Below are 72089 nucleotides of genomic sequence, written 5' to 3' on the forward strand. Positions count from 1 at the left end.
TTCTTCTGCGCTCACGGTAGATTTGGGTCGGGAGTTTTCGTCGGCCATCTGTTGTCACCTCCAGCATAAGGAGAGTCGCCGGTCGCCGATAGGCCGGACTGCCGAGTTTGATGCAATTTCGCCCGGCGAGTGAACCTCACGCGCCGCCTCCATCTCTCGCCGGAACTCCATGCGCCGGCGCGTGGCACCGGAATCGAATCCGGTTTCTTTTCCCGAGGTCGCCCGGTCTGTCGTACTCCGGCACTGGAATTGAATCCAGTTTCTTTTCCCGAGATTGCCCGGTCTTCTACAACGCTGCTCTAGGCTCAGTTTTGGCATTGGAGGCCCTGGTAATATCCCTCTTGTATTTTGTTTTGTTGACAGTGAAGTTGTGTGGCTGTTTGTGTGGTTTAGGATATCTTCCTGTTGGGTAGCCTAATGTCTGAGACTATGTAGTTGTGTCTGATATTCTTCCAGTTAATGCAAGAATCACAGAACACAAACTAAATGGCTCAAATCATTTGGAATGGAAACGACCCATTAAAATATATCTTCGTAGTATTGACAAAGATGACCATATGACTAAAGACTCACCTGAGTATGACAAAACTAAACACACTTGGTTGCGTGATAATTATAAGTTATTTCTTCAAATACGGAACTCGGTTGAATCTTGAGATCTTTGGCTTTGTTAGTCACTGTGAAACTGTAAAAGAGTTGTTAGACTATCTCAATTTTTTGTATTCGGCTAAGGGCAACATTATTCGAATCTATGATGTTTGTAAAGCTTTTTATTGAGCCGATATGCTTGACAAACCTCTACAAACATATTTTATGGAGTTCAAGAAACTTATGAGGCCCTTAATGAGTTAATGCCATTCACAGAGGATATAAAAGAACAGCAGAAACAGCGAGAACAGATGGTCATCATGAGTTTTTTGGCTGGTCTTCATCCTCGGCTAGAACCAGCAAAATCCCAAATTTTGTCAAGTGAGGAGCTCAAATCCCTATCTGATGTGTTCTCTCTAGAGTACTACGTACAGGACCCTATCAACCTCCTCCGTCAAGTAGTGTCCTTGTCACCCAGAAATCAAAGGGGGAGCCTATGAAGTCATCATATCACAGTAGGGATCCTCATGGACAGCAGTATAATCCAATCATTTGCCATTATTGTCATAGACCGGGACACATGAAGACGGATTGCCGAAAGCTTCATAATAGAAATCAGGGCAATCGGTCTGCTAATATGGTGTCTTCCGATGCTCATGGTGAGAAAACAGTTGTCTTCTCTGCAGATGAGTATGCTAAGTTCCTAAAGTACCAAGAATCCTCATAATCATACCAAAGCAATTCGAGCTCGCTTAGTGCGAACATATGAAGTTCCTGAAAACAACAAAGCAAACAGAACCAGGAGTATTGAATGTTTATTTCTGATGAAGAGGTTAGTGGTAGTTAGAAAACAATTTGTACTGATTTTTTTTATCGTTATTCTGAATTTGTTTTGTTCTTTGTTATGAATATAGAGTACTTTTATACATGTTCACATATCTAAAAAGCAAGTTGAGAAATACACCAGTAAGTTTAAAGAGGGCAATGTATATGGCATAAAAAATTGGCTATGCGTCAACAATTTCTTGAAATATAAAACGAGTCTGCACCCTTACATCCTCAAGTTTAAACATGATACTTTGGTTAAGGAGTACAATCGAATTAATTTTCCTAATCATGTGTTCCGTATAAAGTCTTTTCCCTCATTGATACTCAAACAAGATATTGATGAGAAAGTGTTGATAGGTATGTTATTAGATTATTAATTCTTCGAATTTACAGTTATTTATATATTTTTCTAATTTTCCATGTTTATTTTTAGATGTGATTGGCAGAGTAGTTGAAATATACTCCCCCATAGAGAGATGTGTTGGTGGAAGGACTACTAGATTAATTGAAAATCAACTGCATTGTACTGTGTGGGATGACCACGTTGACCAGTTGGTACCATATTTTAATTCGACCTCTTTAGAGCCAATCATACTTTTACTTCAGTTATGCAGAGCTGGGCTTCTTGATAGTGAGCTTTTTTCACCTTCTAGTTACTGTACTTACTTTTACTATTCTTTTAGTAGATTACATTGTGATTTTTTTTTTTGTTTTTTGTTTTTTTTTTTATTTGAAGATGGTGAGGTTCGGATTTCCAGCTCCTTTGATTCTAACATATGATATACTTGTCATGTTTTACAGTTTGCCCTCTGTATGTACCCCTATAAGGAGGATACAATCAGAATCCATGCTATCTTTAGTTAAGATAGAGCGGTCATGTTCAAGTTCTGAAGTTGTTGTTACTACTATTCAAGAAGTGTATACAAGAAAGAAGGTAAACTTAAATTTTGTATTTCGTATGTTCTAGATAATCTACAGTTTACCTATTAACATTGAGACTTATTTTTACAGTTATCTTAATACTGGATTGCTGCTACAATTCTGGGTGTTGAGTCTTTGGATGATTGGTATTATATATTTCATGTAAGGGTAGCAGTTGTAAAAAAAAAAAAAAAAAAAAAAAAAAAAAAAAAAAAAATAGTCACCCTTAATGGTTTGATGTACTGTAGTAAGTGTGACAGAAGTTGGAAAGAGGGGTCTATCAAATATAAGGTTGTGGTACGTGTAAGAGATAATTCTATGGATGCACCTTTTTTGCTATGGGATCGAGAATGTTCATAAATAGTAGGTGTTCCGGCTCTTAGTCTAATAAAAAAGTATGGTGTGATAAGTCAATGCCTATATTTATTACTATTTTTTGGGCTCACATATGAAAACAAAGTATATGATTCATTTACATATATTTACAGGAATATGAAGGTATTCCACTTGAACTGGAAGCCCTGGCTGGCATGAATTTGCTTTTTAGAATTGTGATGAAGGAACAGATTAACAATTTACATTCTGCATTTGATGTGCTTGGAATTGACGGAGATAGTGGTTCTATTGCTAAGTACTGTGATAAATTGGCTTGTGATGATGGAAGGGCTGTTGGTGCACCAATGTTGGGTGATCAATATGGTAGACGCAGAAAATTTGAAGCCAACAAGTGGACGGATTAAATCATTATCGAGCCCAATTTCGGGGTTGATCATTAGTCCAATTTAATTAATTGGGCTATGATAATTAAATTAATTTAATTAGTCCAAGTAAATTTGATTTGTGCTGTTGAATTAATTAATTAATTGGTCCAACCCCATTTCATAATTGAAATATAATTATAATTATAATTTAAATATAATATGATTTTATTATATTTGAATTAGATAATTATAATTTAATTTGAATTTGAATTAGATGATAAAATAATGAACCTAAACTTGATTTTGGCACGGTTCATTTTAGTATATAATTAATTAATTTAATTAAATAAATATGAGTGGAGTTTGTTGAGGGATTTTTGTTACAAACTTCAATATAAATAGAGCCTTAATTTCATTCTTTAAATCACACCTTAAATACATTGAGAACAAATTGAAGACTTGAAGAATTGAGAGCTCCTTGAAGGCATTTGAAGATTTGAAGCCGCTTTGAAGATTTTGAAGCCATTGGAGGTACTTTGAAGCTTTGCAGAGTTGACTGGCTTGAAGCTTGACGTTTGCTTGCTGTTGAAGATCACGTCACTTGAATACGCCATTTTGAATCCCGAAGGCACGCGCCACTTGAACCCCGGAGGCTACGCTATTTGAATCCCGGAGGCACTTCAGTAGATAACATTAGTGAAGAATCAGAGGACTACACAGAGACTTTGTACCTGCATCTTGAACTACACACACTGTAAACAAATTTTGTGAATATATACAATTTCGATATTTTTTGTGTTTACAGATTTTGGCACACCCAGTGGGACCGCTCTGCCTCTCATCTCTTCATTATCGATCTACATCAGCAAGCAACTCTACAAGCAATCGGAATGGCGTCAAGAAGCTCGATGTTCAAGAAGTCTTATGCCCAAGCCGCTAGTTCCAAGTCTTCATCAACAGCTGGTTCTGAAGCTAGCCGAGAAACCGAGGCACCATTAACCAGGAGCCGTGCAAGGAGCTTAGGAATGTGACTGCTAGAGCCTGAGTCAATTGTTCGACGTATGATTCAAAGACTCGAAACGACCCCTACCGTCCCCAGGAAGTCTATCTATGTTGCAGGTCCACCATCTTCGAAAGGAGCAACTGATAGCGAGAGGCTGACTTCTTCGAAAGGAGCAACTGGCAGAAGGGACGTCGACTTCTTCAGAAGGAGCAACCGATAACAGGAGGCTGACTTCTTTGAAAGGAGCAGCTGGCAGCGGGACGCCAACTTCTTCAGAAGGAGCAATTGATAGTGGAGGTCGACTTCTTTGAAAGGAGCAGCTGGCAGCGGGATGCCGACATCTCCGAAAGAAGCAGCGAATAGCAAGAGTCCAACATCTCCGAAAGAAGCGGCGAATTGCGAGAAGTCAGCTATCCCAAAAGAAGTGGCGGATAGCGAGAAGTCGGCTACCCCAAAAGGAGCAGCTGGTAGCGAGAGTCCTACATCTCCGAAAGAAGCAGCCGATAGCGGGAATCCAACATCTTTGAAATGAGCTAATGATAGTAAGAGTCCAACATCTCCAAAAGGAAACGCTAACACAGGAGGCTCGTCACGGCATCGCCGACGTCTAACATGTGGAAGGTCGCGCCAGAATGGTCACGCATCTATACCATCATGCCAGCTATGACAACAAGCGCGATGTCTATAGAGGACCAGCTTGCGAGCATCACTAAGGCACTTGAAGGGATCACCACCCTCCTTCAAAACCAAGAAAAGAGAATCAACGACTTAGCTGAAAAGGTTGAGAGCACAAGGAATGGTGAAACTAGCCGGGCTCCTGGGAAACAACATGAGGTTCAAGGAGAAGATGCCTCGCACTCACCAACTTGCATTGGGCAAACTACGGTACACGAGGAATCAACTTCGCACATGCCACTTTCAGACAGGAGCATTCCAGTCATAGGGGGCATGATACCAGTAGATCGGCTTGACGAGTTCATCATGGGAGCTATCAAAGGAAAGCTCGAGGGGGGATAACCTTCATACACTTACACCAAACCTTACACCCAAAGGATAGAGGATTTGAAGATGCCTGTTGGCTATCAACCTCCAGCATTTCAACAATTCGATGGGAAAGGTAATCCAAGACAACACATCGCCCATTTCGTAGAAACATGCAACGACGCTGGGACGTATGGAGACCTTCTTGTCAAGCACTTTGTCCGCTCTTTGAAGGGTATTGCCTTCAATTGGTACACTGACTTGGAGCCTGGCTACATTGATAGCTGGCATGACATCGAGCGCGAGTTCTTGAACCACTTCTACAGCACAAGAAGAATCGTCAGCATCTTAGAACTCACCACCACTCGCCAAAGAAATGGTGAACGCTCGGCCGCTTACATTGAAAGATGGAGGGAGTTATGCTTGAATTGCAAGGAAAAGATATCACAGAGCTCCGCGGTTGAAATGTGCATCCAAGGCATGCACTTCGAGCTCTCCTACATCCTCCAAGGGCTCAAGCCTAAGACTTTTGAGGTATTAACTAGTCGCGCCCACGATATGGAGTTAACATAACAGCTAATGGTGGACAAAACATACACATTCAAAGCTTCTACAATGGGGGCAAGAGTCATGATAACGTTGAAAATGGCGACAAGGCCTTTAAGAAATATGAAAGCATGGATGCTATGCATGTGAATATTCAACCAGCTAGGATATTCACTGAAGCTACTGGTGAGTCTAGGGATGCTTCTAGATCATTACAGGGTAGTAGAAAGCTTTCTTTCAGGGAAAGATAAAACAAGAAGTATCCATTCTTGGATTCTGATGTCCCACATATGTTTGATGAGCTACTAAAACACAATCTCATTGATTTGCCAGAAATGAGGCGACCACACGAAGCATCAATGGTGGATGATCCGAGTTATTGCAAGTATCACAGACTTGTCGGACATCCAATTGAAAATTGCTTTGTCTTTAAGGATAAAGTAATGGAGTTAGCTCGAGATGGGAGAATTGAACTTGCAGATGGCACAGCAAGCGCCAATCAAGTTTCCATCTCATGCGGTAAATCTACTTCGCTACTCATTGAGAGGAACAATGTGAAGGGAAATAGAAAACGACAAACGTATTTATTCCTTCTTAACATCAAGTCTTATGATACCAAACACAAGTATGATACTCGGCATGGTATTAAGCATGCTAAACAACAACACGTTGATGATACGACACGACCATCTAAGCAAGTTATGAAAAGGTGGGTCAAGAATGTTAAAGGGTTCTATTGATGGGAGGACTTGCAGCCACAATATGAAAGCACGAGTTCCAGTCACATTGGCGGATTACGTGCCGAAGTGGTTCCATATTACTCCAACTAACCAAGGAATGAAGATGAAAATTCCTCGAATCAACCCATATGCTAGAGAAGAATGTGCCTCAACACATTATACCACAATATGTGATGGATGAAATATTCTTCAAGCTTCCTCAATGTGAATTGAAAACGCATCATATTCAAGACTCCCCGGCACGAGTCGAAACTGCATCATATTCCTTCAAGACTCCCCGACACGAGTCGAAACTGCCTCATATTACTTCAAGGCTCCGCGGCACGAGTCAAAACTGCCTCATATCCCACAAGGCTCCTTGGCACGAGTTGAAATGACCTTATAGTTTCGAGACTTCCATGCACTACATACTTTCAAGCAGTGTATGCTCTCAAGTGGCATGTCCAAGAAAGTCTCGAGGGGGCAATTTGCACACACAGAAAATTTGAAGCCAACAAGTGGACGGATTTAATCATTATCGAGCCCAATTTCGGGGTTGATCATTAGTCCAATTTAATTAATTGGGCTATGATAATTAAATTAATTTAATTAGTCCAAGTAAATTTGATTTGTGTTGTTGAATTAATTAATTAATTGGTCCAAGCCCATTTCATAATTGAAATATAATTATAATTATAATTTAAATATAATATGATTTTATTATATTTGAATTAGATATATAATTTAATTTGAATTTGAATTAGATGATAGAATAATGAACCTAAACTTGATTTTGGCATGGTTCATTTTAGTATATAATTAATTAATTTAATTAAATAAATATGAGTGGAGTTTGTTGAGGGATTTTTGTTACAAACTTCACTATAAATAGAGCATCAATTTCATTCTTTAAATCAAACCTTAAATACATTGAGAACAACTTGAAGACTTGAAGAATTGAGAGCTCCTTGAAGGCATTTGAAGATTTGAAGCCGCTTTGAAGATTTTGAAGCCATTGGAGGTACTTTGAAGCTTTGCAGAGTTGACTGGCTTGAAGCTTGACGTTTGCTTGCTGTTGAAGATCACGCCACTTGAATACGCCATTTTGAATCCCGAAGGCACGCGCCTCTTGAACCCCGGAGGCTACGCTATTTGAATCCCGGAGGCACTTCAGTAGATAACATTAGTGAAGAATCAGAGGACTACACAGAGACTTTGTACCTGCATCTTGAACTACACACACTGTAAACAGATTTTGTGAATATATACAATTTCGATATTTTTTGTGTTTACAAATATGTGTGTGTGTTATTATTTGACCTGTTATATGTATTGTATTTTCAGGACTTCTTTGTTGGGCACGATGTTGTTAATTTGGGTGATGCTTATGATGAGATATTGGAGTTACCTGCGAATGGTTTACACATGTTGCATTACATCTAATTAAATCAACTTCATAAAAGTAATATTTTATATAATATAGTATTGTAATTAATTTATTAAATTCTGAAGGGTGTGTTTAAAGTGGATGAGTCTGGTACTATTGACTTAGGTGGAGTTCCTCAAGATGGAACACAGGGCACCGTTGGAGATTCAGTGAAGAGGTGTTTGATGGACGAGTTCGCAAAAGTTGTAGTGCCTAAAAGGCGTAGGACTTTGGCTATTAAGGAAGAAGTGATTAAGGAAGAAGAGATTTAGTGCGGTGACTACTGGTTGTGTTGGTTTTTGTGTGGTGTCTGGACATTTAAGTATTTAAATATTTCAGTGTTATATGTATTTAATTAGGGCTGTTAACGAACCAAACAAAAACGAACGGAGGTTGTTCGTGTTTGTTTGTTAAGGAATTTGGAGTGTTCGTGTTTGTTTGTTAAGGTTTTTAAAAATCCTGTTCGTGTTCGTTTGTTAAGCGTTCGTTAGTGTTCTTTAGCGTTCGTTAGTGTTCTTTAACGTTCGCGAACACGTTCACGAATGTGTTTGTTAACGTTAACGAACATGTTCGCGAACGTGTTTGTTAACGTTCGTGAACACGTTCGCAAACGTGTTCGTTAACGTTCACAAACATGTTCATTAACAAGCACGTTCACGAACATATTCATTTACGTTCATGGACACTTAATAAACAAACACCTGCACATGTTCATGATCACAATTCGTTCGTTAACAATAAATAATCTATGTTCACGAACAATAGTCAAACAAACAACACAACTACAAAACTAATATAATATAATATATATGGTTGTGAACAAGTTCGTAAAGATTATTAAACGAACACAAACGAGCTTGTTCACAAACATTATTAAATGAACATAAACGAGCTTGTTCACGAACATTAGTAAACAAACACAAACGAGCTTGTTCACGATCTCTTAGCAAACGAGCTTACAATTGTTCAAGCTCTATTCGTTTATTAACCGAGCTCTAAATTTTGTTTGTTAATGTTCGCTTACCTTAACAAACGAACATAAATGAATGCTTACTGAACACGAATACGAGTAGTTTGCCGAAAGCTCTGTTTGCTAACACCCTTATATGTAATCTTTGGTAATGTTTAGTTTTATTTGAACTGTGTGTTTCTGCTTATAAATGTTTTTAAGCAGAAATGGGTTCCCCTTCCCAAAAAAAAAAAAAAAAAAAAAAAAACAGAAATGGATGCCACATAATTTGTTTTTTTTGTTGCGGCTATTTTAGGGTTGGTGTTCTGTAATGATAATTTATGTCCTTAATATTTGTTTGTAGTTTGTGCTATTTCAATTTAGTAATTTTGTTCCTAAAAGCATCTATGTTTTATAATGAGGTTATGTACTAACTATTATTGTTTTTAGAAATAGCATAAAAAAGGCAGTAAATTGTTCCTGCTGATAGTGTTAAAAGCCTTTCAGCAGAGCAACATAGTGCAATTTCCTTTGGGAACCATCAAAAAAATGATGTGCAATTTAGTTGGTTTGTTTTGATTTCAACAAAAAATAAATCATAGTAGGTAAATAAAACAGAATTTGTAATTAAGTGAGTTTTAAAGTAAATAGAATGTTCATAGTAACCGTTATCATACAGCAAGTAATTTTAATTGATAAAAGAGTTTATGGACTAATTATAACATACAAATAGCTCACATTACTACTGTTGTGGTACATAGATAAAATAAATTCTGTCACTTCCGCCTACGGTTCCACGGAGCAAAATCAGAGAAAGGACTTTGCTTTTTCTTCATGTTCTTCAATTTGGAGATGGGTACAAGCCCCACTTTGCTCTGAGGAATTCAAGAGCGCTGAGTTGCCTGGAAAGCTTAAAAGCAAGGAGCTTGACCTGCTAAGTAAGCCATCACATAATAGTATTTTATTATCACCTTCCAGTTACTGTATTTAAAATAAATAGAATGTTCATAGTAACTATTAACATGCAACAAGTACTACTCATTGATAAAAGAGTTTATGAACAAATTAAAACATACAAGTAGCCCACATTACTACTGTTGTGGTACATCGATAAAATAAATTACAGTTCTTGCGCCTACGACTCCATGGAGCAAAATCAGAGAAAGGACCTTGCTTTTAATTCAGGTTCTTCAATTTGGAGATCGGTACAAGCCTCACTTTGCTCTGAGAAATTCATGAGTGCTGAGTTGCCTGGAAAGCTTGAAAGCAAGGAGCTTGACCTGCTAAGTAAGCCATCACATAATAGTAGTCTGTTAAGTAGTATCATTTGTATTTAACATCTAATTATAACATAAAAAGTCTCCATCGTTTAGGTCATTTCATAGATTATAAGTTTTGACTAACTAAGTTTATGTATCATTCATGGAAAATGCAAGGATGTACTTCTATTCAAAATATGTAAAACACAACATGTATACTTTTTCAAACCTTGCAATTTATTTGTAAAATAAAGTACATGATATATATATATATATATATATATATATATATATATATATATATATATATATATATATGTATGTATGTATGTATATAAACACATAGAAAACTGCAGATGATTTGAGTAAACTGCAAATGCATTAAGTAGATAACCTGTCGAATTTCAAAAATAGGAGCTGCCTCATGCACACATTTTGTTGTTCCTTGGTCGTAATGATGCGCAAACATTGTGTCAGAACATTGACTCGATCATTTCAGCTGAGATTCCAGATAGAGGAATGGATCCTGAATACTATAAAATTGTTGAAGAGTTTATGATTCACGGTCCTTGTGGTCATCTTAGACATAATTCTCCATGTATGGTGAAAGGTCGTTGTTCAAAATATTTCCCAAAAAAGTTTGTTCATGTATCAGGTTTTGATCAAGATGGGTACCCAATTTACAGACGCAGAGACAATGGTCAAATGTTGATAAGAATGGCATTATATTGGATAATAGGTTTGTTGTTCCACATAATAGATACTTACTTATGAAGTATAAAGCACATATTAATGTTGAATGGTGTAACCAGTCCCGTTCTATTAAGTACTTATTCAAGTATGTTAATAAGGGCAATGATTGGGTCACAAATGAATTCTACAAGAGTACTGCAGGTGTTGATAGTGATGAAGTTATAGATGAGATCACTATGTTTACGATTGTCGTTATATATCTGCATGTGAAGCTACATGGCGCTTATTTGGTTATGATATTCAGTTTAGGACTTCTGCCGTTGAAAGATTGAGTTTTCATATGCCTGAGCAACAACCTATTTTTTTTCAATGATGATGATTCTGTTGATGCTGTTTTAAACCAACATACAATAGGGGAAAACATGTTTCTTGGATGGTTTGAAGCTAACAAGCAATACTCAGAAGCACAGGAGTTGACTTATTCTGAAATGCCAAATAAGTTTGTGTGGAAAAAAAAATATTTGACAATGGCATCCTAGGAAACGAGGATTTGCTATAGGTCGTATGTTTTATATTCCACCTAGTAGTGGTGAAATTTATTATATGAGGTGTTAGCTGAATTTGGTGCATGGTCCTATGTGTTTTGAAGATATCAGGAGTGTTAATGGTGTTCAATATATGTCTTTTAGAGATGCATGAGGGTTGTTAGAAGATGATAGAGAATATATTGATGCAATTGAAGAAGCAAGTGAATGGTCTTCAGCATCCTCACTACGGAGGCTATTTATAACAATGCTCACGACAAATGCCCTTAGTCAACCGGAGAATGTATGGAATGTTGTGTTGGAAAAAATAGCTTAAAATGACATAAATGACATGTTAAGTGGCTATTTTGTGATAAAATTATCAGTGGGGTCCACTTTCGATTTGGGTCGGTCAAAGTGGATTCGAGTTCTTCGTAGTGAGACGAAGAGATTGATATATTGTACGATCAAAACGGATAATGGGTGAATGAGATATTGATTCTCAAATAGACCCATTGAGTTGGAAAAATGAAGGGAAAAAGTGAAGCTTTTGTCCCAGAGAAAATTTCAATTTTGGTCATATGACTATAGGGGCTTTATTAATTTCAACACCTGACTTTTAAAAGTGTCAATTTAGTACCTTAACTATGTAATTTTTATCAATTTTGGTCACTCCGGTCAAATTGTCAGCCAAATTTCGCTGAAAAAATTTAACAGTTAAAATAATAAGAGTATTTTAGTCATTTCTCATCTCTTCTTCTCCGGTGAATTTTGTTTTCCGGCGGAGAACACCTTCATCGCGATCCGGGTCGCCCCGACCCGCGTCAACACCCCGAGGCTCAACGCCGACGATGTTCACGCCAAACAGCCTCAGTTGCTTAGCAGCAGCCTTGCCTTGGTACAAAATTGACACTTTTGAAAGTCAAGTGCTGAAATTAACAAAGCCCCTATAGTCATATGACCAAAATTGAAATTTTCTCTTTTGTCCCACATTAGTTTGGGAAGAGGATTTGCCCCACTATTTATACAAGAGAACTTTTAAAGTTTATTGAATTGTATAGCATAAAGGCTTTCTTTTGCGCGCACCGGGGGGGGGGGTGCATCTCAAATCCCAAAATGAGATCCCCTAAGTTATGCCAACTGATGTCTCGACCTTGGGCTGAAACTAGGCGAGGCCGGAAGTTTCGGCCTTGAGCCGGAACTGGGTGAGGACGAAAGCTTATTAAATTCATTCGTTACGGAATTAATTTTCTTTTAATTCCATTTTTGAATTCTGAATTTAATTCTCAGGTAGTGGCCTGCTGTTATTAATGTCAGTTTTAATTGCCAAAGTAAAGGCTATTCATTCCTTCAACCCTATATAAGAAAGAGTTGGGCAGCAGAAAATTTACAACATAGAAATCATATTTTTCTAGCCTAAAAAATCTCTGCTTCTACTCTTTTCTTAACCCGAATTGTGTTCAAAATGTTGCTCTAGTTCGCCGGATTCCTCATTTGGGTGCTCAAACATTGAATCGTAGCAAGTTTTATCATGGGAAGCCTAGGCTAGAACGCTCTTAGCACTTGTGGGAGGTAGCAAATAAGATTTTAAGGAAAAAGAGATCGTTTGACTCTTGCTAAAAACCCTACACCAAACACGAGTCTTTCTCTTCATCTTTCATTCCTTTTTCTACAAAAAATAATAATCCTTATTTTGTGGGATTATTATTCGGTTTTACCAACGAGATATCCAACGTGTTGTATTGCATCACCTTGCTGAAGATGTGCAATACAACCGACAAAGATTACTATTTGATTCAGGTATTGTTTCAGCGCTATATTAAAAGCTTTTTTTTTTGTTTGTTTCTTTAAAATGTTAATAACAAAATTTTTGCTCCATTTGACATATGTAAGTTAAAATTAATATTATTATTTTATCTAGGTTTGGTTTTAACAGATGATGAGAAGAAAAATTGTGCTTTAATTGAACTGGAGAAATTGCTCAAAATATGAAACAAAACGTTGGCAGATTTTCCCTCCATGCCTGTCCCAGGTTCAGATTGTCATTTATTGACTGCGAACCATTTATTGTATGAGGAATTATCATATAATTGTGATGATATGAAGAGAGAGCTTGATTGTTTTGTTAGTCAACTAACTGAAGAACAAAAATATGTGTATGATACTATACTTGGTGATGTTGAGTCTCATGCAGGTGGGTTATATTTTGTGTATGGTTATGGAGGTACATGCAAAACTTTTGTTTGGAAAACACTGTCTGCTGCTATTCGTTCACAGGGTAATATTGTGCTAAATGTTGCTTCAAGTGGTATTGCTTCTCTTCTTATGCCTGGTGGTAGAACTGCACATTCTCGGTTTGCCATACCTATTGAGATTAATGATGATTCAACGTGTAATATAGCACAAGGTAGTGATCTTGCTGAGTTAATTATCAAGTGCAAGCTAATCATTTGGGATGAGGCACCTATGATGCATAAACACTGTTTTGAAGCATTGGATCGCACAATGAGAGATTTGTTGAGATTTGAAAATATCTTGAGTTCAAATATGACTTTTGGAGGAAAGGCGGTAGTTCTTGGTGGTGATTTTCGGCAAATATTACCAGTGATTCCAAAAGGGACAAGACAAGATATTGTTGGGGCAAACATCAATTCTTCTTATTTGTGGAGTAGTTGTAAGGTTTTAAGATTGACTAAGGACTTAAGACTACAGACATTAGGAGATGTTGATTCTTGTGCACGGGTTGAAAAATTTGCAAAGTGGATAACTGATATAGGTGATGGTGAGGTTGGTGTTGAAAATGATGGGCATGCAGACATAGAAATTCCAATAGATAATTTGTTACAACCTCAAGGTGATCCAATTGAAGCAATAGTTAAGAGCACATTTTCTATGTTTTTAGCGGGTAATTGTGATTTGGAGTATTTGAATGGTCGGGCAATATTAGCTTCAACATTAGATGTAGTCAATGAAATAAATCAATATATGAGTAGTTTGAATCCTGTTGATGGTAGAACATACTTTAGCTCTGATGCTGTTTGCCGGTCTGATATATGTACATATACGTTTGCTGAATTACACACTCCGAAATTCCTGAATGGGTTGCGATGCTCTGGTATTCCTAACCATTCTGTTGCTCTTAAAGTTGGATCTCCAGTTATGTTGCTGCGGAATATTGATCACTCTCTTGGCTTGTGTAATGGAACAAGATTGGCTATTACTAGATTAACAGACCATATATGTTGTTGAAGCTGAGATACTGTCTGGAAAAAATGTGGGTACTCGAGTATTGGTTACTAGATTATCAATGACACCATCAGACCGCCGATTGCCATTCAAGTTTGAAAGGCGACAATTTTCACTAATGTTGTCTTATGCTATAACAATAAATAAAAGTTAGGGACAAAGTTTGACCAATGTTGGATTATTTTTGAAGGAATCTGTTTTCGTACATGGACAGCTTTATGTAGCTCTATCTAGGGTTAGCAACCCCAATGGCCTTAAGGTTGTCATTTTAGACAAGAATGGAGATTATGCTTCCTCAACATCAAATGTTGTATATAAGGAGGTTTTTAAGAATTTGTAACTTTAATATAAAAAATTGTAATTGCTATTTTTGTTGTATTAATTAACACAAACTATTTTTTTGAATGGTATAATAATATAATATATTTAATTTATATTTAAAATTTTAGACCGTGCATCACAAGGGTGGCATACTAGTCATAATAATAACCTAGGTGATTTTCGCCCCTCCTCCCCTGCGATTTGGCATTTTGGCCTCGGGCTCCCCTGTGAATGGTCTCGACGAGGACTCGGGTCTCCGCCTCCACTATGAGAGCTGCCGATTAGAACTCCGGCTCCAGGCAGGCAAGCAGGCATATGTGTGGATGTATCAAATTTGTGGGGTTTCATTTCTCTGTACCTTTCTCCTTCAATTCAGGCATATCTAAGATAAGGTAAAGCTTTGATTTTTATGCTACTTTCTTCATTATATTGTTTAGGGCGGATACAGAAATAGTTTGAGAAGATGCAGCGCCTGCACGCCATTTTCACAAAAGCTTTAAAGTCTATCATCATACAATACTGCTTGTTTATTGTGTTCATTTCAACTTTCAACTTTGAAGAGACGCGTTGCCACTGTACAAGTAGTTATTATAGTTATAAGGAGTAAAGTGGAATTTACCAAAGTTTTAGGGACTTAATTTGTAATTTCTTCGGGTTCAATCCAAACCCGGGTAACACCCGAGATCCGTTAAAGTTAAAGAGCCATACTTGACCCGACCCTAAAAAGCAAAAAGCCTTCTCTTCTCTTTCCTTCTTCCTCTCGCGACTCGCGATCTCTCTACTTCAAATATAACCAAAAAAGGTCAATCTAGGTTTTTTCCCCTTCGACTTTGATCGTTCCCTCTCTTTAAGTTAGCTCAATCCACAATTCTACATTAAGCCTTCTCTTTTAATTAAAGTTTAACCTTAATCAATGATGGTGTTTTCTTGTTTGTAATGTATTCCAGGAGTTGGAAGAATTCTGATCAGTTGATACAAAAATGGATTTAGTGGCTAAGTATCAGGTAATTTTCTGTTTCTATTATGTTTTCTCAATTACCTCTTTAGTCCAAAGAAGGATTTTATTGAAACCTTTATGTTTGTGTTGGAAGCTGATTTAAAGTCAACTTATTATTATTGTTGTTACTGCTTTGCTTATTATTTTGTTCTATATTTTGGTGTCGGACATTGATTTCTGTGCTTTGCAATGGGACTGTATATGTTGATAATTCATGGACTTTTAAGATGTGATTAACCCTGGAGTAATTCGTGTACAGGGTGTTGTTGGACGGGTGTTTGGCAATGATAATTCCAGTTCAAGTGAAGATAGGTAAGCTTTTATTTTAATAATAATTTCTATGGTGAAGAACGATATGCTTCATTATATTCTGATGGCTTTGTATGGATAGTGATTCATTTACTTTGTGGACTACTTGCATGATGATTCGTAGAATTCAAAGCGTCCCCTATAAATGACATTCCTACAATTCATAAAAAAGTTATTTATTATTTATTTATTTTTTAAAGTATGCTTGCTTGCACTATCTACTGCCCCACCCCAATATATGCACGCTTGTTTTGCTTCATTGTTTACAATCGTGTTATGCTCTAATATGAATCCTTTGCCTGAACTAATGCATTTGTTTATATCACATAGTTATGTTGAGCGCTTGCTTGATCGCATAAGCAATGGTACGCTGGCTGACGACAGGAGAACTGCTATTATCGAACTTCAATCTGTTGTTTCTGAAACTCATGCTGCACAACTAGCATTTGGAGCTATGGGTTAGTGCTTCATCATGTTGGATGAACTTGCTAGTTTATTTTTTTCGCTTCTTTGTCCTCCCTCCTTATTGTTCAATTACTCTTTGATGGTTAGTTACAATCATTTCATCAGTAGTATTCATTTTCAGATTCCATCTGTTTGCAGGTTTCCCTGTAATATTGAGTGTTTTAAAGGAGGAGCGAGATGATGTTGAGATGGTATGCTTGCTATTTCTTCAAATTTTAAATTTGGTGTTGTCTGCTTTGTAGTTTTCTAGTTGCCAGTGATGAAGCTATGCTCTTTAGTGTAATGAATTGGGTCTATGCAAGGGATTTAATGATTTATGGAGTACTGATTTAGAACAGGCACCATTTTGAGTGACATGCCATCTCAAGCATAGCATTTTATAAATTGGATTATTTAACAACTTGCCCTACTAAAATAACAGGTGTATATGACTATATGGTAATATCACATAAGCACTTAACATTACATCTAATCAGTGAGGCTATATTCAGGAAAAATTGCATGTTTCAGTACACTATATTTTGAACATATTGAAACTCCAAGAAATATATTAAGCATTCAACGAACATGTATTTGTGACTTTATTGCATTGCTGTCTGTTGACTTAAATTAGAACAGCTACTCAGTCCTAGTCAATGTCCTTTTTAAAATATCCAGTCATTCCTGGATCAATTTTGATCCTTTTTTGTTGCACTGAGACAACTTACAGATTGGTGAGTTTCGTCTATTTCCATTTATACATCCTGCTGTTTTAACTACTCCCCTCAAGCAACAAATATTGATATGACTTGCTCCTTAACTATGCAACAAGTGGGATTGGAAATAAGCATTAATTATTTACCAAAGTGACATTACTATTTGTTTGGAAGAATGATTTACTTGCTATTGAATAAATATCCTCACTTTTCTGCACCACGATGCTTTTAATTCTGGTATCCCATTCATCATGGATTTTATGTATTTTCATGAAATTAAGTTTCTATTTACGTTCACCTGATTTTAAAAGTTTGTTTATATTTGATGGGCCAAGGTTCGTGGGGCTCTGGAAACTCTTGTTAGTGCTCTAACTCCAATTAGTCATGGAAAAGTGCCAAAGAATGAGGTTCAACCAGCTTTAATGAATAGTGACTTGCTTTCTGGAGATGTAAAAAATATTTCTCTTCTTTTAAGTTTGCTGGTAAGAATATAATGACTTTAATTTTGTTAGTAAACACTTGATTAATTAATTAGTTTATTTTGTTATCATGAATTTTCTGTTGATTTTTCTATTCTATCACCCTGACAGTCAGAGGAGGATTTCTATGTGCGCTACTATACACTGCAACTTTTAACAGCTCTTCTAACAAATTCTCCAAATAGGTATCTTTAGCATGGTTACTTTCTTCATATTCTTCCAGCATGTTATTCTGTCTATGCCCACTATTCATGGAAAATCTGCTGAAATATTGCTTAGGTTACAGGAAGCTATTCTGAGTATTCCCCGTGGTATTACACGACTCATGGACATGCTTATGGATCGTGAGGTATGTAAAACTTGAACAGTGTGCATATATTTCTTTATTCTTCTTCTCTAGTAAAAGATCCTAAATGGGGAATGTTTTGAAGGTCATAAGAAATGAGGCCCTGTTACTTCTCACATACTTGACCCGTGAAGCTGAGGCAAGTTCTCTTCTCTTCACTCTATTTTTTTTAAATGTTTGTTTGCCCCTACGCTCTGCCTAATTTGGTCTTATTTGTAAACTTTAGGAAATTCAAAAAATTGTGGTATTTGAAGGTGCTTTTGAAAAGATATTTAGCATTATAAAAGAGGAGGGAGGCTCAGAAGGAGGAGTTGTTGTGCAGGTCTGGAGAAATAATTATTCGTAAAATGTTAAGCATTTGCATCTTTTGAACTTTTGCAGTTAGAGACTTCTATTTGGAAATTATGTGTTGTTCTAGCTCTGCTTGGACTGCACTCTTGGTTACTTGTACTTTTATTTTTTATGCATTACATATGAATTGGTCTTTTTACCATGCAGGACTGTCTTGAATTGTTGAACAATATCATTCGTAACAATGCATCAAATCAGGTTTCTGCTCATTGTGCTTCACTTCATATCATTACAGATTTATATGTTTCTTGGCAGTTACTAAGCTTCTTGTATGTGTTTTAGGTATTACTCAGGGAGACGGTGGGCTTTGATTCTGTCATACAAATTCTTAAGCTCAGGGGTAGTGCCTACAAATTCACCCAACAGAAGGTTAAACTCTTAACTATTCCCACACTTTCTGCATTTATTTATTTACCAATATGGTTGTCTGCCTATCAGTGGAAATATGATAACCTAATCCTATTGGTGTATTTTTCTCTTCTCTTAACTTATTTGATTGGCAGTAGACAATAAACCTTCTCAGTGTGCTTGAAACGATAAATTTGCTAATTATGGGAAGTCCAGAAACTGATGCTGCAAAAGACACAAATCAGCTGACAAACAAAACGGTCTTGGTTCAGGTTTGTTCTTGCATGTTGCATCTGATTACTAGGTTCCTGAGATGTTCTTTTATGGAATTGCTTGACTAATCCATTATACCTATTGTAGAAAAAGGTTCTGGACCATCTTTTGATGTTGGGAGTTGAAAGCCAATGGGCTCCCATTGCTGTGCGTTGTGCGGTAAGAAGGATGATTCTCTATCTCATATCCTATTTTATTGGAGTTTCTCTGATGTTTCCCCCCACCCACCTTCCCCCTCAAAAAAAAAAAAAAAAAAGAAGAGGAAATTAGGGGGAGTAGGGCATTTTTGTTAGGGCATTTTTTTATCCTCCTTTCCCAACTAAACTGATATGATCAAAACACCTTCACTATTTCCATTTTTAGAAAGAGGCATGGAAGTACTAGGCATTTGAGAAAATTCCCTAATTTTATACTCATCCTTGTCATTTTCTCTATTTGATTCTCAATAATCAACCAAAATTGTCAGTAGGCATTTTTTTTTAATACGTTAGCATATTTGAAATTTTGATTCTTCTGGAACATAGTACTCTCAACATAGTTTTTAGAAGACAATTTTAATTTTTGATCCTTAAAAGAATAAAGTTTACAATTAAAGTGGTTTGGTGACACTATCTTTGTCTTGTATTGAACTGTTCAATAGAATATTGAAGTTGATCTTGTATCTTTCTATCTGATAATTTAAATTAGTTTTGAAATATTGCACAAGAATTGTAGATTGTCAGAAAGACAGAAACACATCAGATCATAACACAATTAGGAGTATATCTGTGTGAATTTGACTCCTGTTTTAGCATTTCATTTACAAAGTCATTTATTTTGCATCTGAAGAGAGAAAGTTGGACATTCAAATGAGCATAGAGTTTATATATACTCTTTTATATCACCACTTTTGTCTCACTTTCTATTTTGGGGTGTCCCATTAACTTTGTCTCCTATGATAAGTTTCCATTTCTATGTTTTTTGGTCCTTCTCTAGCCTTATAAGTTATATATATCATTAAAGAGTATGGAGTAAAAGGACACAGTGGCCCACAATCAACTGCTTAAGGATATTTTAGTCTTGTCATTTACTACTCGGGAACAATAAGTTTTCCTAAAGCCTCATGCTAAAAGCTAAAGAAGACAAATCTAATAAGTTTTGGATGGAGAGGGAGTATAAACATAAATTAGATGCTATTATCATAACTTTTTAGGCATTTTTGGGATTTACTTTTTGTCCATGATGTTTGATTCAGGCACTCCAGTGCATTGGTGATCTAATCGCTGGTCACCCCAAGAATCTTGAAGCACTTGCAACAAAAGTACTGGGTGAGGAGCCTCAAGTGGAGCCTGCTTTGAATTCTGTGCTTCGTATCCTTCTTCGCACATCCAGCAGACAAGAGTTTGTAGCTGCTGATTATGTTTTTAAGAGCTTCTGTGAGGTTTTTGTTACCACAGCTAATTTGTTGTGTGTTGTGTATTATTATGTTACTAAGAACTTTTCCCAATTCTCTGTGGGCTTGAGGATATATCAAATTTGACCTTTTCTTGTTTGCTCCACTGAAATCCTTTCTTGAATTTTGTCTTGTAGAGTGTTAGCTATACCCCCCCCCCCCCCCCCCCCCCTCCCTTTTTCTCCCCAACACACACACACGGACACACATCTACTGTTGTTTATACCTTATTTATTTGTCTGATGCAGGAAAATCCTGATGGTCAGTCAATGTTGGCATCTACATTAATTCCTCAGCCGCTATCAACTCTTTATGCTCCTGTTGAGGAGGATGTTAACATGTCATTTGGAAGGTAATTTATGATTTTCCTATCAAACAAGGCTGGCTTTCTTCTTCTTCTTCTTCTTTATTTTTTTTATTTTTTATTTTTTATTTTTAATAGTGTCTCACTCACCTATAAGCTGATTGAGGCGATTGCATATTTTCCAAGACCTACTTCAGCAGGAAAAGAAAAAGTAGAACAATAGCTTCAAATTTTAATTGTTTCAATGAACATTTCATTTGGCAGCATGCTATTACATGGTCTTACAATGGGTGAAAATGATGGTTATCTTGAGGTAATATACACACTATACACATCACTTGATATGCCCTGACCTTATCTATTAGAATCATTATTGTTATTGCCATTATTTTCATAGTATGACTGGTGATTTCATTCTAAATGAGTGGACACTTTTTATTCTCTATTTTGTTCACAAGGAAGCTTTGTGCTATGTGCTGCATTTTTTCCAAAGACTATTAGAACTTGCAAAATTTCCTGTACTTTGTTTTTTTTTTTTTAAATGAAATGTGGTTTAAAAATGTTTTATTTTACACTTTTTTTGGTATACATTTTCCCTTTCTGAAGAAACCCAGCATCATTTACATTTGGCAGGAATTATTGTGCTTATTTTCTTGTACTTCCCCAGTTTCAGGGCTGTCAGTTTTTCCTTATTTATGATCTACAAGCCCTGAACGCCTTCAACTCTTCTACCCCTTATTTTTCCTTCTATGAAAGGGGAATGTGGATTTCAGGATGTTAACATATTTCAACGAACTTATGACAAGTAGTATACTAATTTTCCAACCAATAGAAGTGTCTTGAACAGCTTTTACTGATCATGAATCTTTTCTTTTCAATAATTTTCTTTGTTATTAATTATAATTTATTGATATGTCATCTGGCTAATGCTTAATATGCAGACTTGTGGCAGAGCTGCCAGTGTTCTTTCTCACATCCTCAAGGGCAACAACCATTGCAAAGAAAAGGTAAGCCGATCTGTGAACTCTCTGTTGTGAGCAGAATACTGGTTTTCTTCTTCATGCAATATGATGTTTTTATCCTGCTGGCCCAACACCATAAGATACATAACTGGGTAACTAGGTGCAGTTACTCAGATACATTGTACATTTAGCTTATACTATTGTGCAATTTGTCTGCACATTGGTTTCTTTAATTTATAATTCTGGAGTTACTGTAGGTTCTGCGGATTGAACTTGAAGCACCTATGCCCTCATTTGGAGGTCCAGAACCTCTAATGCACCGCTTGGTGAAGTACCTCGCTCTTACCTCCTCAATGAGAAGCAAAGATGGAAAATCAAACACATCTGGCAATATTTTTGTTCAGGCTGTTATCCTGAAACTGCTGGTTATTTGGCTCTCTGATTGTCCAAGTGCTTTGGAATCATTCCTTGATTCACGCCCTCATCTAACATATTTGCTTGAACTGGTGTCAGATTCCTCTGCCATTGTTTGTGTAAGGGGATTGGCTGCAGTATTAATGGGAGAATGTGTTATTTACAATAAAAACAATGGTACTGGAAAGGATGCTTTAAGCATAGTCGATGCCATAAGCCAAAAAGTTGGACTTACATCATACTTTCAAAAGTTTGATGAAATGCAGAAAAGCTTTCTTTTTACATCAGCAAAACCAGCTTTGGCACGTAAACCACTGACAAGATCTAATGCTGCCAGCATGGCTGATATTGAAGATGTGGATGATGAGACAACTGATCAGAAGAACGAGGATCATCCTTTGCTTGCATCAATCTTCGATTCTCAGTTTGTCTACTTTGTAAAGCGCTTGGAGGCCGAAATTAGAGAAAAGACTGTAGAAGTATACAGTCAACCAAAGAGCCAAGTGTCAGTTGTACCAGCAGATCTTGAGCAAAAGAGTGGGGAAAGTGATGGCGACTATATCAAGAGGTTGAAGAATTTTGTACAGAAACAGTGCGTCGAGATACAGGTGAGAGCTTTTATAATAGTGTACTGAGTTTCTTCCTCCCGTTGCCTTCTATTCAGCTAGCATCACTTTACTGACATATCCTGCTGCTTTATGAAAGGACCTTTTGAGTCGAAATGCAACATTGGCAGAGGATCTTGCCAAAACAGGTGGAGATCCTTCATCTCAACTGGAGCATAGAGTTAGTGGAGGATCAGAAAGAGTTCAATTGGAGACGCTTCGTATCGACCTTCAAGAAGCTTCCCAACGCATGGAAATGCTGAAGATAGAGAAGGCTAAGGTTGAATCCGAGGCTTCAATGTATAAAAACCTAGCCAGTAAGATGGAATCGGACCTACAAAGCCTGTCAGACGCATATAACAGTCTGGAAGAGACAAATTTCCAGCTAGAAAAGGAAGTGAAGTCCTTAAAGAGCAGCGGGGCAACTGCTGCCCCCAACATCGAGGCAATAAAGGCAGAAGCGAGGGAAGAAGCTCAGAAAGAGAGCGAAGCTGAACTAAGCGATCTTCTCGTCTGCCTTGGTCAAGAGCAGAGCAAGGTAGAGAAGCTGAGCACGAGACTAGAGGAGCTGGGCGAGGATGTGGATAAATTGCTAGAAGGCATTGGCGACGATGCAGGACTTGGTGATGATGGCGACGAAGACGAACAGGACTAATGCTTTTTTATTTTTTCCCTAGTGTTTATTCCTTGCTCGTTGCCTAAATTTATTCCTTGTATTTGTTGGACCTACTGTACATTACATCGTGACCCTAATAGCTCCTGTAATTTATTTTTTAAGGAAGTTGTGCCCCAATGAAACCACTTGTTCTTCTTGACTGTGTTGGACATTATTCCAATTAAGACAATCTCAGAAAGTTGTTAATATTCCTTTTTTTCTCCAGCAATTTTTATTTTGTTGGCATGCAGGAACTAACTTGAGACCTTTTAGTTAGAATTGCATGCAAATGGTATTAGATAGTGAGATTTTAATAAACAAGAAAATGGCAGATAGCCCTGTTGAGTTTAGCTCATTCGACGGTTTAATGGTTACTCTGAAAGTTTTGCTCTAGTAATAGGGTGGGGGTTAGGCATTTATATTCTGCACCACAGCGCGTGTTGCATTGTGCGCTCAGATGCAAAACGACGTCATTTTAATTTTTATTTTATTTTTTTGAAATTTCGCTACCCAGTGATTGGCAGTTAATTTTCCTTAAAAAAAAAAAATTCATGTTCATAAATGTACATAATGTTATACTACAATACACATAATTGTATACATGAATGTACATAATTATAGAACAAAATACACATACTCTTTTTTAAAAGATAATACACATAATCTAACATAATACATAATAAACATAAACTTTTAACATAATACACATCAACTCTTAACATAATACACAAAAATTTCTTGATTCGGATGTACATAATTGTATAAAAAAAATGTACATAATTGTATAAAAAATGTACATAATAAAAATATACATAATCATATAAACAAATATACATAATCATGTCAACTTCCTACCGTGCCTCCCAAAACGACGTCGTTTTGGAAGGCGCGGGACTCACAGTGCACTGTGCGCCGTGGTGCAGGGTATAACGATTGGTGGGGGTTATTAAGAGATTCAAAGTCTAAAAAATTGATTAGATGTGATAAAGTTTTTTTTTTGCGCAAAATGTACGGGTTGGATGACTTGAAATGTATCTTATTGGGGTTTAGAATTAATTTAACATAGAGTAAATACCCAAAATGGTCCCTCGACTATAGCTAAATTCACAAATTGGTCCTCAACTTTTAATTTCAACCAATTAAGTCCTTAACTTTGCAATTTTAACACAATTTGGTCCTCTGTCTATTTGACCGTTTGTTGACTGTGACTTTTGAGGATATATATGTAATTTCATGGTCCATCGTCGGGTTTTTAAGGTTCCGGTTGCATTTCCAGACCGCACTGTTACATTTGAATCCACTGTCGAAAGCAATCTACCAAATCTGGTCGCCTTTCTTCATCCTCCCTTTGGATTCAATGTAGTTGAGTTCGTAATAGAGCGAAGAAGACGACGTGTTTCCGAACCAGTGCAACGTCATCCTGGAGGCCTCCATGTGCTTCGACGAGAGCTGAAGGTTCTTCTGGAGATTGTCGATCACGGTCAACAAATGGTCAAATAGATGAAGGACCAAATCGTGTCAAAATTGTAAAGTTAAGGACTTAATTAGTTGAAATTTAAAATCGAGGACCAATATGTAAATTTAGCTATAGTCGAGGGACTATTTTAAGTATTTACTCTTTAACATAAGATAGGAGTATAAAAAAAATTAGAGGATTCAATGATTGGACAGTAAGGTCAAGAGTGTGCATGGAGAGCTGTCCGTCACCGCAATTAATGTCGCTTTGTTTTTCAACATAGATAGACTGTTTTCATGAATTGACAACCATGTCATTTACTACAATTTTTTTTTATGGGTTACAGATTTTGAATGTGACTACACAACGACCATAATTTTAAAATATATTTTTAAGATATCACATACTCCGTATTCAATTATTCACATGCAAGATGTCGGTTGTACTAAATATTACTCCGTGTACCAATATAATTTTTTTAAAAAAAAAATATTTATTAATTATTTATCAAAGGAATAAATAATGAAGTTATAAGGAACTCGAGACAAGTTATACTTAAGTTCTGACACAGTCTCTCAGTTATGACTATTACTATTTTTAGCCCTTCAATTATGACCGTATGTATTTATAATTGAGTCTCAGGTTCCTCCATTACTATGACTTTTATGAGAATAGGAGATGAAAATGGATACGATCATAATTGATGGACTGAGTAGTCAATATAAGTATAACTCGGAAATTTAAATATGACATTTTTCCTTTTTAAAGTTTAATTCTATATAAAAATTCATTGATATTGCTATAACAATATTACAATAAATTTGATTAAGTCAATGCTATGAGTCTATGACATATCACATAAGAGTTAAAACATAAACCCAATGTTTTGGGATGTGGAGGTATTCTTCGAGAGAGATTTGGCAATTGGGTTGGTGGTTTCATGGGTAAAAGACAGGACATGAAGGTGGCAAAGATGGAAATAAAGTTGGGCAATTATGAAGGGGTATGGAGTAGGATTGGAACAAGGTCAGGTCATATTTGGTAAAATAGTTAGTAGCTAATTTTAGCTTGTTTGATCACTATAAGTTGTTTGACTTATTAAACAATCAATATGAATGTTTGATTAATTAGTTTTTCATAACAGCTTATTACTCCAAAACACTAAAATTCAAAAAGCTGCTCAAGGCAGCTTTTACGAAAATCATTTTGTATGTAATCAGCTATAAGCTAACAAGTAATTTACCAAACATCTTTCTGCAATAGCTAATGTTATCAACTAGTCAAACCCACTAACCCAATCAGCTAACAGCTATTTACCAAACACCCCCTATATGTTCAAAGCGATTCTAAATTAATCAAATTTAAATAAAACGACTAAAGAGAAAATTACACTTTTTGTCCTGTGACTATTGGAGTCTTGTTAATTTCAGTACTCGACTTTAAAAACTAACAATTTAGTCTCGTAACTATGTAATTTTCAACACATTTGGTCCTCCACCTTCTCTTCTTTCTTCGCTTCCTTCTTCTTCGCGTGCGCACAGTTGATGCAATGACAAGGACGAAGCATAAAACAAGGGCAACAAATAACTTTTCCCTTTTTTTAAATCAACCGTTTTGTCCCATAAATAAACAATTTAAAAATATTTACGTTTTTCCGGCAACATATGGCTGGGAGAATCAAATGTGTTGAAAATTACATAGTTACGAGACTAAATTATTAGCTTTTAAAATCAAATACTGAAATTAACAAAACCACAATAGTCACAGGACCAAAAGTATAATTTTCTCAAAGACTAAATTAATTCTCCTCATTTAATTTAGTATTTTTATTTGAATTTTGATTAATATTGTATAAAAATCTCCCTCATTTTAAGTTTTTAACCTATTTTGTGCAGTAGCATCTGCCATCTATATCAAATTTATTGCACATTTATTATGTTTCTTAAAAATGTATTAAATGCAATTTTCATATTTTTCCCTAATAGGGAGTTTGGTTAGAGGGGGGAATTATGTGGGAAAGGAATTGTAATTCCATGGGAGTTGAATTACTGGGAATAAAGTGAGAATTTAAATTCCAGTGTTTGGTTGACAGGAATAGAATTACTGGGAATTTCAATTCCAATGTTTGGTATACATGGGAATTGAAATGGAATAAGTAGTATAAAGTCAAAAATGTCCATTATTGTTGTTAGACATTAATTTTAGGTTAAAAAAGGAAGAGGTAATTTTGACTCATCAGTATCTTTTTTTCCTAGGATTTAAAATCCCAGGGGGACATGGGATTTTAATTCCATGAAAATGGGGGAATTGCAATTCCATGGAATTGTAATTCCCACCAACCAAACTACGGAATTTAATGGCTTTTGGAATTAGGTGGGAATTAAGTGGGAAGGGAATTTAAAATCCCTCCAACCAAACGCCCTATAAAAGGTTGAATTCCAACCTAAAAGATTCCTACGTTTTGACCCAACAAAACATTTGAGAGGATGTAAATCACTGCAACTCACTAACTCAGCAACAGTCATTTTTCATATTCTTCAAATAATTGACCCCTCTCTCTCTCTCATGTATATTGTAGGACAAGGTCCACATTGTACAAATTTTTATATCCTTAACTTTCTATATTTTAAATAAAACTCATGTTGATATTTTTTTAAAAAATAAATTTACATTACATAAAGTCGTTACTCTAAATACATAAATTTGATTAAAAAAGACATTATTGTATGTACATAAATTTACTACTATAAATACAAATATTCACTACTGACGCCATTTTCATGTATATCAGTACTAGTTTTTTTACGCACTTTGTGCGAATGAGATAATGCCCAATAATTATTTTTAAATAAGTATTCCAAAGTATATCAATGCAATATTCTATAGGAGATTTTCATGCATATGTAAATAAATGTTGAATTTGTTTATTTAAACCGTTAATTTAAAGTATATAAATGCAAGATAATATATGAGAGATTGATTATAATTGTCACTAAAATAAATGTTTGCAACTTTGTACAAACACCTATTGATATTTAGTAGTGGTAGTTTTTTTCCTACATGTTTCATGTGTTGTGAGATGTGTGTCGCAGGTTATCATGTGAAAGTATTGAACGAAATATTAATATTTATTATATTTGTATAAAATACTTGGTAAATAAATAAATAAATAAATAAATAAATATAAATATATATATATATATATATATATATATATATATATATATATATATATATATATATATATATATATATAACATGTTTTGTATTATAACTTTGATATATAATTACAAGGTAATGTAAAAAAGAAGACAATGAACAATGTAGTGAATATAATAAATTAATAAATTTGAAGGTAATGAATCTTTGAATTGTAGAAAATAAAGATAATATAACTAATGAAATTATATTTCTTTTAAATTTTTTATAATGAATAATTTTTTTTTAAATAAAGCATTATAGACATCTAATTCTAAATTAATTAAATGCATATGTATTCTTTTTTGTTGTAGCTACTAATTTATTTAATTAATAAGAGTAATAAAGTGTCGTACATACTTTTCTTCAACAATAATGAAATCAATGATTTTTTTTTTTTTAAATTTCCATTCCTTGTTGAGACAAATTGTTTTGTGAGTTTGTCCATAACAATTGCTACAATTGCTGTTAATAGAGGATGATAATAAATAATTCAAAATATATGGTTACAATAGATATTAATATAATGATATAGTAAAAATTAACTTACAAATTTTTTTAGAAGTTTTCATGCATTGATAAAATTTTGATGTGTAAACTTGTTCAATTGAAGCTAGTAGGATGTTAACATTGTCAATTATTTGAAAAATGATCCTACCGTTTTAGAGTCCATGTGTAATTGTATTTATGATCAACAACTTTGTAGTTAGGCCGCGCAGGTCTGACAATGATGTAAGAACATTGTCCGATAAAAAAATAATAGTATAATATTAGTAATGTAATGTACAATTGTACCATTATAAAAAAATACAAAAAAAAAAAAAAAATTAATACCATAATGGCCTAAATCATTCCAATAATGCAAAAGCATAATTGAAATATTAAGTTTTGTTCTAAATAATCAGAAGAAGATTAATTTAAAAAAAAAAAAAAATTAACATAAATTTGTTTTTTTTTTAATAAAAAAATTCAAGAAAATTAAATAATTTTAAAGTAGTTCCTGATTTATAATATTTGATGCTCAACTTTGAATGCTATGTATTTAGTCGAGCTAATTATTTGACCAAAGTTTATGTTAAATTTTATATTATATATATTTTTAATACATTTTTTTAACATATTCATAATATATGTTTAACAATTATGTCAATTATACTTGGGATGAGGTTGGAACCTAAGACCTTATATAAATTAAGAGTATGTTAAGAATAATAAATAGTTAACGGAATATATGTTTAACAATTATGTCAATTATACTTGGGATGGGCTTCGAACCTAAGACCTTATATAAATTAAGAGTATGTTAAGAATAATAAATAGTCAACGGAATATTCCGTTACTAAAGTTTAAACTAACGGAATTTAGGGTTATTTAAGGGAAGAAAATAATATAATAGAGGGTAAATAAGGAAAATCATTAAAAGATACTAAAATCAAAATAATATGAACCATTCATTTTAAGAAACAATTAGTACTGACATTTTTTTTGTTCCAGTTAAGGGCCTAACATTATTCGCTCGGGCCTAACATTATTCGCTCTTATTAGATTTGTAGATATACCCGCATGTGCAGCTCAACTGATCACAGAGGTGAAACTTTGAAAGAATGACCAGGGACCGAATCTGACCAGCGGCAGTGTGGGAGCAACCTCTCAAAGTGAGGGGGGTTCCTTGTGAGTAGTGACCACAGGTTGGTTCATGGTCAGTTGAGTTCCCACAACTTATATCCTCCCAAATGCTCTGGTCAGGGTGTGAGGTTCCAATAATATTAGTCTATACAATATTATTTTTATGTACTTACACAAGCCATAGATATAATAATTTACATAGAAAACAGAAAGATCAGCACAGCTTGCACAGCTGGCCTTTTTCTACCAGTGATTGCACAGCTTTTATAGGAATTAAAATTAAAATTGCCGTAAAACACTCGCATGATTTTTTTTGATCCGTTTAGTTTCTCAAATTACTCCTAATTCTCCAAAATCGTTAATCAAAAGGACAAATGTCTCAGTTTTACCCGGCAAACCAGTTGGTCGCTCCCTCCAAACGCGACTGGCTAGTCGCCAGTGATTATTGCCGAAAAGTGTAGAAAAAGTCACTAGAACCTTAGGTAAATGTAATTACAGGTTACGTACCAATCGATTTCTGGGCTTAAATGTTTCAAAATAACATTTTTATGAGTTCAATTGCAAACCCCAAATGCTAGGACTTGTAAGAAATGAGGCCAATATGAACATTTGTAATGTAGCAATACCACGCTAGTGGGTGGTGACCTAATATTTAACTAAGAATGATATATGGTAGGTGACACATTTCCATAACAAAACATGTGCCTACAAAACTAACACATGACCACCATAATACCAATAATGCACCCCAAGATAAAGAATAATTCAAAACAACCAAACACAAGAATTTTTTAATTCCATTAGAACACCAAAAACTATTCCTGGAAAGCACCAAAAACATTTCACATTTGACTAATCAAAGCATAATGTTCTCAGAGGTAGATTTCACAGTTCAACCACCAAATTGAGGGTCCCCACACCTTCATTTTAATAGAGACACTCAATTATGCTTCTCATTAAAGTCGCACTCCACACTTCTCCATCAACAATTATAAATCACGGGATATGTTCAATACGGTAATAACATGAATAACGTACCTGACATATGCGTGGCATTGTTGTATATACCTCGCGAGTGAGTTTGATATAAGCACTCTTAAAAACCAAAATGCAAATAGAGATGAGTCCAGTTTAGCACTCTTGACCTTTGATCAGAGACGAAAATTGAAGAGAGAGAGTGCATAACCCGATGAGGGGGGTTAAAAAAATAGATAGAATCCAGAAGCCTACACTGCACTAATCGTCTTAATAAATATTACAAGTATACACCGAGAATATTTGCTAAACTAATTCATTTCTTTCCCCCTAGTGGCGATGCCCGGGGGGCTCGGAACTAGGGGCTAGCTTGGGAAGACCTAAGAAAAATGTCGCCAAGGAAAATTTAATGAATGAAGAGAGATACACATAGGAGTTGCCGGAGAAAAGTTGCCTTGGAAAACTAACGTCCCTCAAAATTTCGGATTATCATATTTCACTGACCTCGTCTTCCCTACATACACCCACATCCACCGCCATGCTTTTTCCCTCGGAATTTAAGACTCTGCAGCAGTTCCTCCTCGGAGACTGTCAAAACGCAATTTAAAAGACGAAACATTAGAGTGTTGCCACACTAATGAACGGTGAGCTATTAATGATGTCTAAATATGTTTTACCATGTTAACTCTTTTAAGAAAAACATTCAAATCGGAGCAATCTTTTAAGTATTATCATAGTAAACATAAACAAGAATAAGGGGCTTACTCTATCCCATAAATGTGGATCGGGCTTCTTATAAACCTCTATTCTCTCAATTTCAGACGGTTGTGCCATTTTCCATTTGCACGCGGGATGAGGAACTCGGTGACGAGTATACTTGCTGACCGTTTGATTACCAAAAGGATCCATTTTTGCACTCGACAAATAAAAGACAAAAGGCTTTTGGCACGGGTTCCTCATTACGGGCCTCGTGTTAAAAGGATAGGCTGTATAATCCGCTCTCTTGTACCAATTCAAGAACGTCCTCGATGGCATTTCTATTTCACGGGGAGACAACACCCCACGAAAAATCTGAACCGCAAAGCCCCACGAAACAGAGATTGTCCAACTCCTCGCTTTGTCATAGCATATCGATTGTTGCAAAATACCAGCTGAGTCGAGGCTCGCTGGAATTAGAAGCCGCTTTAGAGCTTGCACTCGTGAAACATTGGGAAAGATCGGTTCCACCACATCCAGATGATGCAACGTGACCAATGGTGTCACCGGATGCGATGCTAGCAACCCGAATAAGTTCCCGTATACATCATACTGCATAACCAATCAAACAAGAAACATCATCATAATTTAGCTAACTCTGCATAACCTTTCAAGAAACCATTAACTACAAAAGCTAAATTGCATATAATGCTGAAAACCCCTGGCCTAGATTAAGCAAAAAATAAAGAAATAGATAACAGTTGATCACTATGGCTGCTTATTAATAACCCAAACACAATTGCAGGATAGACTCCAATCATAAGCACATATACTCTCATATTGTACTTGCACATTCAACAATTTGCATTCAAAATCGACTTTAAGCCTCGAATCCCCAAAGAGAAATAGCCACACACACAAGACAAGAGGCCTTTTGTTTAACTAAAGATTCTCAAGAAAACAACAAAAGCTTGCAACTTTGTGGTACCAAACCTATAAAAAGTCTCTCAATGTACAACCTGGAATCACTTGTTGTCTGGTTTGTCTCAAATCATAACTAGAACAAGAGAAGCAAAATAGTGAAAATACAAATCCTACCACAATTAAGCACATTCAATCAAGATTTCCCAATACAAAACAGAGTTTACCCAGTACAGACCCTCGGGTTTTGGCTGCAAAGTTACCCAATGCAACACAATTACACTTTCGGGTAGTGACTGTGAGTTTTCCTCGTTCAAATATTAAACTCACCTGGTGGAAGCCAAGTTCTTTGGTGAGTGGAACACCGAGTTCAGACATACAAGCTTGCATTCGATCATCGGAGCCATAGAGCCCGGGGTATCTCTGAATGCACCTATCCTGCATTTTGTCAAGAGCTTTAGCCAATGGGTAGCTAATGGCAAAGCCACCACCCCCATAAGCCATACTATAAGAGAAGTAAATGTTCTGCAAATGGCTCTCACTGGAACTCCCAATATAGTAAAACTGATTATGATCATACTTGTTGAGAATCCTAACCAAATTATCAGTTACAAAAACGGTGTCATCGTCCCCCATCACGAACCACCGCACGTTCTCCATCCCCAACCGGAGAGTCTCCGACACGATCCGCGAAATCCGGATGGCGGACCGGTGCCCCTGCCGGTTCTTGTACGCGAACCGCGAGGTGTCCTCGGAGATTCTCAATTCCGGGAGGGATGAACCCTCCCCTTTCGCCGTCTTCACCGCCTTGTCCAACCACACTATTCCCCTCATCTTCTCCTCCGGCTTCCACCATAGCTTCGTGTAATTCTTCCGCTTGTCCCACAGCTTCGCCGACGCCGCAATGCCGAACACTATATGCTCCAACCCCGTTCTCTCACTTCCCCGGACCGCCGTGGAGTTGATTTCCCGGCGAATGGGCAAGGCGGCGCTATGTCGGTGAGGGAAAACGTCGTCGTTGCAAGTCCTGGAGCTAGAAACCAGCTTGAGAGTATACACCACGTAGGTAACGGACACAAATAGAATGAGCCAGACCATGAATTTGGCCATGGCTCGATTCTGCGACCCAGGAACCGAACGAGGCGTGCCGGAAGAAGGGTTCTTCATCTGATCCCAGATGATTTTCTCAGAATCCTTATCCCTCTGTAACACCTTGATCGTCATTGCCTCAACCGCTCAACCCAAAACCAGTTGGGTTGGAAACGATCGAACTTACAGCGCCGGAAACAATGGCTTGTCCGGCAAATATTACGGCAAAAAATCAAAGCTTTGAAGCAAAAACGCGGCAGATCTAAGGAATAAGGTTCTGGGCTTTCGAAATATTCAAAGATGAAAAGAATTTGAGTTGCTTTGTTACAGAAAAAGAGGAAAGTAAAGGGGGAGATAACATGCATTAACTGTGGTTTTCCGCAGTGAGGAAGAAGCACTGCGCCCCCATCAATGAGCTTAAACCTTTCACAAGAACAGAGAAGACTAAAAACAATTTTACATTATTTCTAGGTCTCTACCAGTCTACTACTATCTACGGTCTACCGTATAAATTACTCCCTATTAATTACATTTAATTTATGCGTAATCTTATTCCATTAACCCAATTTGTTAACTCCATTGGAATTTCAAGAATCCACGTAAATTTTTTTTTTTATTATATAGCAATATTTATAAAGTATTATATTTTTGTTGTATATAGTAACGTTTTCGGTGAACGATTTTCAGAATAGAATTGGATTGAATTAATTTTATATGTTAAGATGTGAATATTAGAAGAAATTTTTTATTCGAATATATTACTCATTTAATTAATGATAATATGCAACAGCTATCCAAATGTGGGTTGTGGGTGAAAGTTACATTTCTCTACGGTATATATTTGGTGAAATTCATTTGATATCTAATTATTCTATATCCTTGATACAAGCAATTACTCCAATTGCAATTTTTTCTTGGAATAAGGGTCAAATAGGCCATCGAACTGCACACAATAAAACAATTAGGCCACTGAACTTAAAAAACCAACAATTGGGTCCCTAAACTAATCAATTTCAAACAATTCTTTCAATTAGAAGGTTTCCAACAGGTCATCCTTCCAAATTAATTATTTTTTAAATTTTAAAAATTAATTATTTAAATTTAAAAAAAAAAAAAAAAAAAAAAAAAAAAAAAAAAAAACTGGTTCCAGCTCCAGCTGGATTCCAGTTTTTTTTTTTTTAATTTAATTTAAAAATAATTAATTTTTAAAATTTATATTTTAAAAAAATAATTAATTTGGGAGATGACCTGTTGACCTGTTAGAAACCTTCAAATTGGAAGAATTGTTTGAAATTGATTAGTTTAGGGACCTAATTGTTGATTTTTTAAGTTCAATGGCCTAATTGTTTTATCGTGTGCAGTTCGATGGCCTATTTGACCCTTATTCCTTTTTTCTTTAATTCTTCCAAAAGTTAAATCCTAACTCTAAAGGCCTCTATACCCCGACCCGACAAAGCATTTGAGAGGATATAAATTATGGTAACTTAACTGAACATGAATCACAGGGACTAGACCTTTACTTACTGTGCACAAGGAGCTCTCCTCACTTTGAGAGGCAACTCCCACACTGTTGCTATAATTTGTTCTTTAATTGATTTGATGAAATGGTGATTTAGAAAGCATCTTAGATGTTACTTAAGGAAAGTGCATAAAAGCTCTTATTTAGACTGCTAATATGTAATGGTCCGCAAACTACACATTACAGGACGTTTGGTTGGAAGGGGGGAATTATGTGGGAAAGGAATTGTAATTCTATGGGAGTTGAATTACTGGAAATAAAGTGGGAATTTAAATTCCAGTGTTTGGTTGATAGGAATAGAATTACTGGGAGTTTCAATTCCAATGTTTGGTATACATGGGAATTGAAAGGGAATAAGTAGTATAAAGTCCAAAATGTCCATTATTGTTGTTAAAAGGAAAGATTAGACATTCATTTTAGGTTAAAAAAGAGAAGGGTAATTTTGTCTCATCAGTATTTTTTTTCTTCCTAAAATCTCAGGAATTAAAATACCAGGGGGGACATGGGATTTTAATTCCATGAAAATGGGGGAATTGCAATTCCCTCCAACCAAACTACAAAATTTAATGGCCTTTGGAATTATGTGGGAATTAAGTGGAAAGGGAATTTAAAATCCCTCCAACCAAACGCCCTGTGAAAGTTAAATCGTATTACATTTTATTTTCTAATGTGAAACCCACGCTCCACTTATTTGATTACCCTTTTTCTTTCTTTCTCTTTCTTCAAAGTAGTACATGATACATAACAAAAATATATATTTTTTGCATTTTTGTGGGCAAAAATATATGTTTTCTAATAGGTGTCCCTAGGCCGTTCCACTTTTACAGTTAGGAGCCCAAAAATTGACCGGCCGCTTAGGCGGCGAAATTGGTCAAAATCAGTCTAGTCGGTCAACTCGGTTGAGTCGGTCGATTTCGTCCGATGTCGTGTGGTCCAGTCGTCCGTAAACTAGTTTGATACGCTAAATTTTTGGCTGATTGAAGTATTTGAGTATTTCATATTTGTGTATTTTTTATTTTTTAATATTATTTTAATGTTATGACTTATGAATTATCATTATTTCATTTATTTAGATGTGTTATTTGATTGAATGTTGAAAACAATCTCATTAAAATTGTCAAATTATAAGTCTGCCACTATTTTTTGATGTCCACCTAGTATCGCCTAAGTCGCACAAGCTCTAGGCGCAGTCCAAACGCCCGACTAGTGCCTAGCGCTTAGTGCAACTATGAAAAATACGGAGTACTAAAACAATGGAGATGCGATGTCGTGGGATAAATAAGTTACTTCTTTCTTTTTATCATAGTTCTACATGCAGGGAGCGATGGACACGTGGTCTTAATCAATCCGGTGGTCGGGCCGGTTGGATATGGCCCGTGTTTTGGGACTTGCTGGAGACAAACGTCAAACCGACTCAAACGGTGGTTCAAAAAAAAATGTGAATTTTCTCGTCATCCAAAATGTTGGCACGCTCATACCTACAATTTTATAATGTAACATTAATTATGTTTTTTTGGGTTAATTGTGTTTTCTTGTTATTGGTTTTCCAATAGGCGTGCAAACAAATTTTACATTGCATATTCAACAATCCACCCACCACCATTACTTATCTCCATCATCACATTCTTAATGTACATTTTTATAATTCATAATGTATATTATAATATAATATACATATAATATACATATGCATTATTCTAAAACATAATGTACACTATTCTAACTCATAAAATATATTATCTTAACCTAAAAGTTACATTATTCTAACACATAAATTAAAATATATTATTCTAATTCATAAAATATATTATTTTAATTCATAAAATTTAATAACGTCGTTTTGGACCATAGCTGTGTGGACCGTAATTTGCCAACTACTTATTGTTATCATCAATACGAAATACAATTGTCACTTGTATTCTGCATTTGCATTTCATATAAAAAGTAATTAAATTTAAAATAAATATGTATTTTAAATTATTTCCAAAAAGAAATAAAAAAAAAAAATTGAATGACAAATCCTTAGATTTATGTCTGTTTTCTTTTAATTTTGGGTTACTTTTGAATTCAGTAATTCCACCATTATTTTCCTTGCCAGCAAGAAAGTGAGGATTTTATGCTAATTATGATTAGCAACTCCCAGTTTTCCGGTAACTATATTAAATTCTTTCTTCTTTCAAAGATAATTTTTTTATTTCAATTTTTGTCACCGGATTTCCTTTTCACTAACGGAATTTTTTCCTTTTTGGCCCCTGATTTGCAAAAGCAAAGTTTATTGTGTGAGCAAATCAAGTAACAAAAAAATGCAAAATTTGTGAAACTTTAACTTGGAAACACGTATCAAGATTCCAACACCACAAGAAAAACCTCCAAAGTTTTTTTGGTTTAATCACAGTTTTTTTTTTAATATATCAAAATTAATTTCAGCGGAATTATTTTTTTTGTGATAAGAAAAATCTGCAATCATTACTTAAAAAGTGTACACCAAGTACATCACGCCTTATAACCTTAGCTAACAAAGGACCATATAAAGGTAAAACAACTCAGGTGCTCATAATTGACTGGCTTAAACCAAGAAGGTCAATAAATCACTCACACTGAAAGTCAAACTTAAAACATTGTAATTAACAAATTAACTTAGTTAGGGTTGACCGAAATCGAAACTATTTTTTTGTTGGTAAACCTAGAACGGTGACAAAGTACGATTTTTGGTTAAATTTGAAAGACCATACAATCGACCTTATCTACGTCTCATAAATAAAATTTTGTAATTTAATAATTAATTAACATCTTCCAAAGAAAGTAATATGTGAAAGTGTGATATATTCGCCTTTCCAATTTATGTTTTAATATTTATCTCCAAAATATAATAGGAAAGTTTGCAATAAGGGGAAATTGTTAAAGCTCTTTGCATCACGCAATTAAGCAGGGCAAATTATGCCCTGGACCTGTGTCCACAGTGAATTGTGGACACGGGCCCAAAACGACATCGTTTTTCAAAAAAAAAACGCGTCATTTAGTTATAAAAAAAAATTTTCACGCGCGTTTTGCCGTTAACGGCGTTATTTTTTTTTTATTATGAATGTACAGTTATGCCATTATGAATGTACAGTTATGCCGTTATGAATGTACAGTTATACAATTATGAAATTATGAACACAGAGCTCTAACATTATGAACTTACAATTATGAACATATATAGTGATAAAATTATGACCATGGAGCTTTAAAATTTTGAATATAGAGCTTCGAAGATTATGAATGTACAGTTATGGAGTTATGAATCTACAGTTATGAGATTATGAATCTACAGTTACGGAATTATGAATGTATAGTTATTGATCGAATTATGAACAAAGAGCTCTAACATTATGAACTTACAATTATGAACATATAGTGATAAAATTATGAACATAGAGCTCTAAAGTGTGAACATAGAGCTTCGAAAATTATGAATGTACAATTATAGAGTTATGAATGTACAGTTATGGAGTTATGAATGTACAGTTATGGAGTTATGAATGTACAGTTATAGAGTTATAAATGTACAGTTATTAATAATATAGTAATAAAATTATAAATATATACTCTTATAACGAAGCGTCTGAAATTTAAAAAAAAAAAAAAAAAAAAAAAAAAAAAAAAAAAGGAGATAACAATGTCTAACGGCACTGTTACCCGTGTCCAGCAAGCATGCTGGACACGGGTCCAACGCATAACGATTGATTAAGCAGAGTGTCCTTTTCCTTCTCTTATCAATACTCTCTTATACGACAAGTCAACTGCATTTTGCAACGGCACTTGTTTTTTTTCGTCGTTTTCAACGAAGATGTGGTTTTTTTGATCACTCGTTGTCGCCGTCAACATTATGGAAAAACTGCACCCATCGTTACGTTTTACTGCTTTTACGGTGTCGGATCGGAACAGATCCGGTGGTATACTATCCGCCAACACCATGTAACAGTCCCATAATTTTGTCGATCTTGCCGACATAAATACGTGAATAATGCTACGAAGTTATTTCGATCTGTTGAAAAATTATGGCATGCAATTACTTGGTGACGTGATATTATTGTATTATTATATCTTTTTTGCATACCAGTATTTGTCCCGTGCGATGCACGGAAAATATGTTATAAAAATATACACTATATGAGGTTTATTCATATATAAAATTTTTGTTATTTAATAATTATTATGTGTGAATTCCTATGATAAAATTATGAACATAAATATATTTACAATTAAAATAATATTTAAGGTGGGTGATTACTACAAATCTTAAACTATATTAAAAATTTAGTACATAGTATTTAATATTATAAATTTTTAAGAACTTAGTAAACTACAATAGTAATTGAATTATAATTTCAGAGTCACCACGGATCAAAATTTTTAGACCTTTGAGATTTCTAACTCTAGATGTAGCAACATACAATTGACCTTTAAAGACCAAAATCACAATCTTAGTTAGAACATTGATTTTTTTTCTTCCAAATACTATCAATTAAGTGTGTAATCAATAAAAGATGAGAACTAATAATTCGATAATATAATCTTAATGTTACTAAACCTACTTCACGTCAATTAAGTTGGAGAGTGTTGTTGGATAGTATCCGATGAATCCACGAATAACGCATCTTTGTCTCCGTAGTCCTCAATATGCACATCAACAATCTTAAATATTAAGCCACATAGCTATGCTATATATTAATTTCAAACTTATGGACTTTGGGGTTGCATGCATGCTTCTTAAAGCCATATGGCTTTAAGATGTGAAAATTAAATGTTGCATTTAATTTTCACATCTTAAAGCCTATTTAATTTTCACAAGACTTTCACATCTTAAAGTCATATGGTATTGTGAAAATTAAATGCAACATTCAATTTTCACAAGACCATATAACTTTATTATATATAAGATAGTATTCGCTTATTTAGTATCCCACCACTATGACACTAATTTAAATTGATTAATTCAAATTTATTTGCATAGTTTGACCTTTACACAAGACTAAGAGCAATTGCAAACTGCAATCCACCTACTTAGTGACCAAAAGATCCATTGCTTCACACCGAAAAATATATGACAAATTGTCCATAACGACAATAGTAGGGTTTTTAGATTGATTTTTGAGGTGCCAAATAAGAGAGACGAGAGAGGAAAATGTGAGAAAAAAGAAAAGGAAAAAGAAATAATAAATAGTGTATTTATGATCCCCGCGTGACGTGTATGCGCCCAGCTAGGCGCTTTTTGTGCGCCTCACGCGAGCTGGCGGCTTCCTTCTCTCTTTTAGTGGACTCACAAATTTGAAAAAATGTGAAAATGCACCAGAATGAAATGCATGTCACAAAAATGCACCACACATAATGGTGTATTTTTGAGCACTTTGTGATGCATTTATGCATATCATACCGACCGCACGGAAAGCTCTGTTCTCACAGGAACCTGACCCTATATACAAGGGCGAAGCCACCTTGTGGTTGCAGGGGACCTTCCCCCACGCCCAACCCCCAAAAAATTATTTTATTAATATTATAATGTTTTTTTTTGGCCCCCTCTATCCCATCCAAAAGCAAAATTTATTTTATTAATATTATAATATTTTTTTGGTCCCCCTTTGCCCCATTCAAAAGTTTTTAGAGTAGTTTCCAAGTAATTTTTCATTTCTCTTTTATTCTTTAAAGCTTTGAATTTTTTTTATAAATTACTTTTTATTAAATTATTGAAGATAAATTCAACCGTCCTCACCATAACAAAAAGTTTAGATATTGTAGTTAAATGGTAGCTAAATCGCATCTTAGAACACTATGTATTTACTGCTAAGGAAAATGAAATACATTGCAATGGTTGGCCCTCCGCACTAACAATTCCTGGCTCCGCCCCAACATATATATATATATATATATATATATATATATATATATATATATATATGTGTGTGTGTGTGTGTGTGTGTGTGTGTGTGTGTGTGTGTGTGTGTGTGTGTGTGTGTCTTTTTTTTTTTTTAATCTTTAAACAAACTTTGTATACGTGACAAGTCTAAATAACGTCATGTAGGAGGTTAATGGAATTTATAGGTAAATAATCAATTTTTGGATTTGAAATGTATGAAAAATCATGAGTTAATGTATTTAACTACTTAATTTAAAAATTATGAGCCTATTTGACTTTTTGTATAAGGTTGATAAACTTTTTATAAAAAATTGTATTAATTAAAGCGGTGTGTTATTTTAATTACTTTAAATCGTTCAACCGCTAAACTTTTCGTATCACTTGTCAATTGTCACACAATAATTGGGTATTTAGGCTACAGCAGATGTATCTAGGTAGAGATGCACCTACTCGTCTCAATCAATCAACAACTATATGTACGATAGTATAATAACCTTGCTGGGTTGCAGCATATATGAGCATTCTCTGTATGTACGTTCAGATTTTCTTCACTCTTTATTACTCCGTATTTTTTTTCAACTCCTTAGTACTTATGTGATGATTACTTAACAAATTATTATTATTATTTTTTCGAAAGCACAAATTAAAATATTTACTTCTTATTTGCATTGTAAAATCACTATATTTTGAAAATCACTATATATTTACATTTCAGAAAAAATTTCAATTTTAGTCATATGACTATATGAGCTTTATTAATTTCAGCACCTAACTTTTAAGAGTTCTACTACATAGACTCCCAAAATTCTACTCCCTCATTTATACTCCCTGAGGTGAGGTGGCAAATCAGGATTGGTTATTTTCATCATGTGGGTCCACAGAAAAATGTCTACATTAAGAGCATGTGAGAGGGAGTACAAGTTGGGAGTTTAAAATGGGAGTACACCAAGTATTTTCCAACTTTTAAAAGTGTCAATTTAGTACATCGAGTATGTAATTTTTGTCAATTTTGGTCACTCCCGTCAAATTTTGCCAAAAAATTTTAATAGGTAAAATAATGAGGATATTTTAGTCATTTTATCCTTTTTCCTTCTTCTCCGACGAGGTGTTTCAGGCCAAATCTTTTCTTTCTTTCTTCTCAATCTCAAGCAGAGCAAAGCTCTGGCATTGGAGGCTAACATTTCCGGCCAAAGAGAGGGATTAACAAGACCGCGGTGAGGACGACGACCACGGTGAGGACGACATATCTTTCTTCTCCGACGAGTGGAATAGCATTGGCCGGCTGCACGGAGTCCGTCGAACACCTCCGTGGTTTCCGAGTGGTCCTTGGAGTGCGCCAGTGCTAATATCACTGACCTGCCGGCTACCTCGTACTTCCTCGGTTGCCTGGTCGGCAGACTCACGATATCCACGTTCGCCGACACCTCCATTGGCCGGAAGAAAATGCTAGAATGGCTGCAGAACCTTCGATTTGGTCCTCCAAGATGGTTCCCCAACGTCGGTGGTGCCTGGTCTAAGGAAGTTACCAGTCAAAATGCTTTGGTATTCCGCTAAGCTCGCAAAAGTGGCGTTTAGATTTGTGTTGGTTTTAAAAGTAGCCTTGAGCCGCTTCGCCTGTACTTTCGAAGTCGGGAGAACTCACTGGAAACAATTGAAACATGGTAGACTTGCCGGAGAAGAAGAAAAGATATGAGAAATGACTAAAATACCCTCATTATTTCAACTATTAAAAATTTTCGGTGAAATTTGATCGACAATTTGACCGGAGTGACCAAAATTGACAAAAATTACATGCTCAAGGTACTAAATTGACACTTTTAAAAGTTAGGTGTTGAAATTAACAAAGCCCCTATAGTCATATGACCAAAATTGAAATTTTCTCTTACATTTCAGATGCACCCTTAACAGGCCGTTTAGTTGAATGAAGAAATTATGGGGGAAAAGAATTGTAATTCTATAGGGAATGAATAAAATGATAATAAAGTAAGAATTTAAATTTCATTTTTTGATAGACATGAATATAATTATTATACATTTCAATTATAGTTTGTATATATGAAATTTGAAAGTGAATAAGTATAAAAACCAAAATGTCTGTGTAATTGCAATTTTTAAGGAAATATGTATGATTATTAGGCAGGGAAATTTGGTCGTCACACTCCATACTTTTATTTTTTTTTTTTCATGTATTATGAAATTGCAATTCCTAGGAGAGGTGTGATTTGTAATTTCTCCCAACCGAACTTTGAAAATTTTCACTTCTCGAAATTAAGTGGGAAAAAATTGCAATTTCTATCTACCAAACACCTTAGAAACACATTTCAAATAAGTTGTTTATTGACAAATTATTATGTGGACTCGAGTCCACATTGCAAGGTGGATTCGAGTTTAAAAATACACAATTTACATATTAAACGTTTACAATTTACATACTAAATGTTCACAATTCAAATTGTGAACATTCAGTATGTAAATTGTGAATTTTAGACTTAGATCCACTTTGCAGGGTGGACCAGCCTCCATGCTATAACTGTCGATCATATTCTTATTTAGATTGTACTAAGTAAATGAGTACTACCCTCACTTGTTTTTGCATGTCGGGTATTGATAAACATTGGCGTAACCACCAACAAAGTTAGTTGGAAAATTGATTTGTTAACTACGATGTTTCAAGTTTAACTTTCTGTGGGAGCTATTTATTGATTTTCTTGGTTTGAACTAATCAACAATGGACAATGTATGTTGTTTTACTTTATTTTGATTTATTGTTGACTAAAATAAATTACAAGATGAGTTTTATCCAAAGCACACCTTCAACTCTTTTGGCACATTTGGTTCGTAGAATAGGCCTGGAATGGGGCCCCGACTTCGCAAATTGGGGCTGATCGTTTCGACCGTGCCGGCTGGCCCTCGGCGATGTTCCCAGGGGGTTGATTGGAGCCATCGCCGCCTTGACTAATCGCCAGAACCGTCGTTGACGATGCTGGGGCCACGAGTGCGATCACGATTGGTCTCCAAACGCAGCCGATCACTCCCAGTTTGATGGCGATAGTCTGGAGGGGGCCGAATGAAGGATCTGGACGGACGAGGGAGAGGATCGCCAGCCTTGATGCAGTAGATCGCCTCTTGGGAGAAGATAACCCCTTCGTGTGAAACCTTGCGTCAAAGAGGCGAGGAAGATGATAAGATCAGATCATTGTGAGTAATAATAATAATAATAATAATAATAATAATATTATTATTATTATTATTATTATTATTATTATTATTTTGTATAAGGGTAGTTAAGTTTTTTTACACATATATTCCATTTCTATTCCTTAAACCAACCAAACACTAGAATAACATTCCTAAAGTTTATTCCTTCACCGAATAATACAATTTCTATTCTATTCCTTACCTATTCCATTTCTTATGGAATAACATTTTTATACCCCCAAAATTCATTCCGCGAACCAAACATGCCATTTAGATAGTGGCTATGAATTTTAACGCAAATTATGCTGTGCAATCGAATGCACCATGCGCATGGTACATTCGATGCAAAACGACGTCGTTTTGGTTAAAAAACGCGTGTCCCACTTAAAGAAGAAATCAGGTTCGATTCCCGACAATAGCATTTTTATATATCCATAAATTCATAACTATATATCCATAAATTCATAACTATATATCCACAAATTCATAACTATATATCCACAGTGAATGAGTGAAGTAAAAATCCACAATGAATGAACTAATCCACAGTGAATGAATGAAGTAAATATCTACAATGAATGAACTAAATATCCACAATGAATGAACTAAATATCCAAAAATTCATAACTATATATCCACAGTGAATGAATGAAGTAAATATCTACAATGAATGAACTAAATATCCACACTGAATGAACTAAATATCCACAAATTCATAACTATATATCCAGAATAATGCTATTGCCGAGAATCGAACATGAATTTTTTTTTTTTTAAGTGGAACGCGCGTTTTTAGTTTAAACGACGTCGTTTTGCATCGTATGCACCATGCGCATGGTGCATTAAATTGCACAGCATAACTATTGGAATTTTAATCAAAGTATTGGTCGTATTTAAAAGTTACCATGCTAAATTTTATTGGGCCTAGAGGCTGATTGGCCCAACAGTGAGCCCACCTATTTTAATATGGTTGCCACCAAATTCTTGGCTGATTTTATTTCAAAGATAATAACCACTATTGCCGCTACTGGCAATGAAAAATCAGCCATGCCTAAAGTGATTCGCTACCAATCTCCCATTCCTGTACTCTGATCTATTTTTAGAAGAATTCTTGAGTTCTACGCCACATCCAACTCCTCCGATGTCCTCGTTTTCATCTCCCGGTTGAAGGATAAGGCAGTTGGGCCTCATGGAGTCTTAATCAAGCTCGGGTTTGTGAAAAATGGGTTCTTGGTTGAATTGGTGCAGACGTTATGCCATGGAACCGTGTTCACCATTCATGGTGAACACGGTTCCAACGGTGTTAGTGCACCGTTATTTTTTTTTTAATTTTTTTTTATATATTTTTTTAATTAATTACGTGACTGCCTACACATTCACTTTGGAACCATGCCTACACATTCACTTTGGAACCATGAGATTATGAATTTTCTGTTATGAGATTATGAATTTTCTGTTATGCGATTATGAATTTTCTGTTATGAGATTATGAATTTTCATTACATTCATAATTTCGGAGTTTCGGACATTCATAAATTATGAATTCATGCATGCACATTCACTTTGGAACCATGCCTACATATTCCCGTCCGAAATCACGGACATTCATAAATTATGAATCCATGCCTGCACATTCATTTTGGAACCATGCCTACACATTCACTTTGGAACCATGAGATTATGAATTTTCTGTTATGAGATTATGAATTTTCTGTTATGAGATTATGAATTTTCAGTTGTGAGATTATGAATTTTCTGTTATGCGATTATGAATTTTCTGTTATGCGATTATGAATTTTCATAAAATTCATAATCTCATAACAGAAAATTCATAATTTGATCAGTAACGCGCCGTTAACTCCACATCCGCGATTTTTTTTTTTTTGCCTAAAAACGACGTCGTTTTGACTTGTGTTCACCATTCTCGGTGAACACGATTCCACGACATAATTTCCGGAATTGGTGGGTGGGTTTGTGGAGAATTATTCAACGTTTGGGTCTTTGGACTGTGCCGTCAAGTGTTCTGGGAATTGCTTGGATTTCAGTTCTGTGATTGGGAATGCTATGCTTAATGAATACGTTCGGAGCTGTGAGCTCGAGTAACCTTGTTGTTACCAAGTAACTATCTGAAGGCAAATTAATGTTAGAAAAATGGAGTGTTTGAAAATAGGGAAGTGAGGAAACAGGATCTTCAGGCGTGTGATCACTTTCCTATAAGTTTTAAATCTCCCTTATATAAAGCAACAAGGTTCAAAATTTAATCTTATGGGATACAAGAAGATGATAAAAATTCTTAAGTTGTTTTGTTTAAAAACTTCCTGTAGAATTACAGTACTGTGAAAATCTCAGTTAAAATGCAAGTTTTTGCATGTTCCTTTTTTAGACATTTCTCCAAGTATATATAGATGCAAAATATATCTGTTTGGAGAAGTTACGTAGAAGTTGCTATAATTTAAAATTCAACTTCCATAAGATAAGATATATCCTGATTGATATATCTATCATTGGAGAAAATATATATTGAGTCAGTAACTGTATGCAAACTTTTATATATATATATATATATATATATATATATATATATATATATATATATATATATTTATTTATTTATTTATTTATTTATATATTTATATATTCCTTACGCATGGAAACATGCAAGGAATAAATATAAATAATATACATATATGTAGTTCAATAATCTCAACCATACAGCTACATATACCAAGCGTGAAACTTTGAAGCATATAGCTTCAAAATGCATAAATAGAAGAGCATATTCCAATCACGTTAAGTGCATATTCCAAGCACGTTAAGTGTAGTTTTGAAGCATATAGCTTCAAAATGCCCCAAAACCTTACGCATGAAAATATCCAAACATGCATTAACACTCTCAAGCATATTAGCTATAACTCTTAAGCATATTAGCTATATATCACAAGCATATAGCTATATACTCTCAAGCATATTATAACTCTCAAGCATGTTAGCTATATATCACAAGCATATTAGCTATATAAATTTCTCACAATATTTTACTTAACTTTCTACCAATCTAAAATAATATTTACAACTCCACAACTCCAAATATTATTTAAGCTTTCATGGTAGTTCATCTGAAACATTAATCTCCATTACTATATAAATTTCCAACAATTAAATCTTGCTTCTGTGATATATATATATATATATATATATATATATATATTCATATTTTATGTTGCTATGACAACATGATTTGAACACTACAAGTTAGCTGAGAGAAGAGGGATGAAAACAAAATGGGAAACCAAAATTTAAATAATCATACATGCTTTCATTAATACAGAATCAGAAGTTGTCTAATCACCATTACTTAGAATTGATGATGGAACAAGTGATGAGAAGGTGGTCTGGAGAGCACAGAAACAATGGACTTGAAGGTATTTGCCACTATTCTTGACTTGATCTGCCCCCTCTTTGGTAATGGCCTTGTGCTCCTGAAACCCTTAATTTGCTCTGCTGATGAGGCCTGACTGACCTTGTGATTCATGATTGATTATATATAGCTCAAAGGATTGCCCTTAGACCTTGATTTTGGAAGGTGAGAAGAAATGGTGATCAGGTTGCCTTGGTTTGAGCAAGCTGGGGACTTCATATATATAGCATGACAATGGTTCAAGGCAAAACCAGGATTAAAAAACCACTGATTTGGGACATGTCCAAATAGGAAAGTGATTATTAAATACTAATGGGCAGCAGGACTGTCTGCCTGTACAAGATTCTGTTTGGTATCTGGTTTTCACGGGCTACTGGGAAAAAAATACAACAGCAGACACTGAAAGAACCAATTGGTTGGTGTTTTTGTTTTGCTGAAATCTGACAGCACAGCTAGGCTAAGCATTTAAATATGGATGTGGGGTTTTTATAGCCATAGGGAGCATCTAGCTTTGACAATTTTATGTGTAACAACCGGAATTCCTTATATCCTTTGTTTGTTCTCAGCATATATCGGAAAATGATTGGATTTCTTACCATGTCCACAGCTGCTGCCCTCGACCCCTCGTGCTCGATCTCTTGCTGCCATCTGCTCTGCTCATTGGAAAAAGGCAAGAGTTACACTACTTCTTAGCTAGTTTCAACTTGTGCTTAATCTTTTTCTTGTATTGGCTAGAAGAAAATCTTCTGTGGTTTTAGTTGTCCTCTCCATCCTTATCTATTTCACCAACCCTGAAACTTAAAACGTTGCCAGCCGCTTGTTTCACATGCCATTTACCCCTTGCTTATGTGTACATCAGAGAGGTGATTATTAGCTAGATTTGAACCTATCTAAACCAAATATTTAGAAAGAATTCAACTAGTAGATTCACATCCAGGTGTATATATAAATATTTCTACTGTTAGTTGCACTTTATTAATATTTTGTGGATCTGTTTGTCAGTATCATTATTCCATATGCACCAACTTCAGTAGGAGCCTAGTCTACCTTTATATTTAAGTATTAATAAGTTGTCTGATTTTAATTTGTTAGTTGTATATGAGTTGACTAACCAATGCCTGCCCCTTCATATTTAGGGTCTCAATTTCAAACAATGATTTTCACCAAAAATGTTTTGTACTCTTGTTTTGGCAGTCACAAAGTTTAGCTGTCATGCTTAATGCCTACTTAGCAACCTGCTAGCTAGTAGAGGATGGCAACAGATCAGATTGTCCATTTCTCATTTGCCTCATATCACCCCACCATCAAACCAATTTAATTGTTTGGGACTGTCTTAGCTTCCAGTTTTGATTGGTTAAGCGGGCTCATTCTCTGCTGCTATATAAACTCCTAAACCATGAAACTAGATATATAACAAAGCCTTGCTAACCAGCTAGCTGCATCGTTTTCTAAAGAAATTTAGTAGAGATTATTGCTCTTATTTCGCAAGAGAGATGAGGCACAAGGTTAGTGATGGCACTGCAGCAGCAGCTGCTGAGCTATGGCACAAAAAGAATCCAAAGTCGAAGTCTTTTTCCCGAAGAGGGCAAATGAAAACGAGGATAGCATCATTGGCATTTAAGTTACTTCTGGGTATGATGATTAGAGTGAGTCCTTCCAGTTCCAGACCATCAAATTCTACCAAGAAATCCTAGAGTAGCTTCTTCTGTGTATCTTCTAGCACTGCCTTACTCCATGTCTTTTGTGTTCTGAAGCCTTTTGTCAAAGTTGTAGTCTGTTATAAGGTACTAATTCCTTCCAGAGAAGTGGTATGAAGGAAAAGATCAGATAGTTGTCTGTGAGTGGGCTGTGTTACATGATCTATTTTGCTGTGTGCATTATTTTTATTATTATAGCATTTGTCAAAGGGATATAATGCATCTCTCAAGCATCAATATATATAAAATGTACTTAGATGTCAAAATCATTAGTTTACACCATGCTTTGTTGGTGACTCAGCAGTTGTTTAGGTGGGAGGAACAGTGCGTCGTGTTCATAAGGAGCCCATCATATTGGATGAAACTTCCACTCTACGGCTCCCAGCACTTGATCTTTAGTTCTTACCCTTAATTTATCACTGGAGTACCGACTGAGTTGCCTGTGCTGACACTCTTAACCAAACTTCATCCTGGTATCATTGTCTTGTTGTCATTCGTGGATGTAGCTTAACTATTAAATTACCTGAAAAATTAATTAATAAGTTTGGTTCATTTAAACTTTTCCAGGGAAATTGTTAAAATCTCTAATATATCATTGCTATATAAGAGATTTTTAACATGGCAGTATGACACAAAAATGATAAATATGTAGTTGAATAAAGTGGGCAAATAATTGCCAAGCACCTTATGCTTATATGGCATGTAGTGACTTTTTCATATGAGAGGTCATGAGATCGAGCCTCAGTGGAGGACGAAAAATTAGAACTTTCCTGGATACTAAACACCCTCTAAGGGGGCGTTTGGTTCACGGAATGTTAGATTGCTGGGAATGTACTTAATGTGGATGTGGATACCACACGCCCCCTAAGGGTGCAAAAGTCTTCCTATCATTCAATGTATGCCACCGGTTTCTATTTCAAAGAATTTTATTTTTTTTTCACGCGAGCCACTACAACATACATTTTTATAAAACATAATGTATATTATTTTAATACATAATGTACATTATTCTAACACGTAATGTATATTATTCTAACATATAAAGTACATTATTCTAATACATAATATATAATATTATAATATATAAAGTACATTATTCTAACTCGTAATTTCATTATTAGAACTCATAAAATTCAATGACGTCGTTTTAGACCGTGATTTACACAACTGTGTGGACTGTAATTTGCCACTTAAGAGAGTAAAATAGGACATTTGGTTGTTCATGGTATCACTCACCACAACATCATTACAACCAAATAAGCTTTGGTTATCCTTGAGGAATAAATGTGACATGCCAATAACAAGCATGAAATCAAACACGATAATGCCAACTCAAAACCCTTAGAAATCAAAACTATGCAACCTTGAAAAACACAATACCAAAAATCAAACTGTTGTTCAAGAAGAGTGATTTTCAATGATTTTTGTTTTTTTTTTTTTTAAAAAAAAAAAGAAAAAGAAACCTTCAAAATTCTCTACAAAGGCCATAAAAAAAAGGATCTATAAATTTCAATGAAATTCTATGTTAACACTACTGGAAATTCTGAAATTTCCGACCACCTGAAAATGATCTTAAATTAAGTTGATACCAAAAAGTCCAAAAAGTGGTCGGAAATAGCAACAAAGGTTTTTCCGGATACTAAAAGTGGTCGGAACAAGACTTTCAACTTGATTTAAGATCACTTTCAGGTGGTCGGAAATTTCAGAATTTTCAATAGTGTAAAATTGAGTGATTGAAAGGCTTAGTGCCACGGCCACCACTTCCCATTAGATAGAAGAAAAATATATGAGAAACAATAAAAGAGAGAATAGATAAACTATAGGATTGGAGTGCCTTTATGTTTCTATAGTGAATGATGTAGAAATCCTATAGGAACATTGAGTTAATCCTAATCCTAGTAGGAATAGGAAAGGGAAAATAATAATTGTACTCTAGAGAGTCACTGTTTGGTAAATGGCTGTTAGCTGTTAGCTGATTGGGTTAATTAGAAAGTATAGGCCCTGTTTGGTAAAATGGTTGTTAGCTGATAGCTGTTTGCTGTTAGCTGATTGTGTTAATTAGATGGTATAAATAGTTGATAACATTAGCTGATTGTAGAAAAGTGTTTGGTAAATTAGCTGTTAGTTGATAGCTGTTTGGTATAATTTCTTTTCTCAAAAAGCTAATTGAAAAAGTTGCTAGGAGTAGCTTTTTAAATTTTAGCCTTTTGGAGTTGCAAAAAGCTAATTAACCAAACATCTATATTGGTATTTTAACTAAATCAAACAATTAATAGTGGTCAAATAAGCCAAAATTGACCTATAGGCCAATTTTTTACCAAACAGGGCCTTAACTAGTTGATAACATTAGCTGATTGTAGAAATGTGTTTGGTAAATTAGTTATTAGCTGATAGCTATTTGGTATAATTTCTTTTCTCAAAAGGCTAATTGAAAAAGTTGCTTTGAGAATCTTTTTGAATTTTAACATTTTGGAGTACAAAAAACTAATTAATCAAACACTTATATTGATTTTTAAACCAAGTCAAACAACTTATAGTGGTCAGATAAGTCAAAATTAGCCTATAGGTTAACTATTTTACCAAACAGGCCAGTATATATTTTTGTCATCATATGATCTAGGGAAAGTAAAAAAGTGAGAAAAAAAATAGATCATTCTTAAAACTAATAATCAATAGTACTCCGTATTAAGTAGAAAGTAAAATGAAAGTACATGTAATACAACTAGAAAAAAGTGTTAGAGAATTTCCTATTATTCAAAGTTTTGTGATGGCCCTGCTTTTTCTAATGATAATTAATAGTGGGGCATCCTCAATAGTTAGGAAATTTTACCCCAGATTTTTGTGAGCCCCAACATCCACCACATCATCTACTATCTCATTCAAATATTCAATCACAAAATATCTTCTTTCCATTAGTTTTATGTTTTTTTCACAATTTTTTGTGGACCCACTATGTCACTACTATATTTTAATTATTTCTTTATTTATCATCATTATAAAAATTATAATTACAATTATTATTTTTATTATATTTAAATTACACATATCCAAATTAAAATAAATTTACAATTATAAAATTTTACAATTGTTAATATTTTTACTACGTAAAAATTTAATAACAATATCCAAAAGACAAAAACTTAAAAAATAATAAAAATAAGTAAAAAAAAAAAAACAGAATAAGAAATAGCTGGCCGTTGGCCAGCTTAAAAACAACAAATAAAATTAAATTTCACATGCTTAAAAAAAATAGAGCTTCAATTGAGCGCCCAAGCATATGGTCTCATTGGTCCGTGAATTGGGCTGAACTGTTTTCTTCTTTTTTCAAGCACTACTGGAAATTATTGAATTTCCGACCACTTGAAAGTGATCTTAAATCAAGTTGAAAGCAAAAAGTGGTCGGAAATAGCAACAAGGATTTTTCCGGATATCAAAATTTGTCGGAACAAGGCTTTCGACTTGATTTAAAATAGCTTTCAGGTGGTCGGAAATTTCAGAATTTCCAGTAGTGAAGCAAAATTTCATGTTTTGCGGGAGAAAGAACTTCTTAAAATTTAGACCTCCCATTAGCTCAAAATCTTGCTCCTAGTTTTTCACTATTCTAAAATTCATCTAAGACGTGCTATTGGGGATGCCCGTCATTTTATTTGGTCTTTCAAGTTGATTTTTGACCATATATTCTTCCATCCTTTTCTTGTTTGTTTTCTACTTGTGTCCCTAAAGTTTGAATATGAAATCTATGATTATTGATTTTGAGCCTCATTTATGAGCCATATATAATAATAGCTCATCGATCAATTAGTATGAGTGAACTAAAACTTCAAATATTGGAGAAGTTATGTTTCCAATTAATCCTTGACACCATAACATGATCAAAGGCTCTACATTGAAACAGGGAATGAAGAAGAGATAGGCCGGCCGGGGAATCCAAACTTTAAATTATCATATCATACATGCATGCTGCCATATATATACAACCAGAAATTCTTTAATCTCCATGCATTTCATAAGGATTTGGTGATGGAGCTATGCCAATGTGAGGAGACGCGAGAGAGAATGTAAACGATTGAACGGAAGGTGTTTGCTGCTATCCTCGATTTGATCTGCCCTCTCTTTGGGATAGGCCTGGCGCCCCCGAGGCTTTTGAGTGCTGCTGCAGAAGCCTTACTGATCTTGTGATTCATGACTGGAATTGAATTAAGCTCAAAGCTGCAATCTGATCTTTGGAGTTTGATGGAAGGTATTATTATGTGCTACTTTAGAACATAAACAGTTTGGTTGGTGTTTGTTAGAGTGAGTTGGCCTGGGGGGTTTATATATATAGCATATATGAGAAGTCACAAGGATTTAATGCAAAACCAGGGAATGGAATGAAACCAGTGGGTTGAGAAAGGTCTAAACATGACAGTGATCCAGTCAGTGGGTTTTGGTTGCATGACAAGCAGGATTGCTAGCTTGCTTCAACATGATTCCTTCCATCCCAAGTTGAATTTGACAATTAAGATTCATTGGTGTGAACCTTTTTGAAAAGGAACACATGTGGGTGCAACTTTTCTTAGGGGGTACCGTGGTTTTGGTTGTCAAGAAAGATTTTATTTTTTTAGATTTTTTTTTGATAACTCCTTATCGCTCTGTGAAGGAGGTAAATCGCAGAATGTGTGACGCAATAGTTAGAAAACAAACCCGTGACCTCACGAGAGCATCGTCATCAGCAGGCTTGCCCTTTGCCACTGCGCCATATGCCTCAAGGGCTTACTTTAGCTTTATTATCATGTTCGGTGACTATTTTAACTCGAAAAATTAATTTGAGTCAAGGAATATAATTTTTGAAATTAGAAAAGTAAATTTCAGTTAGGAGGTCAAATTCCTTTTTCAGATAGCTGAAATGTGTAAAATTTATTTAATTACTTATTTGCCCTTTATTGGGGCCAAAATTGACAACCCTATATATATATATAGCCCTATATATGCTTAATTTTGTCATCGCACATTAGCTTCTAACAAGAGCATTAATTGAGGGCAATCCTACGTTGATTTGGTTGTTGACTTGATAACTACAATATTATAACTTTAACTCTAGAGTCGCAAGGCGGGATTTACCTAGTGCACACCCTCAAGTAGTGACTGCGGGTTACAGTGGTTGGAAAAATTACATTGATAATGTGAAAATAAGGAATGTTGTGCCGTGGTATATATAAGCATTGTCGTCATAGAAGTGAATTTGCCGCTACCGGTGTAGGCTCACAACAATGGCGTTGGCCTCAGAGATACACAGCAATCCCGACCTCCGTGCACCCAGAGCCAGGATTGAAACGTGCACGACATACTCAAAGTAATAAAGGAACAATAAAGAGACCAATCAATCTCTATCTGTTGTTTGAACTCATGTAGTTCTCATTTAAATAGTATAGGCCAAGTAAATATAAGTCTAGACATACTATCATAATAGATTTGACCAAATGGTGAATATTAATCAATACTAAATCACCTATATTTTTAATAGCATTCTACTTGTACGGGGAAAAACGATTGGTAAAATTAGGTTGTTTTATGCTCTGCTGAAAATTGACAGCTAATCTAAAGCATTTAAATAAGAAAGCGGCGGGTCAGACAGAACTCATTGTTTAAGGTTGTGTGGCCTGAAATATAGTCCAAGTTGCTTGTGGTTAATATAAAGATTCATAGTAACAGTCCTTTTTTGGCATTGTTAACTGAAAATCTGGTGTGATTTTGAGTCAGCTATACATCCTTATCCATCTCACCAACCTGGGAATGTGACTGTGAAAACAGGGAACCGTCACTGCTAGTTAATATTACGAGATTGCCCAAAGCGAAATTCTCTTACCTTCAAGCCACATCACTGCTAGACAAGATAATAGAGAGAAAAATTTCAACAATTCAACTTGTGTTTAGTATCACAAAAAACACAACATTAAGTAAAATTCATATACTGTGATTTTTAAATTCTAATTCTATATTCTTATTTATAATTTTATTATTCAAAAATTAATTGAATTGCCCTGCTTTGGCTCTTGTGTTGGATTGTCCTGGGGGCAACCGCTCCTCATCCCGTCCAACTCCCTTATATTTATGTATGTATATATACCTATATATATATAGTAGTAACTTATGTGTAAAAATAAAATGTATATATAAATTATTGTTTATGTAGGTTAGTTGATTGTTTTTTAAAAATTTTATGTTATATGTCCTAATATTAAACCCCAACAATAACAATCCCCTTTATTTTAGCTTTTCTAACCCTTCACCTTAGGGGAGGGCCTTTATTTTTTGAACTCATTTAAACTTAGCTTTATTTTACCTTTTTTTTTTAACCTTTCATAAGGGGAGAAGATAATATATTTGTGATTCATATTAAATTTTAAAAATTTTAATATTTTTGAATTATCTAAACTTCGCCCCTAGTGACCATATTGCAATTTTTTTTTTTTTTTTTCAAATCAAGGATAAAAAACCATTATCTAAACTAAATAGTAATTATATATATATATATATATATATATATATATATATATATATATATATATATATATATATATATATATATATATAATTGACATTAAGTTTGATTAATCGAATCAAACACACAAAACATATTGAAGAAGAGATTTGTCATTCATAAAAATAGAGATTATTTTGTAGTCTGATTTGACTTTTTTTAATTCTTGGGAATAATTCTAAGAGAGTTTGATATTGGTTATACTCATTCTTTTCTTCAGTCCAGATATTCAGCGTATTCTTTTCAACATAATTTTTAGTAAAAAAAGAAAAAGAAAAGAAAACAGAACATAACTGTAAAGCTAGCTTTCAAGATAGAGCTTCCATAAAAGGTTCTTTAATTGGAGCCTAAGACACAGTCAAATCATCCTAAAAATAATTGTTCCTTTTCTGAAGCAAGGTATAATATATCACATAAACTCACCAAAACCTTATGAATTATGCTTTTCCTTCCATCAATCCAATCCCTTAAATGGTCATGTTTGCAGGAAGGCCATCACCGTTAACATGGCACTTTCAGGCCATGCTATACAGCTAACGTTACGCCCCAAAGCACGGGGAAGCCATCGCCCTCCGCTATTCCCACCACTCAAACCATGGCGGCCCGAGCTACAAGCATTCAAGAGAAGAGGGATGATGAAGAACATACCTTTGCGCCTGGTAACATCAGCAGCCATTAGCAGTGGTTTTGGCACTGGAAATGTCGGTTCGGATTCTTCATTGTTGCAGACAATCAAGGCTTTCTACTACAGCATCAACACAAAGGACTCGAAGAGCCTCAAAGTGCTCTTGTCTGAAGATTGTTTCTTTGATGACTTCTCCTTCCCCGCGCCATTCCAAGGGAAAAAGGTCTGTTGTTTTTGTTCCTCATCACCTCGTTTCCTACTATGCCCACAATGTCTGATCTTCACAAATTGCTGCAGGAATCTTTATATTTTCTCGAGCAGTTAACCACATGTATGGGTCAGAACATGGAATTCAGTATAGATCATATTTGTGAAGGGGTGGACCAAACAGCTGTGGTAAACTGGCATTTAGGTAATTCAACTCACTCTAATCATATCATATTTCTAACAAAACACAATCAAGAACCCTAAGATGCAGACTAATTGTAATTGCAGAATGGAAGAAGAAGCAGGTTCCTTTCACTAGAGGTTGCAGCTACTATGAATTATCAAGAGAAGGAGAACGTCTCGTCATTAAGTAAAACCTATTCTACCAAACAAATTCTGAATTTGATTCACTATACCAAGTACCAATTAACTAACATAATTCCTCGGCATTAAAAACAGGAAAGCTCAAGTTATCATCGAATCACCAGTGAAACCGGGAGGCTTAGCTCTGGTATGATCTAATGTTTCATTGAAGAGTACTATTCTATTTCTCGTATATTCTCAAATGCAATTCATACATACTGTCACTTGACAAAACAGACTATGTTCAAGGCCATAACTTCGCTTTTTGATGCATTCCCGGATGCTACTGAGAGTAAGTGAATTCCTCTCCAATGTGTTTATCGCCTCGCCTCACAACTCATTTCTAGAACATATTGACAGCATATATATATATATATATATATATATATATATATATATATATATATATATATATATATATCTTTTCATGCAGGGTTCCTAAGGAGCCCAAATGTTATGTTTCAGCTGTTACTAAATATATACAAGACGGTTTTAGGGCCTATGCTAAGCCCGGTTGTCTCGTGGTACATCAAACTCATGAAACTTACTGCTACCTTTCTCAACCTCGCGTTCAAGGTAGTGCAATTCATTGTAAAGATTTTCAGCAAGTAAAAGACGACACTCACAGAGGTGCACGCAATATCTATCTTATTTATTTATCATTATCTCACATTAAAATACAAACCTTTCGAGGCTTCTCTACATATATATGGCCATCGCTTCCAACTCGATCTACTTTCAAGATAGCATTCCATACCTAACAACAACATATAAGGACACAACAACTATTTTCAGTCATCGTTGCCATCCCGTTTGGACCATGATTGCAACAACGAAAGAGCAATCAGAGGTCCAATGAAAGGCGGAAGTGGTGGCGGTCTGCTGAAAGCAACAACAGGGTCGTGATTTTCCTTCTCAATCTGTCCTTCCCTGGCATCATTGTTTACTTGTCTTCTAGGCGTCATAGTTCCAACTGTACCAATCAAATCACATTACTTTCAAATCAATTCTTGAATGTATTTTGAAGTAAATAACAAAGCAAGCTTGAAATTAAAGAAAAAGCTAAGTGGTAAAGTTATGCACTTATTAATTATACCCCATCTTCCTTTTGGTTTATGAATGGATTTAAGTTTCTCCACAGCAAACCACAAACGAGCAGGCTCACGCATGGCTAACAACAGGCACCTAGCTTTTTATGGTCACTGGATTGCGAAAATCAGAAACTTAGTTAATAACTTCCACTACATGCATTTGAGAAATTCAATTCAAACTACAACATCCTCTCTACTTGATAAAATTCAAAGAAAGCTATATATTCCATACACCAAATAATGCACAGAAGCAAAGAATCCATAGCATGCAACAATCATTATTTCTTCTATAACTATAACAATATCTTCCATACAGGGCACATCTCACTCAACTCAATATGCAAGAGGATCAAGATTTAGGGGATGTTGGTAAATAGTTGTTAGCTGATTAGGTTAGTGGATTTGACTAGTCGATAGCATAAACTGATTGTAGAAAGATGTTTGGTAAATTAGCTGTTAGCTATAGCTGATTATATGCAAAATGATTTTCAAAAAACTGATCGAAAAAACTGCTTTGAATTTTAGTGTTTTGGAGCTGTTAGCTATAGCTGATTAACCAAGTCAAACAACTAATAGTGGTCAAACCAGCCAAGATTGTCTGAAAGTGTGCACTGAGTAAACTTAGCTTGTGACTTAGATATTAAAGAACTCGAACTTGGGGTTACCAAACTAATAAACCTAACCAAGGGGTTACCAGCCCTTCAACTGTTAATATCAACTTACCAAGGTTATTGTTACATATCTCAAATTTAGAGCATCTAAATTTATAGCTTGATATGGAGCTCATCTACTCACAAGTACTTAACGAACATAAATATTGTCAGTCTTATTGTCATAAACACACAACCTTCCGCTGTTTTAGAGCTTTTTCAATTTCATGGTTAGATGAAAAGACAAGAAATCTAACACAAAAAAAAAAAAAAAAAAAAAAGGAGAAACAGAACATACCCAACAATCATAATTGTAGTTCTTCGTAGGTTGTGAACTGTGATAGACAGAAAAAATGGAAGAGAACCTTGTAGTGCAAGGAGAAGGTTCGTGAAAGTTCGGACTTTTGGATCGGTTTTTGGTTTTGGGCCGTTGGATTAGGACCTGGATTTCTTATAAATAGGCTATTATTCCATTTTGGACTTTTACTTTTTAAACAGGCCCATATTCACAAAAGGTAATCATATTGTGTGGAACATGATCCACGCAACCATGTGAACTATATTATTAAATAATATACTTTCAATACATAAATAATGTACATTTAGTCTATTAAAAATGTACATTATATTCAGAAAAAAGTACTTTATTTGAGTAATATAAGTACATTATATATTCAGTACACAAATAATCTACTTTTAGTATATTAAAAATGTACTTTTTATTATAGTTCACGACACTGTGTAGACCATGATCCACACAATAATTTGCCCACAAAAGACAAGTTATATCGTGCACCCGGAATCCACGTTTTATATGTATGTGTATGCGTGCGCACGTGTGTGTTTACTATGTATACTGTCAAATTCTATTTCCTCACTTTTACTCTATAATATGGCAAATAAGGGTATGCTATTTTCATCACGTGGGTCTTCAAAAAAGTGTTCAGAGTTTAAGAGTGAGAGTAGAAAATGAGAGTATACATAATATTATTTTAAAAAATACAATGACATTTTCGTAATTATCACCAACATATTATGTGTACTCTCATTTTCTCCCACCCTAAATTTTTGGATGTGAACACTTTTATGAGAATGCACATGATAAAAATAATTTATCATTGTTTGTCACGCGTCAGAAATTAAAAATGAGAAAGTATAATGTAAGAATATACATAGAACTCATACACACACATATCCTTTTATTTCATAATATAGCATTTATCAACTTTATTAACTACTAATTTTACCAAATGCTTTAGTAAATGGATTTTTGGCAAACTTTTTGTAAATAGCTTTTGAGATTAACTTTTTCAACTCAAAAAGCTTAATTTGAAAAATCTAGTTGAAGTAGGTTTTCACTTTAGCTGTTTGAGAAAAAATTATCAGTTTTTTAAACCCTTATTTCTCTTCTCAAATTGTAGGGTCTCTTCCCCTCATTTTCATTTTAATTCAATTTTTTTTTTATTTTAAAATTTAATGTGTTTGTTTAAGAAAACTAGTTAATAAATATGTTTATTAAATGTTCTTTATTTTTTTTATTATTATAAAGAATAATTATAAAAATATTTTTTCTATTTCTATTTATATGTAATTATTAATAATTAATACCTAATAAAAATTATTATTATTATTATTATTATTATTATTATTATTATTATTATTATTATTATTATTATTATTATTATTATTATTATTATTATTATTATTATTATAAAGGGAAAATGACACTTTTTCCCCCTGAATTATATGGTTATAGCACATTTTCCCCCTGAGTTGTTCATGTAAGCACATTAGTCCCCTCAATTATTTTAAAAGTGGTAGTTTCTCCCCCTGATATATAAACTTGACATTTCTACCCTTAAAGAAAAAATTTTATTTATTTTTCTTCTCCAACAAATTATTGCTTATACGTAGGGTTGATCACAGTTCGATTTGAATTGAACCGGACACTATAGAAATCGAATTGAAAATTTCCGGTTATGATTCAGATCCAGAACCCAATATTTGGATTTTAATTTATTAAAATTATGAATCGAAAAAATTGGATCCTGAACCGTGAACCGACAGTTCCAGATCCGGTTCGTGATTTTGAACCGTCTTTATTTTAAAATATTTATTTATTTTTTATTTTTTAAATAGTCTAAATTCAACAATAAATGTATTTATTTATTTTTAGTTCGGAACATGAACCGGCCGTTCCAGTTCGTGATTTTAATAAACTCTAAATATCAGGTTTCGATTCTAAATTGTAATTGGAATATTTTAATTTAGTTGCTATAGTGTCTGTTCGGTTTGAACTGAATCGTGGTCATAATTTGTTGGAGAAGAAAAATAAATAAAATATTTTAAGGGTAAAAATGTCCATTTAACATTTCAGGGGGAAAAATAGCCACTTAAATAATTCAAGGAGAAAAGTGCTATAAATATATAACATAGGGGGAAAAAGTGCTATTTTTCATATTATAAATGCATGTCCTTAAAAAAGTCATTTTTTTTTTTTAATGTTATCCTCCAAAGTTACCGTTCATTTTATTAAATATTTTTTCGCGAACCGTAATTGGTCCTAGTCAAGCAAAAGTCTAGAAGGAGAGAGGGGAGGGGAGAGTTGAATAGACTTTTTGTAACTTTTTTTTTTTTTTTAAAAATACTTAAATTATGAATAGTTTACACATCAAACTCTTAAGCTTGCCAAATTTGATTTGTAACTTGTTTGAACAATTTGCAAAGTTATTAAAAGGGTGCATATGCACTTGGGTTTGATCAAACTAATTAACTAAATGAGTGAGGGAGTGAGAAATTGAGATGATATTTTTATAGTGGTTTGAAAATTTTTTATGTATCTCTTTTCCTTGACACAAAAGGTTTTCACTAATATTATTGTATAATATAGGTGAATGCATAATAGTCTTTCACACTAATTGCAAACCAAGCCAATTTTGTTAATTGCTCAACTCCTTAACAATCTTTGAACAACTTTCTTTACAGATCAGAGGTGCACACTTTTCATTGTCCCTAAAAGTATATTGCAACCGTTCTGTATATATCTTGAAGTTAGGAGTCCTTGAGATGTGTGCAAATAATTCTTTTTCATAAGATATTCTTTATTCATCGTATACTAAGACATACTAAATGTACTTTTGTTGATAAACCTTGAATTTGTTGCCTTGAGACTTGAGAGGATATGTCGTACTTGGCTTAGATAGTTCTGATGATTCTAGTTGCTATAATATGATAAAAACATCTATTGAAAGACTTCAACGCTTGAATTACAAAGTCTGTTGTTGATAAATATGTTGATCATGTACGTTGAAAGATATGCCGGATGCTCTATCAGAATATGTTAGAATTAATTATATATGGTAAGATTTACCAAGTAATTTTTCAGCTAGTAGCGAAACATAAACAATAGTTATGCTGTGCAACCATGTGCACCATGTATAGTGCACACGATTGCAAAACGACGTCGTTTTGATTAAAAACGCGCGTCCCATTTTAAAAAAAAAATTCAGTTTCGATTCTCCTCAACATCATTATTGTAGATATATAGTTATGAATTATTGTGGATATATAGTTATAAATTTGTGGATATATAGTTATGAATTTATGGATATTTAGTTCATTCATTGTGGATATTTAGTTCATTCATTCTGGGTTTTGTGTTATTCATTCACTGTGGATATATAGTTATAAATTTGTGGATATATAATTCAAATTATGCACAAAAAAATGCTATTGTCGAAAATCGAACCTAATTTTTATTTTCAAAGTGGGACGCGCGTTTTTAGTCAAAACGACATCGTTTTTGCAACCGTGAGCACCATGCAAAGCATAATTTGCGAAACATAACTTAAGTGAAAAAAAAAAAATTGTATGGAGGTCGTGGCTATGACTTATTGTTGGCCTGCTAAGGGGGCCAATTAAGTATGATTTATATATGTTCCGTGAAACATGTGGCGGTTTTAGTGCATTCAGATAATGATAGCCAACTAAGCAACGGTCCACAACCTTTCCACTCACTCCACTATCCATTAGGACCATTACATTGGTGGTTCACATCGAACTCATTCAAATCGTGACGCACATCATCATATAATTAATAGAACGAAAATTTTAGTTGGAAAACCTAACTGAGTTGATTAACTTGCATTATTAGTTTGATAAACACAACATTTTAAGTTCGAATTTAAGTTGGAGCTGTCTATTGGCATGATCAATTTGAGTCAATTAACTATAAGAAATCTATAATGGTTTACTTTATTGTGATTCTTAACTAGCTAAGATCATATATATATAGGATGAATTTCACCCGCAAATTCAGAAAACGATGACAGGTTTTTCTGTACGTAAATCAAATAATGAAATCTAGATTGAATATATAATGCTATTGGATAAAATTATTTGTATATACATGTTGTAACTAATGTAAGAGACGTTGAAGGTGCAAATACTTACTTTTTATTGAATTGTTTTGACTCTTCTATTTAATGTTCTCAGTTCTCCAAAAGAGTTTTCAATCACTCAAAAAATAAGTTTATGAAATTTGTATTTACTTGAAAGGTGTTATATAATATGTCTTGAATTCGAGACGGTGTATTATTTGTATTATTGAGAAGATTATGGAATAAGAATCATCTAAGCTAGAGTAGGCTACAGTGGATGTTGGGGTTTTAAGGGTGGCAAGTAATGATGAGAATACAATAGAAGCAAAATAATATCAAAATATCATATTTAATTAGTTGCCTAGAATTAAAGATAAGTTAGATCAGTAGGTGTTAGAGTTATACTCTAATGGTACATTTAGTTCGCGGAATAGACCTGCAATGAAATAGCATTTTCAATAATAGGCTTATTCCTTTGTTTGGTAAAAACATATATATTCCCAGGAACCATTGTTCCTGGGCCCCTCAAGAATAGTCTAATATTGCTATTTCCTATTTTACCCCAATTAAATTTATTTTCGATTTCACCACTACCACCGTCGTCACCACCACCACCAACACCACATATTTTTATAAGGGTATTTATGTCTTTTAAAACATATTTCATTTCTATTCTTTAAACCAACCAAACACTAATATAATTCCTAAAGTCTATTCGTTCCGCGAACCAAACAATAAAATACAATTCCTATTCTATTTCTTGCCTATTCCATTCATTGTGGAATAACATTCTTATTACCTCAAAATTCATTCCATGAACCAAACATGCTGTAATAGTTTAGATACAATAATTATCTAATCTATATATATACGTTGTGTTAAAAAAAAAAAAAAAAAAAAAAACTCTCATCTATTGTTTCAACTCTTGTATTTCTTTCCTTCTATTCGTCTAAAGAATTCTCATTTGCATAACAATTAATAGTGTTAATTTCATTGTTTGTTCTAAATTTATAGGTATCAATTCACTTTCAGTCATATTTTAAAATTTATAAAATTTTCTTTCCTTCAATTTGTCTAAATATTTAACAACGGAAGGGCGCACCTGGTGTGCGACGAAACGCTCACGGTCCTGAGAAGGAGTTGTTTTTTATTTTTTGTTGGCAGGTGGGAGCCACAAAAAACCTCAATTACTATAAGAGCATCCACACTAAGGGGAGAATGTGGGGATCATGTCAGATTAAATCTCTTTGTTTGAGTTCAAAGCTAATGTAGGGAAGATTTATTTGGGGAAGAATTCCTCTGCTATATGTTAAAAATATTGTCAGGAAGACAAAATGAAGAAGAAAAGGTGTTGTGCGCGTATCGCGCACAGCACTTGCACGTCAGGCGCGCCTAACACTAATACTTATATATATATTTTTTCAAAAATCAATTTTAATTTATTTTCATTTTTTTTTTCTTTCTCCCCTTTCATCTTCTCTTTCCTAATCACTCTTACATTCTCCCCCCATTCTCCCCAACCATTGTGGATGCTCTAAGAGCATAAGTATTAGTAGTTTTTTCAAATAAAAAACAAAAGTTTTTTTTTTCAGATAAAAAATCAAAGTTTGAAGTTCAAAATTGATGGGAGAGGGGCTTTTTGAAGTTTTTTTCCACGGGCAAGTAATGCATATTTGTGAGATCCACACTTAGAGAAATGCAAATAAAGTTCTTTGGTTGTCTGCGCCCGCTGGCGCATCAGGCACGCTGCGCCTAACAGTATTTTTTTTTTGGTTAAATCAGTTTTTTTTTTCTTCACTCTCATATTTTCTTTCCTAATCACACTTAGAAAAACTCCTCAAAACCACAAAAAAATTTTACTACTATGAATGCTCTAATAAATTTGTTTATCTCTCTCTCTATTTCTCTCCCCTCCAAATCATCATCTCTCACTTTCAACATGGCAAAGAAACTCTTTAAAATCTACTTATGGGCTTAGAGCATCCATATCAGTTCAATATTTTGCACGATTTTTATGTGTCATTTAGGAGAGAGAGAGAGAGGTGGGCAAGAAATAAGAGAAAAAGAAAAAAAAGGGGGTGGGGTGGGGGGAGGGGGAGGCTGGCACCCCCATCAGCTAGCCATCCCATTTTTTTCGCTATTCCAAAACCCCATTGATATAGATGCTCTTAGAGCATCTCCAATAGGCATAGATTTTGATAGGAGAAGATGCGAGAGAAGGGAAAAAAACAAAACAAAACAAATATGAAGAACAAAAAAAAAAGAGCTTAAGATTAACGTGCACGGCTAGGCATTGTGGTCGCGCTGTTAGATATAAATAATTTTACGATACTGAATAATAGTATACGAGAAACCTGACCTCGTATAAGCGGAATCGGTAGGCGTGTTGATCTCCCGCCATAGTTGGTGTTCTTGTTGTGTTGCCTCTTGAACGGTAAACCGTTAGTCCTCTTGAACGGTAAACCGTTAGTCATATTTTGCCTGGTAAACCGTTAGTCATATTTTGCCTTATACTAGTCTCAGAACCACAGATGGTGTATAGGTGTCTACTGAGCAGTATGAGTATCGTAACTGAATGTGCTATATAATGAATATCCTGTATCCCATCAATCCAAGTTTATATTAAGCACAGAGTCTGGTTGAATAACAACTTCTAGTTATTCCGTCCAACCAGACCACCCAATAAGCCTAGTTAATTTGCAACACTTAATTAAAGCCCTAATATATAATATATATTATTAGAGAAAATCTTACATGCGTTTCACACGATCAGGGCGGGACTTTTTTTTTTTTTTTTTTTTTTTTTTTACCTTGATGGATTCCACAAGTCTGATAAAAGTTAAGACTTCATAGATTGGAAGACTTTTCACACTCTCTCCTCCATATATGTTTAAAAACCTACAAAAATCTTTCAAAATCCACGCACTATTGTGAAGGTCTGCCTCACATATATAATGAATGGAGGCATATCATAGCTGCATAGAAACCGAGAGGGGATGAAACCCAATGGGCATTATTACTATTAATGATTCATGCATTAAAGACAGCTAGCTAAGAATAAGACTTAATCTTGCATTTTTGTGACCAAAAGATAGGATCATTCAATCTATTATCCTATATATTTTCATACCTCGTTTTGATAGGATTATGGCTTCATGATTTAAAAAGTTGCTTTTACACGGTTGTTAATAAGACTTGATCTTTATAATTTCTTGTAATAAATTTTACCAATGTAACAAGTTAAGTTGTACACTTAATTTGGAATCTAAGAATAGATTATAGGGTTAATTACACGTCTAATTTTGTGTAAAGCCAGGAAGTGTTTAGATTAAGGGCGTAAACGAGTCGAGCCGAGCTTGAGCATGAGTTAGTTCGAGATCGAGTTCGATAAGCATAATTCGGCTCAAGCTCGATCGAGCTCGAAAAATGATGCTCGAGCTCGAGCTCGGGCTCGATTTTAATCTCGAGTTTGACCTATTTGAATTCATATTTCAATTAATAATAAATATTATTTTATCTATACATAAATAATAAAAGCTTTAAAAATTAAAAAGTCCAAACTTCGGTAGTGGCATCTGATGTGATGCTCCTCCTTATCGGCGGAAGTGGCGTCTCCAGGGAGGCACCGATAGATTTAGGCAGCGGGTATGTAGCTGCAATAGATTTAGGGTTTTCCTACTTTGCAAGTTTTAAGTAATATATATATATATATATATATATATATATATATATATATATATATATATATATATATATATATATATATAATATTTATCTATTTATTTAATTATGGCTCGCAAACGGCTCGATGAGCCACGAGCTTAGAATATTTGAGCTCGAGTTCGGCTCTAACTCGATTTTGACCGAACTCGAGCCGAGCTTTGACCGAGAGGCTCGCGAACCACTCGGCTCATTTACACCCCTAGTTTAGATTAATAACAGCAGGGCCGGTTTTTAGATTTTTGTGGCCCCATTCGGGTAAATAAATGAGGGCCCTACAAAAATCACAATCTTTAAAATCACCGTATTTTTTTTTTCTAATAATAAGGTTGTAAAATGTTGTGCGCAAAGAAAAAAACAAAAAATATATTATGGAATAATAATAATAATAATAATAATAATAATTATAATAATTATAATAGTGTGAGAAAACTTGCAACGCAAAATGATTAAAAAAAGGGAAGAAAAAAAACATATTATGAAATAAATTACAATTATAACAACAATAATAATAGTGTGTTAGTGTGTGCAACTCGCAATGCAAAATAATTAAAAAAAAAAAGAGAATTGTTCAGAGTTGGAGCAACACTCAAGTTTTGAACCTCTAACCTCAAAGTTGAAATTAAAATAATAATACAATAAACACATATTTCTACCATTCTTCCATGTAACCTTTTAAATTTAATTGAAAACTTTTAATTTTTATTTCTAAACTAGTTAGATAAAAATTAAATATTAGACTCTCTCAAATTTGGGGTCTCTGTACAATAACCCAGCTTGCATAACTTAAAATTCGGCCCTAAATAACAGCTGGTGGGATAACCTCGATATGCTCGAAATTTCCCTTTCTGGTAGTTAGCTTTTCTAGTCCATCATTCTATATCTCAACCTATAAAAGAATAATTAATGACCCTTATCTAATTTTTTTTAACACAGTTTCTAATTTTTTTCAAATTATATTTTAAATTTCATGCCTATGAAGAGGTATCGAGTCAATCAACTTTTACCGTACCTTTAAAAGCAAGTTTTAATGAGATTTTTCATTGATTAAACTAATGCCTACCAACGGGATTCACTATCAGAAATTATGAAATATCCGACCATCTGAAAGTGATTTTAAATCAAGTCAAAAGTCTTGTTCTAATTACTTTTGGTATCCAGAAAAATCTTTGTTGCTATTTTTGATTACTTTTTGCTTCGACTTGATTTATGATCACTTTCAGGTGGTCAGAAATTCCATAATTTCCAACGGTGATTGTAAATTGATAAATTATAATGACTCAATTAATCAACAAATCATGATAGACTTTTATTCACTGTACACAATGAATCCTCTCATTTGAGAGATTGTTCACACACTATCACGGATAAAACTCGATCATTAATTTCTTTAAATAAATTTCATCTCATCAATTGAGCTGCACATCCGGATAGGACACCTTATCTAATTCTTGTCATTGGGTTACGTTGGAACATTATCAACATTCAAGCCCTTCTTTTAGTAACATGGTAGGGACTTAGGGTGTTAGCCTATTAAGTTATGTAAAAAAGAAGAAGAATATTACTTAACTAAATAAATAATAATAACTTAAAAGTGATTCATATATATATATATATATATATATATATATATATATATATATATATATATATTTCATTTTTGATCTTAAATTTAATAAGTGGCAGTCCACTTTTAGTCCTTTTTTGTCAGAATATTTCATTTGGTCCTAGTTTTATTATGACATGATCATTTTTAGTCCCCCATCAACAAAAGTATTGAAATACCGTTAAATACAAGGACATTTCGAGTTTTTAATACAAAGTATGTTGACCTTTTTTTTTTTAAAAAAAAATCATAATTGAAGATCGAAATGTCCTTGTATTTAACAATATTTAAACTGTTTTGTTGATAAACGATAACAAATAGTTATATCCACAATAATACTAGGACCAAAGGAGGATGTTTTTAATTAAAAAATGATTAAAAGTGGACTGTCACTAATAAATTCAGGACAAAAAATGAAATTAATTTAACTCATTATAATAATAAATGTCATGACGGGAGGTGACAATGTGGGTGTTCAAATCCCAGTGAAATCATGTATGGAAAAAATGTCACAAGGATGTTGGAAGGTTTGGAATGGATTATCCTTTGTGCGCACATGAAAAATAGGATCTAACTTGTGGACTGATTACACGACTCGCGGTTTACATTGTTAGAGATCACTCTAGGGGCTAGCCCTGTAGACTTAAGATTAGTCCGATAAAACTGGGATCAAATAATAATAATAGTAATAATAGTAATAATAATAATAATAATAATAATAATAATAATAATAATAATAATAATAATAATAATAATATTTTCATAAAAGTAAATATTTTAAGAATGCATAACTATGACATGTGGCAATATATAGTAGTTTTAGAGGGAAACACCTTCACTAGATAGTACTCAAACATAACTTTTGCAACACAAAACCCTATTAATTGGCATGATCCATGCTTCCTCTTGTTGTCACTTCCGCTAGAGATGAATTCTTGATTTAATCTAGTCCCCTTGTGTGCTTCATTCACTACAATTTTAGTGCCTTGGCGCAGCGCACCTTCAAAAACAGAACCAAATCCTCCTTTTCAAAAAAGACAATGATAATAGGCATAGTTTATCACACTACTACAAAATTGAATATATAAGTATAACTTTACACTATACATCTTAATAGAGGTGTAGTGGATAGTTGAAATAAATAAGAATACTACACCTTTATTTAAAAGATGTAGTGGAAAGTAATTTCATTAAAAAAAAAACTGAATAATGTTTACACTAACAGAACGTATCTGTATTTAAGAAAAGTAAATGATAAAATAGAAGGGGTCAAAGTACCTACGAGGTCCCTGTACTATAGCGTTTTGTTCAATTTAGTCCTTACAACTTTATTTTGTTCAATTTAGTCCCTCTACTTTCAAAAGTGGTGCAATTAAGGACAATAGTTAACAGTGTTAATATTACTGTTAAGTGTTAACTTAGGTTACGTGGCGCTGGTGAAATTTATATTCCCACTCATATATTACTTTATAAATATTTAAAATTAATTATTTTTACCACCGATATATTAAATTAGTATGTTCAAAATAAATAATTACAACCATGTTCCTAATAAGATTAGGACAATTGTCCTTAGTTTCACATTTTTAAAAAGTAGAGAGACTAAATTGAATAGAATAATGGTACAAGGACTAAATTGAATAGAATAATGGTACAAGGACTAAAATGAACAAAACACTATAATACAGATACTTCATACGTACTTTGACTAATAGAAGGTAAAATAAAAAAAATAATAAAAAAATACTAAAATCAAAATAATATTAACAATTCATTTTAACAAACAATTACATTAACATTTTTTAGTTTCCGTTAAGAGTATAACTTTATTGGTTCTTATTAAGTTTGTAGATGTAGATAAATTATGCAACATAATTTAAAAATATGATACTAACTAAACATGTTAATATTACATTCCCACAATTCCAACTAAACACATCAAATATTACATTTTTGTAATATGATATTATCTATCTAACAGAAAATTTTATTATACAAGATCATCTTATATTTGGTGAATTAAAACTTGAAATAATTTTAGAAGGAACATTATTTAACGAGAATTTTGGTACGTTAAAGTTTTGCAAAATTAATGAACTTTTCAGTGTGTTTGATGACACTAAATAAGTTAGGTTAGTCGAAAACACTGTTGTATAGTAGAAGCCCCTGCCATTTCTCCCCCGCATATTTAGGGATATTGTCCACCCACTGGGTCCAGCAGCTGCGCTATACTTGTAAGTTAATCACTCCTATAACCTCAATTACCACCTCCTAACTAATCATTTCTTCAAATTAACATCTAATCCTCATCAACACCCTTAAACATCTGTTTAGCACTTAACTTAAAGACACCTACCCACGACACAAAAGCAGCCTTTGATTGACAAAGGTCAATGGTGTCATAGGGAACAGGAGAGCCCGCCCTAAAAGCCTAGGAATCATTTCTGATCACTAGCCCACTTAAAAGGTTAGCTAACATGGGGCCTACACGGATAGTTTAGTTGATTCTTAAATATTAGATAGTAATCAAGAACAGAGAATAAAGTTAATTGGTCGCTAAGTCATCTTGATGTTTATATTCAACCTAATGAAGCACACAGACCTTTGCTAAGTCACCTTGATGTCTATATTCAACCTAATAAAGCACACAGACCTCCACTGAGGCTCGATCTTATGACCTCCCATATAGAAGAGGTCATTACTTGCCATCTGAGCACTTGACAAATACATCTTTATTATGTCATCTGAGCACCTTATGCCATCTGAGCACAAAGTGCTTTAGTAAAAAGTGAGGACTGATCTTAGCTTAGTCGTCCATAAGGATTATTAATGAAGCGGGTTCTGAAACTTGAAATTTTAGTAATGATAAGATTCTAGCCTTTGATTTTATTGGAGGGCGTGGATATGTCCACACTTTTTACGGGAAGGAGGAGATGTTTTCACCTAACCTTCCTCATATATATATATATATATATATATATATATATATATATATATATATATATATTAAGTATATTAATTTTATGTTGTAGAATTTGTATTACAAAAAAATGAAAAAGAAAGAGAGAAGAGGAGGAATGTATAGATACTGGAATGAAGAAAGAAAAATACAAAAAGATGAGATTATTCTATAAATTCCATGGATGGATACTTGTTGCTCAATCACATCATCTTATATAAAATGGCTTAGCTCTCTTCATATATACTGTATGAGGGCTTTCTAGCTGAAAATTATATTGGATCGAGGCCGGACAGATCTCCAAAGATGAATAGAGGAGGAAGCTATGGCGGCGGTCAGAGTTCACTGGGCTATCTCTTCGGCGGCGCGCCGGCGGATGACGACAAGCACAACAAGAGAAATGAGACGCCTCCGCCTTCTCCAATCTGTGCACCACCCTACGGGATTGATTCCGACGTTGACAACACCACCGTCAGTAAGCCGCCGCCGCCGCCAAACTCCCCCGGCAATACCTTCGAAAGAACCCTATCTCAGAATTCTGGAAACTTCGCCATCGCTGTAAGTCATCATATCAACAATAATATATTTACTTCAATTCTCTCTCTATATATATTACCGTTTTTTACTTTTTTTGGGGAAAAATAGAGTCGGCCGTCGACGAAGGTGAAATCGGCGCCGGGAGGAGATTCATCTCTGGGCTACTTGTTTGGAGACAAGATCTAATTAACATAGTACCTGGGTGGAACAAGTGTTTAAGGAAGGATGGATCGGATCTAGGGTTTGAAGTTTCTTAAATTTGATTGTTGGGTGTGAATAAGGATTTATTCTGCAGCAAGTCTGTAGTGTTGAAACATTATCTGTGTTATGAAATTGTGGATTTCGATGGTATGAACATCGTCATCGTCATAATCGTGTGTTGTGTGTTGTGGGATCCTGTGAA

General features: G+C 34.3%; 5 protein-coding genes and 1 long non-coding RNA gene across 9 annotated transcripts in view; 4 read left to right on the forward strand and 2 right to left on the reverse strand.

The window, feature by feature from the left end:
- Positions 1-9807: 9807 nt before the first annotated feature.
- On the forward strand, positions 9808-14387 carry LOC109147756. Its single transcript, XM_019295412.1, has 3 exons — positions 9808-9949; positions 10577-10660; positions 13333-14387. The coding sequence occupies exons 1-3, from the start codon at positions 9808-9810 to the stop codon at positions 14385-14387; spliced, it is 1281 nt and encodes a 426-aa protein (XP_019150957.1).
- Positions 14388-15489: 1102 nt separating this feature from the next.
- Positions 15490-23552, forward strand: LOC109148150 (golgin candidate 6). 3 transcript variants are annotated; one of them, XM_019295967.1, is made up of 20 exons: positions 15490-15506; positions 15651-15709; positions 15962-16014; positions 16342-16469; positions 16615-16667; positions 17507-17653; positions 17762-17835; positions 17930-17999; positions 18082-18135; positions 18223-18318; positions 18495-18545; positions 18630-18716; positions 18854-18967; positions 19056-19127; positions 20203-20388; positions 20649-20752; positions 20969-21017; positions 21646-21711; positions 21924-22688; positions 22786-23552. In XM_019295967.1, exons 2-20 carry the CDS (start codon positions 15686-15688, stop codon positions 23338-23340), a joined length of 2748 nt encoding a protein of 915 aa, XP_019151512.1. In that variant the 5' UTR covers positions 15490-15506; positions 15651-15685; the 3' UTR covers positions 23341-23552. The 3 variants fall into 3 exon arrangements, with proteins under 3 accessions (XP_019151512.1, XP_019151511.1, XP_019151510.1); XM_019295966.1 differs by having other exon boundaries at positions 15500-15517; positions 15653-15709; XM_019295965.1 differs by lacking the exon at positions 15490-15506 and adding an exon at positions 15525-15556 and having other exon boundaries at positions 15653-15709.
- A 7152-nt stretch (positions 23553-30704) lies between these two features.
- Positions 30705-33724, reverse strand: LOC109148236. The gene is made up of 3 exons (XM_019296111.1): positions 32543-33724; positions 31361-31903; positions 30705-31183 (listed from the first exon to the last, which is right to left on the reverse strand). Exons 1-3 carry the CDS (start codon positions 33434-33436, stop codon positions 31085-31087), a joined length of 1536 nt encoding a protein of 511 aa, XP_019151656.1. The 5' UTR covers positions 33437-33724; the 3' UTR covers positions 30705-31084.
- A 22171-nt stretch (positions 33725-55895) lies between these two features.
- Positions 55896-57530, forward strand: LOC109147681. 2 transcript variants are annotated; one of them, XM_019295308.1, is made up of 6 exons: positions 55896-56397; positions 56472-56586; positions 56670-56751; positions 56841-56892; positions 56982-57036; positions 57178-57373. In XM_019295308.1, exons 1-6 carry the CDS (start codon positions 56056-56058, stop codon positions 57354-57356), a joined length of 825 nt encoding a protein of 274 aa, XP_019150853.1. In that variant the 5' UTR covers positions 55896-56055; the 3' UTR covers positions 57357-57373. The 2 variants fall into 2 exon arrangements, with proteins under 2 accessions (XP_019150853.1, XP_019150852.1); XM_019295307.1 differs by having other exon boundaries at positions 55898-56397; positions 57210-57530.
- Positions 57376-58883, reverse strand: LOC109147682. The gene is made up of 3 exons (XR_002048700.1): positions 58784-58883; positions 57841-57946; positions 57376-57717 (listed from the first exon to the last, which is right to left on the reverse strand). It is a non-coding gene; the product is annotated as an uncharacterized LOC109147682 (long non-coding RNA).
- Positions 58884-71334: 12451 nt separating this feature from the next.
- LOC109147710 (protein SPIRAL1-like 5) overlaps positions 71335-72089 on the forward strand; it is a 994-nt gene continuing 239 nt past the window's right edge. The window contains exons 1-2 of the mRNA XM_019295353.1: positions 71335-71707; positions 71795-72089. The exon at positions 71795-72089 is cut by the window's right edge and continues 239 nt beyond it. Coding sequence (XP_019150898.1) covers positions 71456-71707; positions 71795-71872 — 330 coding nt within the window. The 5' untranslated portion in view covers positions 71335-71455 and the 3' untranslated portion in view covers positions 71873-72089. The remainder of the gene's footprint in view (positions 71708-71794) is intronic.

Source organism: Ipomoea nil, unplaced genomic scaffold, assembly GCF_001879475.1.
Source record: "Ipomoea nil cultivar Tokyo-kokei standard unplaced genomic scaffold, Asagao_1.1 scaffold2036, whole genome shotgun sequence".
Classification (NCBI taxonomy): domain Eukaryota; kingdom Viridiplantae; phylum Streptophyta; class Magnoliopsida; order Solanales; family Convolvulaceae; genus Ipomoea; species Ipomoea nil.

What these genes read in the sequence shown, in the direction of transcription:
- LOC109147756 (XM_019295412.1), top strand. Translation starts at nt 9,808, where the DNA reads ATGGAGCAAAATCAGAGAAAGGACCTTGCTTTTAATTCAGGTTCTTCA. An exon ending in CAAGGAGCTTGACCTGCTAA is followed by an intron (nt 9,950 to 10,576) that starts GTAAGCCATCAC and finishes TTCATGTATCAG; the next exon opens with GTTTTGATCAAGATGGGTAC. An exon ending in GGCATTATATTGGATAATAG is followed by an intron (nt 10,661 to 13,332) that starts GTTTGTTGTTCC and finishes AGTCTCATGCAG; the next exon opens with GTGGGTTATATTTTGTGTAT.
- LOC109148150 (XM_019295967.1), top strand. Translation starts at nt 15,686, where the DNA reads ATGGATTTAGTGGCTAAGTATCAG. An exon ending in ATTTAGTGGCTAAGTATCAG is followed by an intron (nt 15,710 to 15,961) that starts GTAATTTTCTGT and finishes ATTCGTGTACAG; the next exon opens with GGTGTTGTTGGACGGGTGTT. An exon ending in TTTTTAAGAGCTTCTGTGAG is followed by an intron (nt 20,389 to 20,648) that starts GTTTTTGTTACC and finishes TGTCTGATGCAG; the next exon opens with GAAAATCCTGATGGTCAGTC.
- LOC109148236 (XM_019296111.1), bottom strand. Translation starts at nt 33,436, where the DNA reads ATGACGATCAAGGTGTTACAGAGGGATAAGGATTCTGAGAAAATCATC. An exon ending in AAGAACTTGGCTTCCACCAG is followed by an intron (nt 31,904 to 32,542) that starts GTGAGTTTAATA and finishes TTGGTTATGCAG; the next exon opens with TATGATGTATACGGGAACTT. An exon ending in ATCCACATTTATGGGATAGA is followed by an intron (nt 31,184 to 31,360) that starts GTAAGCCCCTTA and finishes GCGTTTTGACAG; the next exon opens with TCTCCGAGGAGGAACTGCTG.
- LOC109147681 (XM_019295307.1), top strand. Translation starts at nt 56,056, where the DNA reads ATGGCACTTTCAGGCCATGCTATACAGCTAACGTTACGCCCCAAAGCA. An exon ending in TGTGGTAAACTGGCATTTAG is followed by an intron (nt 56,587 to 56,669) that starts GTAATTCAACTC and finishes TTGTAATTGCAG; the next exon opens with AATGGAAGAAGAAGCAGGTT. An exon ending in ATTCCCGGATGCTACTGAGA is followed by an intron (nt 57,037 to 57,209) that starts GTAAGTGAATTC and finishes GTTATGTTTCAG; the next exon opens with CTGTTACTAAATATATACAA.